General features: G+C 40.8%; 3 protein-coding genes and 1 non-coding gene across 8 annotated transcripts in view; all 4 read left to right on the top strand.

Annotated features, from left to right (window-relative positions):
- TCAF2 (TRPM8 channel associated factor 2) overlaps positions 1-21,878 on the top strand; it is a 26,589-nt gene extending 4,711 nt beyond the window's left edge. For 4 of the 5 annotated variants that reach the window (XM_015135135.3, XM_077995051.1, XM_015135134.3 and 1 more), the window contains 6 exons: positions 14,259-15,250; positions 15,905-16,002; positions 17,238-17,451; positions 17,791-18,030; positions 18,939-19,276; positions 21,459-21,878. In XM_015135135.3, coding sequence (XP_014990621.3) covers positions 14,479-15,250; positions 15,905-16,002; positions 17,238-17,451; positions 17,791-18,030; positions 18,939-19,276; positions 21,459-21,713 — 1,917 coding nt within the window. In that variant the 5' untranslated portion in view covers positions 14,259-14,478 and the 3' untranslated portion in view covers positions 21,714-21,878. 5 annotated transcript variants of the gene reach the window in all.
- A 15,919-nt stretch (positions 21,879-37,797) lies between these two features.
- Positions 37,798-40,835, top strand: LOC106997719 (cTAGE family member 8-like). Its single transcript, XM_077997616.1, has one exon. The coding sequence runs from the start codon at positions 37,933-37,935 to the stop codon at positions 40,597-40,599; it is 2,667 nt and encodes an 888-aa protein (XP_077853742.1). The 5' UTR covers positions 37,798-37,932; the 3' UTR covers positions 40,600-40,835.
- Positions 40,836-41,196: 361 nt separating this feature from the next.
- LOC114677194 (U6 spliceosomal RNA) lies at positions 41,197-41,299 on the top strand. Its single transcript, XR_003728495.1, has one exon. It is a non-coding gene; the product is annotated as a U6 spliceosomal RNA (small nuclear RNA).
- Positions 41,300-49,203: 7,904 nt separating this feature from the next.
- On the top strand, positions 49,204-55,968 carry LOC704833 (TRPM8 channel-associated factor 2). Its single transcript, XM_015135187.3, is given in 5 exon segments — positions 49,204-49,253; positions 49,255-49,559; positions 49,562-49,619; positions 49,621-49,865; positions 55,418-55,968. Coding segments are annotated over 5 exon segments (1,209 nt in total).
- Positions 55,969-72,089: the final 16,121 nt, after the last annotated feature.

The raw sequence follows: 72,089 nt of genomic DNA, 5'->3' as shown, positions 1-72,089 counted from the left end.
TGCAAAGCCCCGGGGGAGAATAGCTGAGGCAGCTGTTCTGTGACCCTGAGGCAGAGGGCAAGGAGTAGGTACAAGTGAGTGTAGGGGAATTTGTCTTAATCAAACTTGTTTGAAGTTGTACAGGAGCTGACATTTGAACATCTGCACGCATGATGTTCTCTGAATGAGGAACAATAAATGTTAGTCATTTACGGATTGTGTAGGCTCCAGGCTTTCGGTATTATGCCTGCAGTAAATAAAAGCAAGCAGCTTCAGCTTCTTGGAGCTACTCTCTGGCCACTAGAGCCAGGCAGTCACCTAGCTGTTCTTATACTGCATACCTGTGTCTGAGCACTCATTTCATCCATCAGCCAGGGACACACCTGGCAATCAAGGAAGCCAGAATGATGGGAGCTCAGTGAATGACAGCTCAGGTCATGTAAGAACTGACAGGCCAGGAGTAGAACTTTAGATCTTATTTGCAGTGAGATGGGAAGGCATTTTGTATTCTCTACAGAAGATTGCTATGATGTGACTTAAATTTCAAAAGGAACCCTGTGATTGATGGTGGAGAACAGACTGTGGGAGGCAAAGGTGGAAGTAGCAGACCAATCAGGAGGCCACTGAGATAGACCACAGGAGAGATGGTGGTGGCCCAGACAAGGCTGCTAGAAGCTGTGGAGCTACTGAGAACAGGTTCCCTTCTGGAAACACCTCAAAGGGAGAACCCAACAGGCTTGGCTGATGGATTGAGTAAGGAGAAAGAGGATTTGAGACTTTTGGTCTGAAAAAGACAAAAAATTAAACACAGGTGCTGCTGTTTAGTGATCTTGAAAGGACAATGAGAAGATGGATTAGAGGAGATCAGGAGTTTCATTTTGGATGTTTTGGGTTTCAGATATTAGTGACTACTTACTTATGTTTGCCCACGTGTAGCAGAAGCCTTAGTATAGCAGATTAACCATGTAGCTGTTTATTTTGTCTATGAAACATGAAGTACGGGTAGGTAGTCCAACTCTGGGGCAGTGACTCCATGACGTCCCATGGTCGCTCGCTGTCTCCCTATCACTGCCTGCCCCTGTCATGGTGTGTTATTTTATCCTTATGGCTACAAGATTGCCACTACTACCCCAGGCACCATAATTACACCCATGCAATAATAAATTGGAATGGATACACCTACTTTAAGTTTATACAATCATACATTTTCTGGAAGTCCTAGACTTCTATTTATATTTTAGTGGCCAGCCTAGTTAAATCAGTAGTTCCTAACCTTTTGCTCCCAGGGACCTGTTTTGTAGAAGATAATTTTTCCATGGACCTGGCAGGGGTTTCAGGATAATTCAAGTGCATTGCATTTATTATCCACTTTATTTCTATTATTAGTACATTGTAATATATAATGAAATAATTATACAACCCACCATAATGTAGAATCAGTGGGAGCCCTGACTTCCAGACCTAACTACCAGAAGGTCTGAAGGGTTGGCTATTTTTAAATGGGCGCTGGCGTCTCTGAAGAAATCAAGATTCTGTAGAAAGAAGAAGGGGCATTCAGATACTAGTGAGCAGCTGGCAGTGCCCCGAACCCCCAGCCCCGAACTCTGGACCTCTTTGAATTCCTTCCCTTCTGAGAGATTTGGGGAGGGGATGAGTTTTTTCAGAGACATTAGAGTGGATCTGATTCACTTCAACTTTTTTATTCTAACACTAAGGAGGGACAAACAGGTGAAATCTCATCACCATAATGCCTCTTAATTGCCCCAAGGGACTCTCCTATTTAGCTAACTCAACCTGCTTTTCTTCATCTATACCTACATTTTTAATCCCTGCCACCAATTCTCAGGTATATTTTGTGTGTTTGTTATTCTAACTCTTAATTACTGAAAACATTAAACATATGCAAAAGTAGACAGAAGAGTACAATGAACCCCCATATAGCCATTCCCCATCCCCAAAATAGTCAACTCCAGTTCTATCTTATTTCACCCATAGCCCCACTCTTCCCCACCCAAGATTATTTTGAAGCAAACAGCAGACATCATGTCTTTTCATCTGTAAGTATTTAAATATACATCTGTAAAGGTATGAAGTATTTTGAAAACATAAATGCAAGTCACCATTATCACACCTAAAAGAATAATTCTTTAGCATCATCATTTATTTCCATGATTGTCTTATTTTTAAGAATTTGTTAATGTTGGGCCAGGCGTGGTGGCTCGCGCTTTTAATTCCAGTACTTTGGGAGGCCAAGGTAGGTGGATCACTTGAGGTCAGGAGTTTGGGACCAGACTGGTCAACATAGCAATACTCTACTAAAAATACCAAAATTGGCTGAGTGTTGTGGTGCACGCCTGCGGTCCTAGCTATTCGCGAGGTTGAAGTTGGAGAATCACATGAACCCGAGAGGTGGAGGTTGCAGTGAGCCGAGATCGTGCCATTGGACTCCAACCTGGGCAACAGAGTGAGACTCTGTCTCAAAAAAAAAAAAATATGTTGACATTGACATTTAAATAAAGCCCAGATATTCTGATTTCCTGATACGAATTTTTTATCTCTTTTAAGATACACTTTTCCTTTCCAACTTTCTGTTTCTTGCAGTTTTGTTGCTATTGTTGAAGACACCAGCTACTCCTTATCAAACAGTTTCCTTCAGTCTGGACTTTGAAAGTAGACCTCAAGGAAGTCAGGGAATGAGCCATGAGGGCATCTGTGAGAGGAGGATTCCAGGCAGAGTGAGGAGCAATGGTGAAAACCTGGAAAGGCAAATTCATTGCCTTCCTATGGTATCATTTAAAACAGGGGTGCCAGTCTATGGCCTATGAGGAACCAGACCACACAGCAGAATGTGAGCAGTGGGTGAGCAAACAAAGCTTCATCTGTATTTACAGCTGCTCCCCATCACTTGCATTACCACCTAAGCTCCGCCTCCTGTTAGATCAGTGGCAGCATTAGAGTCTCATAGGGACACGAACCGTGTTGCAAATTGCTCATGCAAAGGGTCTAGGTAGTGTGCTCCTTATTGAGAATCTAATGCCTGATGATCTGTCACTGTCTCCCATCACCCCCACATGGGGCCATCTAGTTGCAGGAAAGCAAGCTCAGGGCTCCCACTGATTCTACATAATGGTGGGTTGTATAGTTAGTTCATTATACATTACAATGTACTAATAATAGAAAAAAGTGCACCATAAATGTAACGCACTTGAATTATCCTGAAGCCCCTGCCAAGTCCATGGAAAAATTGTCTTCTATAAACATGTCCCTGGTACCAAAAGGTCAGGGACCACTGATTTAACGTATTCATCTTTTTCTTGTATTTTCTGTATAATACAAATTAAAAGTTAGATCTCGATTTTAGGTCAGGATTGACAAACTTAGACCAGCCCCTGTTTTTGTGAATGAAGTGTTGTTAGAGCACAGCCGTGCCCATTCATTCACAAACTGTGACTGCTTTCAATCTCCAGTGTTTACCGTTGTTGAGTAGTTTTAGCAGAGACCACGTGACCCATATTTGTCTAACATATTTGTCAGGCCTTTTAAGGAAAACTTTCCTAACTCCTAATCTAGAGGTTTGATCAGATTCATGTTTGAATTTTTGACCTACTTTATAGGTGGTAGTATGCACTTCCATTGGATAGAACACAGTGGTCTAATTTTCTCTCTTACTGTGAGGTTGGCAGTCCTTAATAACCATTGCTTAGCCCTAGACCCATTAATTTGTGTTTATAAAATGATGACTTTAAAATTTTAATATTCTTTTTATTTGTTATTTGGAATAGTTGTGGAAAACACACTTTCCTTCACCAATTACATAGTCTATGGTATAATTTATATAGGAAAGGCAAAATAAATACTTAATTCTCTCTTTCTCATTTTAAAACCAGTTTCCAATATTGAGTTGGTTCCCTAGCATCTTCCAGAGGTCACCAATGTTTTTAAATTTTTCTTAGAATTCTTATGAAATCATGATTGGAAACACAATGTGTTTCATTTATTGTCCTTACTGATGTTGAAATTGTCCTGTTTGGCCATTGTGAGCCAATTCAGGATGATTCCTGAATCTTTTCCACCCAACCTTAATGGGCTTCCTGATTTTTTAATATAACAGGAAGGTTCAATTTGGTCTCATGTATTTCCTTCTCAGGCCCAGGAGCTGCCATATCTCCAAAAAGCCCTATTTTTTTTCTTTCTTCTATTTTTTTTTTAACATACAGCCCATATTTCTGGGAGTCCTAATTTGCATTTAGAAACCCCAAGGTGTTAGATGTGTGCATTGTTTGATCATTGTTTCTAGGCCTTCTAAATAGGCACAGCTAAGAAATGGATCTTTTTGGTTTATACTGATACTTCAGATCAGATTTGGGGCTACAGGGTTTTAATTTGATTTCAGCAATTTACCTCTGCATCTCCTATCTCTCATGATGAAAAATTCTGGTTCTATAAGACACCAGTGTAATTATCCATTTGCTCTATCCCATGATATACAAACAACAGTTGCAAAATATGAATAATAGCACTACTACCAGCAATATGATGATTATTGTAGCAAAGATTACTTGCAGTTTTTTTTTTGTCCCAGTGAGATATATATACATATATATATATATATATATATATTTTTTTTTTTTTTGAGACAGAGTCTCACTCTGTTGCCCAGGCTGGAGTGCGGTGGCGCAATCTCGGCTCACTGCAAGCTCTGCCTCCTGGGTTCACTCCATTCTCCTGCCTCAGCCTTCCAAGTAGCTGGGACTACAGGCGCCCTCCACCATGCCCAGCTAATTTTTTGTGATTTTATAGAGACGGATTTCAACGCGTTAGCCAGGATGGTCTCGATCTCTGGACCTCGTGATCCGCCCGCCTCGGCCTCCCAAAGTCCTGGGATTATAGGTGTGAGCCACAGTGCCTGGCCCTGATGATATATTTTATTATATATATGTAAAGTCAAAATACTATCTTTAAAATCACTTCCAATACTTCCTCTCTTTGTGGTTATATTGCTAAACAGATGTACATGTCAATTCATTGGTTATTTTATTTAGTTTTGGAATTGCTTGTGTAATTTAATTTTGTTTAAAATTATGTAAAATAGTAATCTGGGTCCAAAGTTAAATTTTAAGAAACCTATATGCTGTCCCTGTTTCCTTCAAACAATTCCCTTCTTCCTTCCCTGCTTTTTTTAATGGTTAATGCTCCATGATTTGTTTATATATCCACAAACACACACATATTAGTAGTCTTCTCTTCACTGGATAAGGCAATTACATACTCTATACATTTTTTCCTCCTTACTTTTTTTCACTTGACATTATTTCCTGGATATGGCCTCAGAGTAGTATGTAGAGATACACTGTATACTCTATTATACCATGGTATATGGATATGATATTGTTTATTCAATAAGTCCCTTATTGACAGGCACTTGAGTTTCCAGTATGTGTTATTTTTCTGGTACTTCTACTGTTACACATGTGCTGCACTGAATACCTTTGTACGTGCATCCTTATATTTTGTGATATCATTGGAAATGGGACTTCTGAGTCATGGGGTAAATTCATACGTAATTTCACTAGGCACTGCTAAATTCCCCTTGTTGCAGCTGGGGTTCCTAGGAATCTGACTCAGAGACAGAGACAAATGTGTGGGAGGTTTATGAGGTTGTGCTCTCAGGATCAGCAGCTGTGGAAAGGTGAAGGAAGAAGCATTGGAGACAGGGAGAAGTCGGGCTATGAACCAAATATTTTTTACCTATATTTTCACTGTTAAGTGAAATAGTGGAAGAAACGTGTGTCTGTAATAGAATATTGCTTAAATATTCAGATATTTTCTAGTTGAGTACTGGGGCGGTTGGCGATAACATATGTTATCCATACACATCTTTGAAGTATTTTAGAACTGTCCCTCAATGTAAAGACCACAATATGTAACATTAGGTTTCTTGTTTTATAAAATATCAAGCTTTCTCTCAGCTCTTGAAAATCCAATTTATTCTTCTTAATTCATTTCAACTCAAACACCCTCCTCAGAGCAGTCTTCCCCAGTGGCCATACTGAAATTAGGACTTTCCATCCAGTTTCACTTCATCACATTTCTCCATTTATTCCTTAAACATTATCACTCTCTATAACTATCTCTGCTGTTTCTTGCTAGGGCCTCTCTAACCAACCAGAATATAGAGCTCTGTGATCTTCTTGCCTGTTGCATTTACTGCTTTATTCTCAGTGCCTGGAGTATTTAACATTAGAGATCAACAAATATTTGTAAACTATATAAATTAATGAAAAAATAGGAATGAATCCAAATCCATAGCAAGAGAAAAGGCAGCCTCACATACTAGTGTTAATCCTGCAGACAGCTTCCTGCTAGGGAATATGGGGCTAGGGGTTGCGCCAGAGCCTTCCAGCCTCAGTCAACAACAGAGCCAGAGCTAACCAATTCCTTGAGAGTCTCAGAAGGTCAGAGTCTGAGTCTCTGGCTCAGATTCTTCCCACCTTCAGAGCAAGTCCCATTAGAGGTTTTCAGTGAACATTCCTGCCAACAAATATTGGTCAAAGGCGCTTGGACTGACCCAGCAGGTTCCTCAACTTCAAATCTCGGCTGGAAGGCCCTGGAGCTTCTTAAGAGAACTGATTGCTGGCTTGCCCCAACTCTGCCTGCCAAGGAGTGGGGCAGTCTCTAAAACCCAACAAAAGCTCCTCTCACGTCCTATCTGCAAGGGCACACCTGTGTTTATATAACAGGAGGATAGTGTAGTTGCTTTAATATTTAAAAGCAAATCCAAAGGCACTTGCTACCTTTATACCATGACAGAAGAGTCTGGAGGAAAAGTTAACCTTAGATACCAACCAGCCACCCATTATACTTACACATGGTATAATCTACAAGCTCTAAAACATATTAGTAAATATGTACCTGGGCATGCTGATGCACACGTACTCACATACTTGAGAGGCTGAGGTAGGAGGCTCTCTTGAGGCTGGGAGTCCAAGGCTGCAGTGTGCTATAATTGCACCTGCAAATAACCACTGCCCTCCAGCCTGAGCAACATAGTGAGAACCTGTCACTATTTTGTAAGTAAAGATTGTAAATATGTACTAGTGCCTTAAGCTTATGACTCTCTTGAGAATTATTTATTATCTCTGTCCTCAACAAAGTCCTGTAGAGTAGAAAGTCTTTGTCCAAAGAGTTCCAGATGACAAGCACCACATACCTTTGTGTATGTATCATTATATTTTGCCATATCACTGGAAATGGGCTTTCAGAGTCACGGAGGAAATTCATACGTAATTTCTCTAGGCACTGCTAAATTCCACTTGTTTTAGCTTGGGTTCCTGGGAATCTGACTCAGAGACAGAGATAAATGTGTGGGAGGTTTATAAGGTTTATATTCAAGATCCGTGAATGCAGTTTCCAGGTAAAAACTGTGAAATGAGGCTAGATCCCAGAATTGCTCTATCAAATTTGACAAAATGAATGAAAAATAATTAATAAATGACTGGATATCAAAGGTTTTTATGATGATGACATACATTCCTATACACTGGCCAAGGAGAACAGGTGATTGATGAGTGGCCCAGGATGGAGTATCTCCTAACACCAATCAACCTCCCATGTACAATGGAAAGAAAATAGTCAAAATCACAAATTCAATAGTTATCGTTAATGCTTTCTAATTCATAGAAACGTGAACAAATTGGGTGAACAGACAAGAAAAAAAACTTTCAAGTATAAACTCCCCATGTGAGTTCCATCTGTGGTTTGGTGAAGTGGGCATAGCTTACTAGGTCCCCTAAGAGTGAGGAGACCAGGCCTAATCAAAAATCCAAAATCTGAAATGCTCCAAAATTCAAAACTTTTTGAGTGCTACCAACGTTAACGCCAGAAGTGGAAATTCCCACTTTTGGGACACCTTTGCTTTCTGATGGTTCAATGTACACAAATTTTGTTTCATGCACAAACTTATTTAAAATATTGTATAAATTACCGTTAGGCTCTACGTAAAGGTATATAGGAAACATAAATGAATTTTGTGTTTAGAGTTGGGTCCCATCACCAAGGTATCTCCTTATGTGTATGCAAATATTCCACAACCTGAAAAAAATCAAAATCTGAAACACTAGTGGTGGGTCCCAAACATTTTCCATAAGAGCTGCTCAACCCTATATTATCTCCTTCAGTTCTAACAATAATCTTCCAATAATATTGGAAATGTAGTTTATTAAACCAGGAGAAAGAGTAAACATTATGACATTCATAGGAATGTTTGTATGTTTAAGCAGGGTTTTGGTCTGACATATAAATATGGATATATCTGTGCTCACAGTCAAAATACATCTGTATTCTGACTATTCCAAGTGAGTAATTTATGTACCTGCAATTTGTTACAAAAGTGAGTTTTCCAAATTATTTTCTTAAATCTGACAGGTTAAATAGGTTAAATAAAATTGTGTGTCTAATAGGCATGATTGAGACCTAAAGAGATTTTACCCTGTATTTACCAGCTTAAAATAAAAGAAAAAAAATACATTTACAATTTCAAGGCACCTCTCTGACCATCTATGCCCATATTGTTCAGTGATGATGAAGACAGTTTTAAAAGTTTTGTTATTTACTATGGTTTATCTGTATTTAAGGAATTAAAAATACAAAAAAAAGATACTCAAGTGTTGGGGGCTGCAGATCTTCAAAATGTTTTTTACAGCATCTGATCAACATAGTGCTCTCTAGTCCTTTTCTTGATGTTACAGATCCTAAGAAAACATCATTTCTAGATTCTAGTATTTCTGTCCTGTTCATATTTATCAGAGAGTAAAATAAATCCAGAAGAGTATTTTTGCATCCTATACAATCTGAACAGAAAAACAAAACAAGCTAAGTGAAGATATATTTGATTACTACCAGTAGACTTCATTACTTTTATGTTCAAGAAAAAATATATAAATTGTTAGATGTTTTACCTTCAATATGGTGAAAATGACAGCAGCGCACTTCACACTTACTGTTTTATTCAGTGCAGTACCTTCCTAATTTGGCAGTTTTTAATTTGTGCTTCCTTTGCACAACATATACCTGTCGATAACCATGTACCCAGATGTAGGTTCCGTCAAAGCCTCAGTAATTGAGTGACAGAGTTCTGGTGTGTAGACATCAGTGGATTTGGAAGAAATCCAGCCTGGGTTTAGTAAAAATTAAAGAAATAGATAAGAAACATGATAGATGGCTTGACAGTCAAGGACAGGTTTAATTTAAAGAAAACAAACATGAGAGGGGCTTCTGGCCAAGTTAGGTCAGAGGCACACTCCCTTACAGACTAACAGTTTTTAAGGATTCAGGGTGGGAGAGTTTATCAGAGACTTCAACTGCTTCTTTGTCTCTTTGTTATGCTTATCTGGGAGGGAGAGTTGTGTCTCTGTTCCCATAACTCTTTCTGCATATGCAGGCATACCCCACTTTTAGCTTCTTATCTTTTAGCTTCCCTGACAGTGCACCCAAAGGGAAAGGAATGTGCTTATTAAGGCCCACTGTTTAACTGGGGCTCATTGTGTGAGGATGAAGTTGGGCAGTTACCCAAGAGACTTTGCTCCCTCCTCCCTCTGTGCCAGAGCTGTCTTATCTGTGTTTTTCTGTCTGCTCTTTCTGGCTGCTTGTAGTTAAAAGAGAAGTGATTTCCTTGAAATGCATGGGGCTACAAAGGGAGCTGAAACATAAATTAGTGGTGTGTGTCTGAGATGTGCTCCTGCTCTGTCAGGTTTGCTTCCTGTCCCTGCCAGTTATTAGCTAAGAAACATGGAGAAAATTGCCTAGCTTTTCCAAACTCCATCTTTAAAGTGAGAATAATAACTTTCAAGTTTATTATAATGATTGAAAGAGATAATACATATATTAAATGCCTAGCATATATTAAACCTCATTAAATAGCAGCTACTTTCATTGTTTTCCAAACTTAAACATTGTAAACAGATATTATACAAGATTTAATATTGGTAACTAGCTGTCTGAGATCATTAATATTGCCCTTAGGATACTGTCAAATCATCTGTTGAAATTTACCTGGTATCCTAACTGCTATGCTTACTCCCTTTTCCATCCCTCCCTCCCCACTTCCCACTTCCCTTCCCCTCCCTCCCTCTGTCATCCCCTTCCTTCCTTCTTTCCTCATTTCCTTTCTTTCTTTATTTTTCTTTTTAAGAAATGCCTCTTTATGAAAATATTTCAAAAGGAATTCAAATTTATTGTGAAAAAAATGCGCACCAATACAGAAATATAGAGAGGAAAATGGCAACTCATCCTCCTCCCCACACCACCAGCTCCAGTCTCGTGCCTCTGGACCGAGGTAGCCAATCCTAAAAGTTTGATCATCTCAGATGCTTATCTATGTGTGTGTGTGCTCTGCACATTGATTTTTTAGTTAATGTATCATGTTGGAGAATGTCCGCCTTTTACTTTATATTTATGCAACAACTTAGCAGAGCACAACCTTTTAGGGTCTCATTTTCTTGTCCTCAGCATGCAGGACAATTGTCTTCTGGCTGTAAGTAAGCTTGTAAGTCATTCTGATCAAATCATCTCCATCCTTTTTTTTTTTTCCAATGGATGCTGAGAATACATTACCGTCTCCAAATGTAATGTCAATTCATATTTTTATTTTCTTTGTAGCAGTTCTTGCTTTCAGTATTGTGTTTTTGCAGGACAAAAAAATTAATAAAAATTTTATTTTGGTTAGAGTGTAACTGTTATCCACAGAAAATGTTCATTTTTAATTTTTCCTCTTTGAAATTATTGTATCCCTTAGTAATGCTGACATGTCTGCTTTTTTGTTTTTGTATTTTTTGAAATAAAACTTCGTTGATTTTGTCATTTTCAATGCTTTTATGTCAGTTTCAAGGGTATCTTTTATAAGCAGCTTATATCCAGATGTTTTTAAACTAATCTAACAGCCTCTATCAAATAGAAATTCAATACATTCATATATACCGTGATGATTCCCATGTATTTCTTGCTCTTACCCCCTTTTAATTTTATTTTCTATTTTTATGCTTTATTTCTTTTTACATTTTCCCTTGCTTGCTACTAAGTTTTATCCATTTCTTAAATTTCCTCAACACATTTGTGGATTATACATTTTACTTCTATTTTTGGAGCAGTTATCTTAACATTTTATATTTAATTTTGAACAACCTGAGAAATATAATTGTACATTCTCCTTATTTGAAGAAATAAATTATTGAGGCAAAAGCCCTTTTGATCGTCTCTTTCAATGTCAGTCCTTTCTGTCTATCCCACAATCCAATAGAAAAACTCTTATCCATTTATTGTGGTTGTTTCCTGACATTCTGGATATATACTGACGTATGTTTACTTTGCTTTATATTGGTCTTCCATAAGTAACATCACCAAGTGCTGCTATTTTTGAAATTGTTTTACTCAACAAATGTTTTGAACATCTTCCCTTGTTAATTAACATAGGTGGACCTATTCTTATTGACTGGTAAATAGTAATCCATCGTATGATTAAATGCCAATTTTTATTTGCATTCATGTTAGTGAATATTTAACTTCTTCATACTTTTTCACTATTGCCAACAATTTGCAATGAACTTCCTAGTACTGCCTCCGTGTATACTACTACAGGCTATTTCTATTTTTAATGTTATTGGATACTGCCAAATTGATCTCCAGATTTTATGAAAGATTATTTTTCTCCACACTCTTGCCAGCACTTAATATTGTTAGCTTTTGAAACTTTCACTAATTTTCTGGATAAAAAACATTATTGTATATAATTTGCGTTTACATGATTATATCTTTTCAAATGTTGGATATTTCACTTGGATTTCATCTTTCATGAGCTGTTTGAGAATATAGTTTAAAACTATTTTCAGTTTTTTTGCTTTTCTGTTTATTCTTAGAAATTACTCATATATTCTGGATTCTAATTTTGTATCTGTTCAATCTGTTGCAAATATTTTTCTCTCAATGATCTCACCTTCTTTAACTTTATTTATGCTGCCTTTATGCTAAGAAGTTCTTGGGTTTTTTTCTTTAATTCTATGTGGTTGTTGCAACTTTTGTCACCCATTCTAGTCACTTCCTAGATTCCCAATGCTACTGTGGTTTGTATGTGTGTGTGGGCACGTGGATGAATGTAAGCAATCATTTCAATTAGCTGTGGAGACGGTATCTGCAGCTTTCTATATTGAAGGTTTACTGCCATTAGCTGAGACTTTGCCAGGTGCCTGTGAGAAGATGCTAAGCACACTTAGAGTGGAATGTTTTATTATTAAGTCTTGTCGCTCAATGTCATTAACTCCCCAAATTATCTTGAGTTTCAACAGGTAACAAAAAGCCACAGGCAGAACTGATACCTGATATGACATTTACCATGTCAGCCTGAAAATGGGGTGGCAAAACTAAGACATGCCATCTCCTCATTTTCATGCTGAAAAGAAAGAGAATCTGAACAAGTGTTACATTTTTCAATAATGTTTTACTACCAGAATAAATGAACTATACTTTTAAAAAATATAACATTTAATTTTTAATTATAAGAGAAATAGATGTTAATTTTAAAATTTGAGACAATAAAGTTTTATAAGATAATTAAAAGGACCTAAAATCCCACCAGCCAAGACAAACCACTGAAGACTTTATTTTTTTTATTTTTTATTTTTTTTTGAGACGGAGTCTCGCTCTGTCGCCCAGGCTGGAGTGCAGTGGCTGGATCTCAGCTCACTGCAAGCTCCGCCTCCCGGGTTCACGCCATTCTCCTGCCTCAGCCTCCCGAGTAGCTGGGACTACAGGCGCCCACCACCTCGCCCGGCTAGTTTTTTTGTATTTTTTAGTAGAGACGGGGTTTCACCGTGTTAGCCAGGATGGTCTCGATCTCCTGACCTCGTGATCCGCCCGTCTCAGCCTCCCAAAGTGCTGGGATTACAGGCTTGAGCCACTGCGCCCGGCCAAGACTTTTTTTTTTAACAAAGATATTTTGATAAATATGCTTTAGGTTCTGCTTCAATGTCTGGTTTTATGGTTTTTGATTTTTTCCCCTAAAATTTGGCTTATTTAGACCATGGTATCCTGGAATCTAATCTTAAAAGTTTTTCCATTAAGCATTTTTCAAATTATCTGATAATTATTTTCATCACAATATGGTTTGCAATCTATTGTTAACCATAACTTATTTAACCAACCTCCTATTGCTTGACATTTACAGTATATACAAATTGTTTTTAAAAATTCTTGAAATACAAAACCTTTTCTTGATTCATTACATTTTGGCTATTCCTTAATAAAAAGAAGTGAATACTCTAACCAGATCTAAGTGAATTTTTAAAAACAGTGTGTGTTTGTATAAATCTTCAAGTGTAGTGTTAAACAATTTACTTCTGATGTGTTCCTAGATCAGAACTACCCTATGGAGAGTCCAAATTTGGTGTTTTTGCAATCTTCCTTTGCAGAAAGTTAGCTCGAGTAATTCATAAGCAGTACTACTTTCTCTGGACATAATAAACTAATTTTTCTAACTTAATTTGTTTATATGTTTAATTATTTTAAAAGTCAAGAAACTGAAGCCACAATATTCAACACTTAGTTGACTAAATGGGAGGAATTCCTGGAGGTGTTCATTTAGAAAATGTGGATTTTAAGATATGCAAGTAAGGGCACTCCCTCTATAGCGTTTCCTGAAATCTATGACAACATTGATTGTGGAAAATGCCATTATTTTATGTATCACTGAGAAAGACCACGCTGGACGTGGTGGCTCACGCCTGTAATCCCAGCACTTTGGAAGGCTGAGGCGGGCTCACAAGGTCATGAGATCGAGACCATCCTGGCCAGCATTGTGAAACCCTGTCTCTATTAAAAATACAAAAATTAGCTGGGTGTGGTGGCATGCGCCTATAGACCCAGCTTCTTAGGAGGCTGAGGCAGAAGAATTGCCTGACCCCGGGAGGCAGAGGTTGCAGTGAGCCAAGACTGTGCCATTGCACTCTAGCCTGGTGACAGAGCAAGACTCCATCTCAAAAAAAAACAAAGACCAAACATTGCCAATTAAATGATAATATGCCATCAGTTGTAAAAAAAAGTGAAAAAATATGTCTTAAACATGATAAAAATAAATGATGTTAACATGCTGAAATCCTAATATTAGTAAGAATGTGAAGATTGACATCAACAATGCAATCTTCCTACCTGCACATAGATTTCTCTATTCAATGAGTTTGATTCAGTAGCTCATTAACTGACTGTAGACTCACGGTTCCTCCTGTCTCTTCCAGGTGTGGGGAGGATGTCAGGCAGGACCAGCAGCAGCTCCTGGAGGGGATCGCAGAGCTGGACATCAGGACAGGGGGAGTCCCCTCACAGCTGCTGGTGCATGGAGCCCTGGCCTTCCCTCTGGGGCTGGATGCCTCACTCAACTGCTTCCTGGCAGCTGCTCGCTATGGCCGGGGCCGTGTGGTCCTGGCTGCCCACGAGTGCCTGCTCTGTGCTCCCAAGATGGGGTCCTTCTTGCTCAATGCGGTGCACTGGCTGGCCAGAGGCCAGACAGGCAAAGTTGGGGTGAACACAAATCTAAAAGATCTGTGTCCCCTCCTATCGGAACATGGCCTGCAATGCAGCCTGGAGCCCCATCTGAACAGCAACTTGTGTGTCTACTGCTGCAAGGCGTACAGTGACAAGGAGGCTAAGCAGCTGCAGGAGTTTGTGGCTGAGGGTGGGGGGCTGCTGATTGGGGGCCAGGCCTGGTGGTGGGCCTCCCAGAACCCTGGCCACTGCCCCTTGGCTGGTTTCCCTGGTAACGTCATCCTCAACTGCTTTGGCCTCAGCATCCTGCCTCAGACTCTCAAAGCAGGCTGTTTCCCTGTTCCCACCCTTGAGATGAGAAGCTACCACTTCCGCAAGGCGCTCTCTGAATTCCAGGCTATCCTGAACCATGAGAATGGGAACTTGGAAAAGAGCTGTCTGGCAAAGTTGAGAGTTGATGGTGCAGCCTTCCTACAGATTCCTGCGGAGGGGATCCCTGCTTACATATCCCTGCACAGGCTCCTGAGGAAGATGCTACGAGGGTCAGGCCTCCCAGCTGTGAGCCGGGAAAATCCAGTTGCCAGTGACTCCTATGAGGCTGCCATGCTCTCCCTGGCCACTGGGCTGGCTCACTCTGGAACTGACTGCTCCCAGCTGGCCCAGGGGCTTGGCACCTGGACCTGCTCCTCTAGTTTGTACCCCTCAAAACACCCCATCACTGTGGAGATTGACGGAATCAACCCAGGTATGAAAACAGGAGAGAATGCCCAGAACATTAAAGACATAGGGGAAAGTGGGATTGGCTGACACTACACAGGACGTTGCAGGTACTTACCTTCAGGAAGATTGACCCCAATCCTTTTTTTTTTTTTTTTTTTTTTTTTTTTTGAGACAGAGTCTCACTCTGTCACCCAGACTGGAGTGCAGTGGCGCGATCTCGGCTCATGCAACCTGCGCCTCCTGGGTTTAAGCAATTCTCCTCTCTCAGCCTCCTGAGTCACTGGGACTACAGGCACACGCCACCAGGCCCGTCTAATTTTTGTACTTTTAGTAGAGATGGGGTTTCATAAGCAGTAAGAGAAATAGCATAAATGCATAATGGTAAGGCTGGTCTGGAATTCCTGACCTCAGGTGATCCACCTGCCTCGGCCTCCCAAAGTGCTGGGATTACAGGCATGAGCCACTGGGCCCAGCAGACTGCATTCTTTATCAGGTACTTTCAAGAAGATGGGGGCTGGGACTCTGCTTAAGGTTTAGGAGGGATGAGTCTAAGGAGAAGTGCGGATGACTTGAGATACACAGGGGTGAAGCTGTGCCACTGGGAGAGACTGGGAGGCCCCAAGTGGAGATAGAGTCACATAGGAAGGAAGAACTGAGCCTTCTCTATGACTTTTGTCAGGCAACAGTGATTGCTGGGTAAGTACCGGGCTCTACCTCCTGGAAGGACAAAATGCAGAAGTCTCACTGTCTGAAGTTGCCGCCTCTGCTGGCCTACGGGTAAGGTCTGAACACCCACATCTGCCGCCCCTCAAAACCCGAGAGCTGTGTCATTCTCATCCACTGTCTAGCTCCAGCTCATGGCAATGCTGCCAGGAGTACAGAGATGGATTATTCTGCCCATTTTACAGATTTTACAGATGAAGCAGCTAAATTTTAGGCCATCTAAGTGAGTGACTGAAGTGCCTAGTGTCATCAAGCAAAAGAAGCTCACTGCAGAATGGACTAGAAGCCAAAACTATGACACTTGAATGTTTCATTTTAAAAAAAGCATTTTATTGCAATTGGACTAACAAGGAGACAGGAGCCCAGCTCAAATCTGTCCCATTGTACTTAAAGAGTTACTTTATTAGAAAAGGTTTAGGGAGTGGATGATGTGATTAGTAGGTGACTGACAGAAGGTAAAGGAAGGGCTGGGAATCCTCGGGCATGGGCAGTTACCTCTTCATGCCTCCTCATGGGTCCCACGTGCAAATTCAGAGGGAGTTAGTATGAAACATGTGGTAGAAATTTGGGCTGGGTGTCAGCAAGCTCATTCTGCACAAACTCTGGTTTTATCTCTTTATCTTGACATCTGAAGGGTGTGAAAATCCCATCACTCCCCAAAATATGCCCTACATGCAGAATTTAAATTCATTCGGCCTCCTTGACTCTGAGGGCCACTTCCTACCACAGCTAGGGCCTCTTTTCTGTCAGCATTCTTTCTGGAGCTTGCTTATATCAAACCTAAGAAAAGCAACTCCAGGACTCCAGACAAAACAGATCTCCACCCATCTGGCAGCCAGAAAGGGAAGCTCTGGACAAAGAGGGAGAGAGAATCAACCTTTCACTCTGGATGGGCCTCCTGTGTGTTCACAGAGGACAGAGCACAGTCCCCCAGCTCATCCCCAACATCAGTGTCACCAGACTGGCTTAGGTCCTGTTATAAGAGCCCAGGATTTTGCCTGGCAGAAAGACAGAAGACCTTTGCCAGGATTAGCCTGGTCTCTCACCAATTCATGTCAGGTGAAGATTTATGGTGGAGCTGTTTAAATCCTTGGAAAAATGATTTTACGTGCTTTGAAGTCCAGATGACTTTGGACTGCTAAAATTGAGAAGTTTCCATGCCTAGCACATAGATAAGGGAAGCTGGGGTTTCATGGGCATGTTTGTCTAATATCTTCCATCTAAACAACCTCACACGCACATCACAAGGATTCTAATTCCTCCATCACTTGGTGGAATCACCTGTCCAGGTACAGATTGGCTGCCACACCGACGACCTAACCAAGGCCAGGAAGCTATCTCGAGCCCCCGTGGTGACTCATCAATGCTGTATGGACAGGACTGAACGGTCAGTCTCCTGCCTCTGGGGCGGCCTCCTCTACGTCATCGTGCCCAAGGGCAGCCAACTAGGCCCTGTGTCTGTCACTATCAGGGGGGCTGTGCCTGCCCCATACTACAAGTTGGGTAAGTGGAATGAACATCTAGGGAGGAGGAAGAGCGGCAGATGCCATGGAAACTGTGGGATGGTTGCTAAATGGGAGAGAAATAAGGTTTGGTGGAGAGAAAGAGGAAGAACTGTTGGGGGAGAACGTGGAGGCAGGAGATATGGAATACCCTGTGTCTATGGATACTTCCGAGCAGACAAAGAGAAGAGTCAGGAAGCGTTTTCTTCACTTTATAGCCTATAGACCCCTGTGATAGGAGTTCATTATTGCAATGTTCTTCCAGAGTTCAGGTGGTATTTTTCAGCTCAAAGGAAGTCGGGGAAGTGGGTGTGGTAGGTTCCATGATATTTATTCCCAGGTAAGACATCACTAGAAGAGTGGAAGAGGCAGATGCAGGAGGACCCGGCTCCCTGGGGAGAGCTGGCCACGGACAACATCATCCTGACAGTGCCAACCACAAACCTCCAGGCCCTGAAGGACCCCGAGCCTGTGCTCCGCCTCTGGGATGAGATGATGGAGGCTGTGGCCAGGCTGGCGGCTGAACCCTTCCCTCTCCGCCGTCCCGAGAGGATTGTGGCTGATGTGCAGATCTCAGCTGGTGGGTGCTCCCAGGGAATCCTCCTAGTCAGTGGAAACCATGTATCTATTACTTTGCCTTTTATGAACGTCCAAGATGTGTAAGCATATTTTTATTAGGAAAGCAAGGGAAAAAGATATAAAAGACATTGACCACAATGGGGATGAAAGAATGTTTACATGTGAAAAAAACGAACTATTGATATCTACAAGGTGAGATTTCAGCAGATGGTAGAACAATCTCAGAAAAAGTTGTACTGCGAATTCATAGATGGCAACCAGAGTCATTTCAAGGACAGCATAGAAAATCAACTATTTTCTTCAAACATAAGCAGAGTTGGAAATGAAAAGAGGAAATACATAAGGAGGTTTATGGTAAGTACTGAGTGATTAAAAAGAAGGAGGTGCATAGGAAGAGAAATAAGGAACTGCGGATCCCACATGGGGAAAGTTCATACCTCAAATTTCATAGCTTCAAATAAGGACAAAAATTACCTCTATCATAGAGTGTAAATTTGGACAAAAGTAGTATACATGGGGAAGAAAGAATAACACTGTTCTAGCCCTCAAGGATCTCAGATCCAGTCATAGGACATCATTATATCAGACTGACATGTAAAGGACACTCACACACACAAAATGAAGGTGTCGAATTATAGCAAGAATGACTATGTAAAGTGTAACCGTATTCTCCGGGGCCAGAGTGAGGAGGAGGCCACAACTCAGGTGTGAGAGGCTAAGAAGGAGATTAGGTACTATTCAGTTTCTGACCAAGTAGGAGAAAGCTATTTGCTTTCCAATCAGCACAGAGATTCTGCAATTATTGGGGATAACCAGGATGGTGAAGAAAAGTCCCATAATGGAGAAGAATGAAGGAGACAGTTTGGGCAGACCCTCCTCAATGCTCATCTCTTCCTTCTGTGTTCCCAGGCTGGATGCATTCAGGATACCCCATCATGTGCCACTTGGAGTCTGTGAAGGAGATCATCAACGAGATGGACATGAGGAGCAGGGGTGTGTGGGGCCCCATCCATGAGCTGGGCCACAACCAACAGCGGCATGGATGGGAGTTCCCCCCGCACACTACTGAGGCCACCTGCAACCTTTGGTCAGTCTACGTGCATGAAACAGTCCTAGGGATCCCCAGGGCTCAGGCCCACGAGGCTCTGAGCCCTCCAGAGCGAGAGAAGAGAATCAAGGCCCACCTGGGAAAGGGAGCCCCTCTGTGTGGCTGGAATGTGTGGACAGCCCTGGAAACATATCTACAGGTACTGAGCAGAAATTCTGGGAGAAGGAGATGACCAGACCCTTCAGTTATGTAGCGACCTGGATCTCAGTAGCTCTCCAGCTCCTTCACCACCCCACTAGGTCCAGGGACCACCACCTCCCCTGGAAATGAGAGGGACTGGGCCACATGGTGGTGCTTCTTGAGTTATACCCCTCTAAGGCAGAGAGACTAGCACCTGTCTCACTCACCTTCTGATTTTGAGATGTACGAGGAAATGAAAAATATTATGAAAAAATAGAAATATAGCATAAGTTATAAAGAATTTAAGCAACCTGTCCAGTATCCCCCATTTAAATGAAGGACCTAGAACTTAAAATCAGGACCTAATGACAAGCCCCAGGCTTTCGCATTGCCATGCCCTTTCTTAGTTTTTTGTGCCTTTCACTAATTTTGTGAAGAGTGAATGTGAGACAGTCCCAGTTAATGAGGTAACTTTGTACTGCATTCATTTCCATATCCTTAGATAGCCAGTCTGGGGGTATATAGGACCACTGACCACAATGGTAGGTTGACCCTAAACTGTAAATTTAAGCCCTGATTCTGTCCTATTCTGCTACCGACTCACTGTGGAGCCCTGAATATCATTTCTCAATAGCTCTAGAGAGACCAAGTCTGGGACTTGGCCTCAAGACAAACAGGCACCTTCTGACTCCTCTTCCCACTAGCGGGCTTCTCCCCAGCATCCGTGCTGCTGCTGCCTTAGCTCGGGCCTCGTTAGTCTTCCCTCAGTGCATTCCAGTAGCCTTCTAAATTGTCCTAGCATCTTGCCTCAATGCTCTATGATTCATCTTCCTTACACTCCTTCCAAAATAATGTGAATACTCTGTCTATAAAATGCTTACAGTGTTCTCTAGCACATATAGGGAAAAGTCAAAGCTCATTAGCAGGGCATAGGAGGCCCTTCATGACCAGCCCCACCAGTGCCTCTAGCTACATCTCCTGCTGTCACCTCCACATTTACCCTCCGGCATGCCAACCTGCTTATGCTTACGGACACATCTTGCTGTTTTGGCTTCTGCGCCTCCCGTTGTTTGCTTCCTGCTGCTGAATCATGCTGGAACATCTTGTTCATTAGCTGTCAAGTCACTTGTCCAAATTCAGCTCTGTTGTCCCCTTCTCTCCTGGACATCGCCTCCTTGATAAACCAACATTTTTAATAATGTGTTTATTTACTTGTGTTTCTCCCTTTGGCCAGTGTTCTCTAGAAGGACAAGAGCTCTTAATCATGTTTGCCTAGCACAGTAGCTGGCAGGGTCTGGATGTCTAATACATGTTATATGTTTATTAAATGCTTAATTTATTGACGTATTCATTAATAAGTGTCAAAGAGCAAGCCAGTAAAGAACAGATGAGCAATAATGAGGGTACAGCAGTGAGACTCTGAGGGAGGCTTGACTTCGATAGTGTTATCTATCCTTGGGCTTTTACAAGCTAGAGTCAGAGAATGCTCATCTATTAAAGGGAGAGTAGAGATGGAAACCCCAGACCCCTGCTAACTAGAAATTTGTATAATCTTAGTGAACAGGGGCCTTCTGCCAAGGGCTTTCCGGAGGGCTGCCCCTTAAGAAGTATGAGCCACTCTCATTTGTAGCCCCTCAAGACAGGCTGGAGTATTTTCTTTTTCTGCCCTAAATGCAGTGTTCTACAGAGCAATTTTGTATCATTGCAGATAGTCACAGGTCTGAGACGGTTATCTAAAAAATAAGGATTAGTATCATACCTGGAAAGTATAGTATTCGAGGTTTGCAGCCTTTTAGAATCTCAATAGGCCAAATATGTAGGAAGTGAGGGTTTCTCATCTCAGTAAGGTCCAAACCTGTCCTGATGCTAAGGAAAATACTTGAGATCTGGGAAGACAATTTTTTAAATTAAAGATACTAATAGTGGACATTTATTGAGTGTTTACCTCTATTCAGACATTAGGTTTCCCCTGAGCACCCCCCACTAGATTCAGGGGGTGATGTTTTGTGGCTGAGAGGTGGAATGAGCAATGAAATTGCATTATTGTGCAGGGGTAGAGTGGGAAGATAGGGACACATACCCAGGATGAAGGTAACGATTGAGGGGAGGTGATCATGTGAATGAAATATATTTAAGAACGCACATGTCGCATCACTTTTGCAAACTTGACACCTCATTCTGTTCCTTCTTTCCCTTGTCAGCTCCAGGAGGCCTTCGGGTGGGAGCCATTCACCCAGCTCTTTGCTGAGTACCAGACCCTCTCTCATCTCCCCAAAGACAACACTGGCAGGATGAACCTATGGGTAAAGAAGTTCTCTGAAAAAGTGAAGAAGAACCTGGTTCCCTTCTTTGAGGCCTGGGGCTGGCCTGTCCAGAAGGAGGTGGCTGACAGCCTGGCCTCCCTACCAGAGTGGCAGGAAAACCCCATGCAAGTATACCTCTGTGCCAAGGAGTGAAGGATGCCCCGCAAGGCGGGAGAGAAAAAGCAGGGTCACGCCGGCAACTCCACCACTAGGCTTTGGCCATGTGTGCTCAGTATCTGAGCCTGGATCCCGCTTCCAAGCCTGACCACTAGATGGTGGCCAAGGTCATAAGAAAAAATGGAACCCCTTTCTGAAAAAGGTGCCTTGTGCTTCTTTTTATTGTTTTTCTGCTTACACTATTGCTTTCCCCAAGAGACTCACCTCACCTCTTAGTCTCCCAGAGAGGATCTTTCATCCTGCCATCCTGAGGCTTCTATTTTTGACCAATAGCTCTAAAGACCATGGGTTCCCATAACAACCTGATACCTCTTTCTCATCCCTGCCGTCCCTGAACAAGGCTTCTAACTTATTATGCTTGAAGAAGTTTTCGTCAAGCAAGCGAGACACACTGGAATAGTGGAGAGAGCCCTAAACCAGCTTTGGTTCTATGGAAAATCACTTCACCTCTCTGTGTTTCTGTCTCACATCCATGACATGAGCATACAAATCTTTTCCTCGCACAGCTGTTGTTTGATAATGGTGAACGTGTTTGTGCACCACCACATGCAGAGACATTACGTGTCTATAAGGGTATTCCTGAGATTTCTCCTGGTCCCATAGTGGACTGTTATGGCGTTCAGTCTAGCGTGCACATCCTGGGCACTGAATCTCTCTTCAGTGTTGACCCCCTTGGCGTTAGCATTCAGTCCTTGTATATTTAGAGAATATCAGTGTTTTCCCAGACATGATAATAATGGTAGTTGTCAGCAGTATCCTAGCCCTTTCTCTATTTATTCTCCCACTTCTGGAATGATTCTCGGGTATAACCTAACCCAAAGAAAAATGCCATGTGCTCAAACTGAGGGCTGTGAGGTTGGGTCTTTAGGGTTAGCTCCATCTTCCAGGGTTTGCCCTTTGCCCTTCAACCAAAGGACAAAGTCATGTTAACAGCTGCTACTAAGTCTACATGCCTATTCGTTCATACCACAAAACAGGCATCTGTCACCATGGAATCAAGGCACTTGATGGGGGTGGGGGCTCCACAGGCACAGTGGGCTTCACTCTGGAACAGGATTACTGGGTGCAGCAGACGCAATCCTCACTTCATCAACCCACACCCCAGCACCCTGAGCTTTCTCTTAATCTCATTCTAGCCCATCGTGACTCTTCGGTTAGGAAGGGTTCTCACTGGAGATTTGTCTCTGGGATTAATGGGTGTATGCCTAGCTACTTTCTCCAGTTTACTTTTAGACCATATTATTGTTTGTTTTGAATATCATTCCTTAGGCTTTGTGGAGAGTAGATTGACTTCCCACGAGGAGAACTAATTTAGGGCATGTCTTTTGCTGAATCCCGTCAGTCTATCCTTCCCAATTCTAGATAATTTCTTTTTATTTCTCTAGTACCCTTTGCCAGGGGCTTTACACATGAAAGGTGTTCATGAAACATTTGTCAAAGGGAAGAACAGTAATGACACGTAACACGTAATGAGTGATTAGTATGTTCCAGGCATTATGTGAGCTATTTACTGTGAGTGATTTCATGTTATCTTCCCAGCAGACCTCTGAGGTAGGTACTAGTATCATCCCCATTTCATAGATGAGGAAACTGACACTAAGGGACATAAAATAAGTTTTTTGAAGTCACGAAGTGAATAAGAGGCAGAGCCAGGGCTTAATTGAAGTCCATAGCAATGAAAACATTGTGGAACTTATTCTTCATGAATGGTTTACAATTAAACAAAATGTCACCTAGAAAATAGATGAAAATATGTTCAACAGAGTCTCTATTTTTCTGATGTTTACTACTGAATTTTCAATCAGTAACAGATTGAACTTCCAAAAAGGTGTTGATATCTGATTTTCTGCCTGCCTCAGAATGTGATTTGTCTGCCTTTGGGTAATCCAGCCTTGGGTAGAGAAGGAATTTGAAACCAGAAAATTCAACTCCAGAACTGGTGTTCTTTTTTTTTATTTTTATTTTTTTTCCTTTAAGTTCTGGGATACATGTGCAGAACGTGCAGGTTTGTTACATAGGTATACATGTGCCATGGTGGTTTGCTGCACCTATCAATCCATCATCTGGATTTTAAGCTCTGCATGCATCAGGTATTTGTCCTAATGCTCTCCCTCCCATTGCCCCCAACCTCCCGACAGGCCCCAGTGTGATGTTTCCCTCCCTATATCCATGTGTTCTCATTTTTTATCTCCCACTTATGAGTGAGAATATGTGGTATTTGCTTTTCTGTTCCTGTGTTCATTTGCTGAGATTTATGGCTTCCATCTTCATCCATGTCCCTGCAAAGGACATGAATTCATTCTTTTTCATGGCTGCATAGTATTCAATTGTATATATGTGCCATATTTTCTTTATCCAGTCTATCATTGGTGGGCATTTGGGTTGATTCCAAGTTTTTGCTATTGTAAATAATGCTGCAGTAAACATATGTGCGCATCTGTCTTTATAGTAGAATGGCTTATGGTCCTTTGGGTATATACCCAGTAATGGGATTGCTGGGTCAAATGGTATTTCTTGTTCTAGATCCTTGAGGAATCACCACATTGTCTTCCACAATGATTGAACTAATTTACACTCCCAACAACAGTGTAAAAGCATTCCTGTTTCTCCACAGCCTCACTAACATCTGTTGTTTCCTGACTTTTTAATAATCGCCATTCTAACTGGCATAACTGGCATGAGATAGTACCTCATTGTGGTTTTGGTTTACCTTTCCCTAGTGACCAGTGATGATGAGCTTTTTTCACATGTTTCTTGGCTGCATAAATGTCTTCCTTTCAGAAGTGTCTTTTCATATCCTTCACCCACTTTTTGATGTTGTTGTTTTTTTTTTTTTTTTCTTGTAAATTTGTTTAAGTTCCTTGCAGATTCTGGATATTAGACCTTGTCAGATGGGTAGCTTTCTAAAAATTTCTCCTATTCTGTAGGTTGCAGAACTGGTGTTCTTTTGATGTTAGGGTAAAATGATGGATATCATTGGGTTTAATAGATTGCCCTAGAGACAGAGACAATGTCTGGCTTCTTCCACACATACACACATTCCTGGTAGAAGCTGGAGTCTGTAGCTCCTTGTCTCTCATACGGAGAGACTGTGACTTCGCCTCTTATTTTAAAGTTATAGTTAATTGTAACTGCAATACTCTCAGATCATTTTGTCTATTCACAGAAACTAATTTGCTGCCAGTGATAGGGATAATCCATGATTTCTGAGACATCTACTTCCATAATTTCACAGTTCTAAGTCTAGAAAAATTATTAGAAGAAAATTATTGGGTGGTCTTGGAACCAACCCAAAGAAAAATCATGTCCTGTGAACAGTAGGATAGATACTGAATCTAGCTTGTCTCACTTTGGAGCTAGTTCTTATAATTTCCCTTGGACTATATATTTTTGTCCAATCACTACTGTACAGGACATGGGTTTGATTTGCTTTTCCCTCCCATGAGCCACTCAATTGCTTTGCTAAAAGCCCCATCACTTTTCCTCTGGTTTCCTTTGGTACACCAACCTCAACACAGAGTCCACTTGGTTTGGAAGGGGTTGGCCCACACTGGTGGCAGGAGTGGGCGCAGAATCTATGCCTGGCTCATCTTATTGTCCATACCTTCCAACAAGGATTGGTTCAAGTGATGGGAAGGTGACCCTTGCCAGGGTGATGAAGTGCATACCACAGACTTTTACTGGCTGTACTGGGAAGCATACATTTTCTTTGGTACTGGAGAACTGGTAACGACAGTGCCAAATGTTGTTTGTTATCGAAGCTGAGTGAAGGGGCTCTTGAAGGATCCTTACTCAACTTTTGCATATGATTGGAAAGTTTGTAATAAAATTGTAATGGTGTAAGTCTACTATTTATACCTATAGAAGTAAAAGAGTTTTGCTGGGCGCAGTGGTTCACATCTGTAATCCCAGCACTTTGGCAGGCTGAGGCGGGCAGATCACGAGGTCAGGAGTTCAAGACCAGGCAGGCCAGTATGGGGAAACCCCATTTCTACTAAAAAAAATGCAAAATTAGTGGGGTGCAGTGGCTCACACCTGTAGTCCCAGCAACTTGGGAGCCTGAGGCAGGAGAATCTCTGGAATCCAGCAGGCGGAGATTGCAGTGAGCCGAGATCACACCACTGCACTGTAGCCTGGGCAACAGAGCAAGACTCTGTCAGAAGGAAAGAAAGAAAAGAAAGAAAGAAAGAGAGAAAGAAAGAGAGAAAGAAAGAAAGAAAGAGAGAGAGAAAGAGAAAGAAAGAAAGAAAGAAAGAAAGAAAGAAAGAAAGAAAGAAAGAAAGAAAGAAAGAAAGAAAGAAAGAAAGAAAGAAGGGAGGGAGGGAGGGAGGGAGGGAGGGAGGGAAGGAAGGAAGGAAGGAAGGAAGGAAGGAAAGAAAGGGAGAGAAAGAAAAAGAAAAGGAGAAAGAGAAAGAAAGGAAGAAAGGAAGGAACAGAAAAGAAAAATAAAGAGAAGTAAAAGACTTGTTTTTTTTTTAAGTTTTGAAATAGTTTCTTAGGGAGAGTAGGATTGAAAGAGTAGAGAAACGGGGGAGATAAAGAGGGAGTAGGGTTTGGGCGATTCCTGTTGTTTTTCTTATAAGCTCTTTGTTAGTAATTTAGTATTGTATTTCTACCACATATGTTAGTAATTTAGTATTGTATTTCTACCACATATGTTTTCTACCCTATATAAGCATGACACCTTTTAAACAAGATAGATACAAACTGTATTAAAATTTACGCCACAGCTTGCATACCAACATAGTCTTCCGTGAGTTGGTCTCTGCGAGTGTTTCCAGCTTTGCCTCCCACCTCTGTCCCTCGCTGTCATTATTGCAGCTGTGATGCCCACATTTCAGCTGTGCAAATGCAACCCTCATCATCATCTCTACAGACTGTTCTGTGCTTCCGGGTCATTCCTTTCTTCCAACTGGTCTTCCCTCCACTTCACAATAGTGTAGAGAAGTTTCTGATGTTTGGGCTTCCTTTTGGGTAGAACAACAAAAGTCAACTAGAAACATGTTCTTTTTAGAGTTATATTTTCAGAGTGAGGAATCATATATCATTTATATTTTATCATAGGAAATTGAAACATTTTCACTTTTTCTTTTTTCCTGTTAAATCTTTAATTATCTTTAACCAGGAATTAATTAATCTTGACTTGTCTGCAATCTTTTGAAATGTGAGTAACTTCAACCTATATTTTCTCCATCAGCTAAATTCGGTGAAATAGTGTTTTTGATAAAACAAAACCTGCCCCGTGGGGAAGGGACACACTTTGTGGACGTGCCATTTGGGTCACACACAAAGGTGGGCCACTGGGGTGCGCCATTGAGCCAGCCAGGATAGCAAGAGCCACATTCTCTAATTCACGCAGAGGCATTTTATGAGCTAGTGGTGGCCTTGGAGAAGGGACGGCACTTCTCTATATTAATTCGGACTGGGGTATCAGTATTTTTTAAGGTTTTCTTTTTTTTTTTCTTCAGCTCTTAACCCAGAGGTCATTTCCTCGAGCCATGTCTCTAAGCCTCATGCTCCCATAAAACCTGTAACTTCCTTTATATATCAGTCATCCCATTTGTAATTATTTGTTTAAAATCTCTCTTTCTCACTACATGGAAACTTCACAGGGGCAGGGACTAGACCTGCCCTATTCACAGTGTATCTACAGCCCCAAGGGCAGGGCCTGTCACATATCAGTTTTCGTGTAGGGGGCTATAGGATTAATACATTACTAATAAGAATGTATGATCATGGGAGAAGACTAGATGAGGATTTCCAACTATTGTATATGTTTGCTGTCTTTAGGCGGATCACCTGAGGTCTGGCATTTGACACCAGCCTGGCCAACATGGCAAAACCCCGTCTCTACTGAAAATACAAAACTTAGCCGGGTGTGGTGGCGCATGCCTGTAATCCCAGCTACTTGGGAATCTGAGGCAGGAGAATCACTTGAACTCGGGAGGGGAGGTTGCCCTGAGCTGAGATCGTGCCACTGCACTCCAGCCTGGGCAAAAGAGTGAAATTCCATCTAAAAAAAAGAAGAAGAAGAAGAAGAAAAAGACCTCTCTTATTTATCCCTATTCAAGAAAATGGTTTCACTATTCCAGAAAGAAGCTTTAGTGCAATTAGAACCATTCTCCTATTTTTAGCTTCTGAATACAGGCTGCATTGTGAAAGTGAATTTTCCATTAATTCTTATTTCTCCTTTTCCTAGGGACTTATGTCAGAGAGTAGTATAAGCTATTTTCAAGGGTTTCTGTATTTTGAGGAAACAATTATTTATCTGACATTTCTTGGGCCCTATTTCTACTATATTTCTGTGTCAATTCCTCTCCTCTACTAATTAACATTTCCAGCCAAAGTTAACTACAGTGTAGACACTTTCATTTTGAATTAACGTTTTTCCTATTCTGCCATGTTATTAGGTTCTGGAACAGAGATACATCCCACAATAACAATAATGAAAAATTAAGAACCCCCCAAAAACATTCAAATTGTTGTGTCTCAAATTTATGTGGTCTCCCAACTCCAAAACAAGACAGCTGAGGTGCCTATACCTGGCACCTTCATACAGGTACATCTGATATGTTAGTCTCCATTTCTATAGAAGAAAACAAAAAGATGCTATTAGCCTACTTCAAATTGTTGTCCCACTTATTGAATCTAACCTAGTTTCCTATGATAAGTTATTTATCCAGCCCCCTAGGCTGTCTTCACCAGGAGCTTTGAAATAGAAGCCAGACCTTTCTGAGTATTGCTCAGATACATCTCTGATACACGGATTCATCTAAGATCAAAAGTGCCCCCCCAATATGTCCTCAGCAGCACGTGGCAAGCACATGAACAGCAGGTCAGCCAAGACGTTAGATGTGGCCAAGGTTTCCAAAGAAGGAGAGCTACTTTTCAGTTGATGCTATCTCCTTAAAAGCATGGCATGATTGCACTTCTCATGATATTATTTTCATGAACTTGTTCCTGATACAAGGTCTTTAGTACCATGCCTGGCTTCCATTTTGAAATGTCTTCTTGTGCAAGATCGGTGCACTTCCCAGTTCTCATAGGAAGATACTTTGGTGCCGTACTCAGCTTACATTTTCTACACGCAGCTCTTTGTACTGATTCGCTTTTCATTTGGGAAAGCCATGAGAAACTTTTTTCATAAAAATATAACCATCGTCTCTATAAACTCTTCAAGATGATAAAGGGAGAGAGCATTATTTTGAAATGTTAAGCATAGGTTGGGAAAAATGGTGTTCAGAAAAAATTAAGATAGAAATTGTAAACTATCTCTCAAGCTGGAGATCTAGAGAACAAAGAAGTGGAGTAACAGATGGAGAGAAAATGTCCTCACCCTGAGGAGTGACCTAGAGCTTACTCTAAGGGGCAGCCTCCCAGTCACCACTTCAAATATCATATTACCTCCTATCAAGGGGATAAACCCAAAGGCAGCCCCATGGAGCCGTTTGATGAGCCATTTCTGTTTTAAAATTCAGTAAGAATGATCCCTTTGTTTCTTTTCCCTAGGCTACCAACAAATTTATAAAATATCCTTGAATGTATTGTCCTTTTCATGAAGAATAACCTGCAAAAAAGCCAGTCATCTTTATTGTGCATTACAGATGGAAGGGGAGAATTAACAACAACAAAGCCACTGCTTTTTATTCCTAGGCCCTTAATAGCCCTAAAACAACTAACTCTCTGTATTAGTTCATTTTCACATTGCTATGAAGAAATACCCAAGACTGAGTAATTTATGAAGGAAAGATGTTTAATTGACTCACAACTTTGCAAGCCTCGGGTAGTCTCAGGAAACTTACAATCATTACAAAAGGGAAAGCAAGCATTTCTTACATGGTGGCAGGCAAGAGATGGGAGAGCAAGAGAGGAACTACCAAACACTGAATAAAACACCAGATCTCTTCAGAACTCACTCACTATCACGAGAACAGCATGGGGGGAACTACCACCGTGATCCAATCACCTCTAACCAGCTCTCTCCCTCAACACCTAGGTATTACAATTCAACAGGAGATTTGGGTGGGGACACAAAGCCTAGCCATATCACTCTCTGTTGCTAAAAAAGAAAAACTTAGGTGGAGATTGGGAAATTAAAGTCCAGTGTAATTGGCCTCACGACGGAGAACCAAGCCATTTTAGGACACTCGCAATGATTAAAAACAAATTCTCAGCACTTAGGTTTGACATTCAGTTGGAACAATGCTTTCCTGGGTCTGCAGACTGAAACCTAAACAGCTGTGTGCTTCACTTAGATAAACATATATTCAATGCCTGAGACTGATTCACCCTCACAAATGATACTTCTTTTAATAGTATCTTGCAGTCTACCCCCAGCCACATAGTTTTTGTCTTAAATAACCAATCATTTGAACAGGTAGTTAAAATGTATGGGCTTTGAGGACTGTTCAGGTTTGAATTAGTAAAGTTACATATGGGAAGATTCAGTTCAGTCTGAACTATTGTAGCAGACAGGGGAGTTATAACAAAAAAATATATTGGGCATTTATATGATTATATAATCCCACTGAAGCGGTGACCCTAAAAATCTATTTTCCAGACCACATTTACTGCCAGGGATATCAGTGTAAGTATAACTGCTGCTTTTCAGAAACTGTTTTAAGTGCTTTTATATTGATTTATGCTCACAACATTCCTACAAAGAAGTACAATTACTCTCTTCATTTTGCCGAGAACTAGTAAGCAGTGAATCCACGTTTCCAACCCTAGAATTCGGAGCCCACACTCTCAGCCAACATACTGTTCTATACAGTTACTGGATTTGCCATCGCCTGTGACTCTGCCTGCATTAGACTATGTGTCTGACTACTGAATCACAGTGCAAGCAGAGTCCAACTGCCAAAACCAATCAGGTTATTCCTAGTTATATAAAAAAAGCAGTTACTTTGCAGTAAAGGTCGTTCATCCAAGGAACACTTCGCTCAGGATATATAATTGATTTCTTTTCCGATACCAAGACCGTATCCAACCTAGACTGGAGGGTTTTAAAGATTCCGTGCTTCAAAATAAGAGCTTGATGGAGTCTTAGAGGAAGCAGATCTTACACTCAAGGCTTTTACCATTTTTAAGGATGCCCAACTCCCATCATTGTGTCTGAGAGCATTGGACAAGGGACCACATACGTTCCTATAGGTTATTAGCTCCAATAGCTGTAAAACCTAAATTCCCAGCGAACTGGAGACATTTCAAGAGACAGAAATCACCCTAGAATACTTTATGGAAATAACAGTGGTCACTTTTAAGTTTTAAAGCAGTGGGATTTTGTGGTGGTGGTGGTTGTTGGTTTTGTTTGTTTTTGAGATGGAGTCCCACTCTGTTGCCCAGGCTGAAGTGCAGTGGTGCAATCTCAGCTCACTGCAATCTCCGCCTTCTGCATTCCAGTGATTCTCCTGCCTGAGCCTTCCAGATAGCTAGGTCTACAAGTGTTTGCCACCATGCCCAGGTAATTTTTGTATTTTTAGTAGAGACAGGGTTTGGCCATATTGGCCAGGCTCATCTGGAACTCCTGGCCTCACGTGATCCACCTGCCTTGGTCTCCCAGAGTGCTGGGATTACAGGCATGAGACACAGCCACCAGTCTTAAAGATGACCCTACCTTTATTTAAAATGACCCTGCCTATATTTCCTCCCTTGAGTGCCTTATAGTCCCGACTTATTTGAAAAATTAGTATTTTGAAACAGTTTCAGAAAAAATCAAAGCGTCAGTGGTTGGTCACACTAAATGGAACCATCAAAGCTCCTACTGCTCACAAATATTGTTAAAATGGAATAACAGGCACTGCTAAAGGGAATTAAAGTCACTCCTATCTTAAATGAACTCTAGACATTTTAAGTTCTGTGTCTGTCTGTTGTGGCCATTTAGAAAAGCTTTCAGCTCCTGATCACCAACTGAAACAGTGAAATGGTTCCCATTGTGGCAAACACAGCCTCTTGCCCTGGTTTTAATTTAAAAGAGATATTTATGTTACCCTTCCCATGAAGCAATTGACTGGTCAGTATGCTCTCTACTTATGTTATCCATAAAAATTTCCCAAACCAATTTACTTTTAGTGTGAGAGAAACAAACTTACCTACTCTTTAGTTCATAATATTGTACTAAAATGGACTTTGACTCTTGGCGTACACCAGAGTTTTGTTTTCATCAATACGTATATGAAGCTATAATTAACATCTCATTACATTCGTGACTTTCACAAAATAAATGATTATTAAAAGTATAAAACCCAACAGCCTTCCCAGAATGAGATGTTTTGGGCTATAGAAATGTCTAGACTACAGAGAAATATCTTTCCAAAGCAAATACTACCTTTCTTCTCTTAGGCTCCCCTTTCTAAGAAAGAGATACACAGATTGATAAGCTACTAGAGGTAGCCCACTGAATACTTGTACAGGCTTCTCCAACCTAATCCTCTGGGATGTCCATAAATTAATGACCTTCCACTGGAGAAAAGAAATAATTAGGTTCCTCAAAGTTCTTCAGGCCACACACAGTACAGGTGCCTTTCCATTTGGCTCATACCACACAGAGAAGGACATTCGGTCACTTCATATCTCCTCCTAGGCTGTGCCACATGCCTCCAGACCCTGCTTTAAAAGAATACCACAAAACAAAACAACTCTATTCACAAAAGGACATCAGGACCTACAGACCCCTTACCAAAAACTGAGTTATGGCAAGATCCCCAGCCTCAAGATGGTTAAGGCTAATAAGAAATCTGCCAAAAAAATGCAAAAAAAAAAAAAAGTATACTAGGAAGCACAATAAAACCCAATTCATCAGGATTTCATCCATTCCTGGGTCAATAATCAACTCACCAAATGGAGTCATGACCAGAGAATTCTGACTCTACCCTTAAAACCAGAGTCTCTCTCTCACCTCATGGGTCTTTACTTCTTTTGAATCTCTGCTCTCAAGTTTCCTATAAAGGCATGATTTAGAGAAGTTGCTGCTTTGGCTCTGCTTTACAGCTATAGGATGAGGGCCTTCATCTAAGTTGGCAGCACTCAAAGCAACATCAAAGTCCTGCTCAAGATCCAACGTAGATTTGGTCTTTTCACATAGTCCCAGATAGTCCCATATTTCTTGGATGCTTTGTTCATTCCTTTTCATTCCTTTTTCTCTAATCTTGTCTTCTCCCTTTATTTCATTAAGTTGATCTTCAATCTCTGATAGCCTTTCTTCCACTTGACTGATTCAACTGTTAATACTTATGTATGCTTCATGGAGTTCTTGTGCTGTGTTTTTCATCTCCACCAGGTCATTTATGTTCTTCTCAAACTGATTATTCTAGTTAGCAATTCATCTAGCCTTTTTTCAAGGTTCTTGCTTCCTTGCATTCCGTGTTAGAACATGATCCTTTATCTCAGAGGAATTTGTTATTACCCACCTTCTGAAGCCTACTTCTGTCAATTCGTCAAACTCATTCTCCGTTGGGTTTTGTTCCCTTGCTGGTGAGGAGTTGTGATCCTTTGGAGGAGAAGCAGCATTCTGGTTTTTGGAATTTTCAGCCTTTTTGTGCTGGTTTCTCCCCATCTTCGTGGATTTATCTACCTTTGGTCTTTGATGTTGGCACCTTCAGATGAAGTCTCTGAGGGGACATCCTTTTGTTGATGTTGATTCTATTTTATTCCATCTGTTAGTTTTCCTTCTGACAATCAGGCCTCTCTGATGCAGGTCTGCTGGAGTTTGCTGGAGGTCCACTCCAGACCCTGTTTGTCTGGGTATCACCAGCGGAGGCTGCAGAACAGCAAAGATGGCTGCCTGCTCCTTCCTCTGGAAGCTTTGTCACAGAAAGGCACCTGCCAGATGCCAGCCAGAGCTCTCTTGTATGAGGTATCTGTTGGTCCCTACTGGGACGTGTCTCCCAATCAGGAGACACAGAAGTCAGGGACCCACTTGAGAAGGCAGTCTGGTCCTTAGCAGAGCGTGAACCCTGTGCTGGGAGGTCTGCTGCTCTCTTCAGAGCCATCAGGCAGGGACGTTTAAGTCTGCTGAAGCTGCACCCACAGGCACGCCTTCTCCCAGGTGCTCTGTCCCAGGGAGACGGGGGTTTTATCTATAAGCCCCTGGCTGGGGCTGCTGCCTTTTTTAAAATTTTTTATTTTTTCAGAGATGCTCTGCCCAGAAAGGAGGCAGTCTGGCCACAGCGGCCTTGTTGAGCTGTGGCAGTCTGGCTACAGTGGCCTTACTGAGCTGTGATGGGCTCCACCCGGTTCAATCTTCAGAGCGACTTCGTTTACGCTGTGGGGGTAAAACCGCCTATTTGAGCCTCAGCAATGGTGTATGACCCTCCCCCAACCAAGCTTGAGCATCCCAGGTAGAGCTCAGACTGCTGTGCTGGCAGCGAGAATTTCAAGCCAGTGGATCTCAGCTTGCTGGGCTCTGTGGGGGTGAGACCCACTGAGCCAGACCACTTGACTCCCTGGCTTCAGCCCCCTTTCCAGGGGAGTGAACGGTTCTGTCTCACTGGCATTCCAGGTGCCACTGAGTTATGAAAAAAAAAACAACTGGGTACCTCAGTTTGAAATGCAGAAATCGCCCACCTTCTGTGTCAATCTCACTGGGAGCTGCAGACCGGAGCTGTTCCTATTCGGCCATCTTGCCAGCCAGAGCTCGGATTTTTTATCTTTCTTCCTTTCCCTATATATATTTTTTTCTGTTCCTTTCCCTTTCCCTTTCCCTTTCCTCCTCTCCCTAGAGGGTGTGACGGAGGATAATGTTGGGTAGGGCCTTTTGGCTTTGCTTCCATAACCTTGTGCACTTTTGTCTGCATGTTTTATATTGGGCTGGGTACTTTGACCTACAAGCCAGAAGATGGCGCTTATGGGTAACAGCAGGTTGCTGCCAGTGTGGCTGGGTATATAGTTGATCCTTGTTTACCGGGAAAACACTGAGTGGGGCTGGACCTGGCAAGTCCATCTACAGGTCCCCCAATGATAGGCACAAGCACCAGCTCTGAGGGAGAGTCCAGTGGGCAGCCACCAAGTGTCCAGAGGCATGCCTCAGCATGGAGGTAGGAAACCTCCTTGGCCCCAAATTCTCTGCATAGGAGTGTCAGAGCCAGCCTAATCTCCTAATCCAGGAGAGTGGCTGCTGCAAATGCCTGGAGATCTGCCTGGTTGTGGGGTGGAGAGGGTCTCCTTGCACCACTATCACTGCACAGGAAGGACGGGGTGGCTCAGGCAGGTGCTCCAAATACCTGGAAATCTGTGAAGCAGAGAAGGTCTCACTGCACTGCAATCTCTGCACCAGAAGAATGGAGCAGCTCAGACTGCTGAATCACGCTAATGGGCACTCTGAATCCCTGGATATCTGCCTGGGCATGGAGTGGAGATGGTCCCCTTGCACGAGGATCTCTGCACAGGAAGGAAGGGGCAAGCCAGGCTGCTAGCCCATGCGAGCAAGTGCTTTAAATACTTGGAGATCTGCTCATGTGTAGAATGAAGAAGGCCCTGCTACACCACAGTCTCAGGAAAGTAGGCTGGGACACCCAGCAATAACACACACAGACCAGTTCTAGTTCATCAAACTAGCCCTGGCTGAAAGTCTCATTGCCCAGGAGAAACCACAGCCGTAGCAGCTCTCCTCCCGCCCAAGGCCTGTGACTGGGGAAAGCACAATTCCAGTGCCTACTGTTGAGATGTTTTCCACGGTTCTGTCTGTGGAGGACCCTACCCTGATCCAGAGCAGGTGCTCCAGTCTCTGTCCCAATACTAAAATGCCTGCATGGTCACTCTGCTGGGTTGCCAAAGAACAGCTGACTTTAGATGCACACAAATTAAAAATGGTGTCCTGTTCTCTGTCCTGGGGCTGGGAAAATGCCTGTGGTTTTTTCCAGTATCTGTCTCTGTCAGTGTTTCCAAGCCTCTCGCGAAGTTAGCTCCAGGATTTGAGAGAAACAAAGTGCTCTCTCTCAGCCTGGGTTGCTCAGATCCTCAGTGGAAACGTGAGTTACAGCGGGAAGCTTCTACCTCTCATGTGCTGGGACTTCATTCACTTTTATCAGCTGGACAGCATTATGGTGGCTGTTTGCCAGCATTCTCCTCCTCGGGATCTGGAGTGTTCTTCACAATTCCAGTGGATCTCCATTTTCCTTCTTGAATTAAAGCTCACAGTATTTATCTTTATGTACTGCCTTGCTATTTCCAAGTGGCTGTGGCATGCTAAAAGCCTCAAATTGCCATCTTGAAAAAAAAAATCTACCAATAGTGTTTGATATGAGTTGGCCAATACTCAACTGAAAATAAGAAACAAATTTATGTGCAAGGACAGTCTCTGAGGTTGAGCATTTTTGTTCAGTGATGAGGCATTTGAATTATCAACATACTTAATGCTATGGAAATCTATAGAACCAATTTCTTTAGGAAACAAATTCATATCTTAATAAAGAACATCCTTTTTATTGTTTAATTGCTGAAACAAGATGTCAGCCTATTACCCTAAGTAACCAGTTCAATCCTAGCCATTTACATCATCTAGTACCAAGTGGTATTTTTCAGAGAAATGAACAGGAAGAGGAAAATTCCTTGACTGGAAAAAAAATTGATACATATAATCATTACAGAGCTGTATATTTATATAAGACTAACTGTGAGATGAATGAAGAAATCTCTGAGATTCACTGTTGAGTAGCTTAAAATTTCCAAGTCCTCTGCTAGACTTGAAAACTATTTAGTGTTGAACAAGAATAAGATACTATATCTCACAACTCCTATGTAAATATTTCCATTCCTACTTTCTTTCTGCTTTCATTTTCACTGTGATCTATAGCCTCTCTTTCAGCCTCCTATTTGTATTTTACAACATGCATAATTGCAGATTTATTCTTTAATTATCTCATTTTCATACGATTTTTATATCTCTTGAATGATTTCTTGGAAACTTCTGCCTTTTTATTTTCCAGAGCAGCAGAGTATTTTTAGGCAATAATATTTTACCTTATCATGTCTTTCAACCATTAAAAGAAAAAGGGAAAGTAGTAAAATAAACGAACAAATACAGACAGTCACCAACTTACAATGGTTTCACTTAAGATTTTCAACGGCACGATGGTGGGAAAGAAATATTCATTGAGTAGAAACCATATTTCCATATTTCAAGTACCCATGCTACTATTATGTTTTTTATTTTCAGTACAGTACTCAATAAATGACATAAAATATTCAACAGCTTTCTATAATATAGGCTTTGTGTAAGATTATTCTGCCCAACTGTAGGCTAATGTTAGTGTTCTGAGCATGGTTAAGGTGGGTTAGGATAAGCTATGATGTTTGGTAGGTTAGGTTTATTAAACATATCTTCAAGCCAGGTATAGGGGTGTGTGCCTACAGACCCAGCTGCTCAGGAAGCTGAGGCAGGAGGATTGTTTGAGCTCGAAGAGTTTGAGAATATAGTGCACTATGAGCACACCTGAGAATAGCCACTGCACTCCAGCCTGGGCAACACGACAAGAGTCTACATTAAGAAAAACAAAAACAAAAACAAAAAACAGCATCTTCACCTTAGAATAGTATCAACTTCTGATGGGTTTATTGGAACATAATCCTATCATAAGTTGAAGAGTATCTTTATATAGCAGAATATAGTAACATACTACAGACTTGTTTTCTCAAAGCATAAAGATAAACCACACCAATGATCATTCATGGGAGAGGGACACCCAGACAGTGTCCTGCAAAATGAGAAATACTTGTAAGACATACTTCACATTCCTCACTGAGTCTCTTTCCCATGAAATAAAATCATTAAGAAATTTTTAGTAATATTTTAATTAAAATTTTGAGTATAGAAAGAAGGTTGTATAGCATTACATTAAAAATAAAATAGATAAAATTTTAAAATAAAAATTTTACATAAAAGTAAATAAAAAAATGTCAGGCTTATGTACTAAAGTATCAATAATGCGTTTAATTATGAATGGTCTACCAATTAAGAGACAGATAATAGAAGAGTGTATTTAAATGTATGACCCTTTCGTATATGTTTCTTGTATGCTGTGTACAAGAAACTCACTTGAAATTTACCAACACAGGTCAGGACAATTTAAAAGGATGAAAAAATGTATATTGCACAAGCATTAATGCAAGGAAAGCAAGAGTGCCTGTATGTATATCAGCTAAAGCAAAGAAAATTACCAGAAACAGAGAGATTATATAATGATCAAAGGTTTAATCCATGAAGAAGACAGCAATTTTAAAAGTGAGTTCACCAAAAAACAGAGCTTCAAAATATGTGATGAGAAAACTGCCAAAACTAAGGCGCATGGGACTCGGACCTGCGCTGCCTCAGGATGTAAAGTGTAACAAGGGGGCAGGGGGGATGAGGGGACAGCAGCATGGGCCTGTGAGGCCTGTGGGGTGCCCGCGTTCCCAAACCCCCCCGCAGCCGGCTCCGCAGTGGTCCGCTCCGCTTGGTGGCCGCGTGCGGATTCGGATTCCAGACCCCAGGCTGCCTGTTCTCCACCGCTTGTTGTGGCCAGTGTTACTGCGGAGACCCCAGAGCAGCCTCGGCGCTATGGAGGAGCCCGGCGCTACCCCTCAGCCCTATCTGGGGCTGGTCCTGGAGGAGCTACGCAGGGTTGTGGCAGCACTGCCTGAAAGTAGGAGACCATATTCGAATCCTCATGGTTTTCCATGGGAACTGGTGGTATGTGCAGCCGTTGTTGGATTTTTTGCTGTTCTCCTTTTTCTGTGGAGAGCTTTTAGATCCGTTAGGAGTCGGCTTTATGTGGGAAGAGAAAAACAACTTGCTGCAACGCTTTCTGGACTAATTGAAGAAAAATGTAAACTACTTGAAAAATTTAGCCTTATTCAAAAAGAGTACGAAGCCTATGAAGCAGAGTCGTCTTTAGAGGATGCCAGCTTTGAGAAGGTGGCAGCAGAAGCACGAAGTTTGGAGGCAACTTGTGAAAAGCTGAACAGGTCCAATTCTGAACTTGAGGATGAAATCCTCTGTCTAGAAAAAGAGTTCAAAGAAGAGAAATCTAAACATTCTCAACAAGATGAATTGATGGCGGATATCTCAAAAAGGATACAGGCTCTAGAAAATGAGTCAAAATCCCTGAAATCACAAATAACAGAAGCCAAAATCATCTGCAAGATCTTTAACATGAGTGAAGAACGACGCGAGATAGCAATACAAGATGCTTTGAATGAAAATTCTCAACTTCAGGAAAGCCAGAAGCGGCTTTTGCAAGAAGCTGAAGTATGGAAAGAACAAGTGAGTGAACTTAATAAACAGAAAATAACATTTGAAGACTCCAAAGTACACGCAGAACAAGTTCTGAATGATAAAGAAAATCACATCAAGACTCTGACTGGACGCTTGCTAAAGATGAAAGATCGGGCTGCTGTGCTTGGAGAGGACACAACGGATGATGATAACTCGGAATTAGAAGTGAACGGTGAATCAGAAAATGGTGCTTACTTAGATGATCCTCCAACAGGAGCTTTGAAGAAACTGATTCATGCTGCTGAGTTAAATGTTTCTTTAAAAACCTTAGAAGGAGAAAGAAACCACATTGTTACTGAGTTATCTGAAGTTGATAAAACAAAGGAAGAGCTTACAGAGCATATTAAAAATCTTCAGACTCAACAAGCATCTTTGCAGTCAGAAAACATGTATTTTGAAAGTGAGAATCAGAAGCTTCAACAGAAACTTAAAATAATGACTGAATTCTATCAAGAAAATGAAGTGAAACTCCACAGGAAATTGACAGTAGAGGAAAATTCCCAGATACAGGAAGAAGAGAAACTTTCTAAAGTGGAAAAAAAGATCAGCCATACCACTGAAGGGCTGGAGACCTATGGAAAGCTAGCCAAAGATCTTGAAGAAGAATTGAAGAGAACTATTAATTTTTATCAAAGGCAGGTTATTTCCTACGAGAAAAAAGGACATGATAATTGGTTGGCAGCTCAGACTGCTGAAAGAAACCTCAATGATTTAAGGAAAGAAAATGCTCACAACAGACAAAAATTAACTGAAACAGAGTTTAAATTTGAATTTTTACAAAAAGATCCTTGTGCAACTGATGTTTCAAATACAGCATTTGGCAGAGGGCATTCCCCATGTGGTCCCTCACCATTGGATCAGCCTTCATCTGAAACGAGAGCTTTTCTCTCTCCTCAAACTGTGTTGGAAGGTCCACTCAGACCCGCACCTGTGCTTCCGGAGGGAGGAGGAAGAGGCCCAAGAGGCCCAGGGAATCCTCTGGACCATCAGATTACCAATGAAAGAGGAGAACCAGGCTGCGATACGTTAACCGATCCTCACAGGGCTCCTCCTGACACTGGGTCCCTGTCGTCTCCGTGGGAACAGGACCGTAGGATGACGTTTCCTCCACCAGGACAATCACATCCTGATTCAGCGCTTCCTCCACAAAGGGAAGACAGATTTTATTCTAATTCTGATGGACTGTCTGGGCCAGCAGAACTCGGAAGTTCTAATACGCCTTCTTTGGATAAAATGGATGGGTCAATGCCTTCAGAAATGGAATCCAGTAGAAATGATGCCAAAGATCATCCTGGTAATTTAAATGTGCCTGATTCATCTCTCCCTGCTAAAAATGAAGCAACTGGCACCGGCTTTGTTCCTCCACCTCTGGCTCCAATCAGAGGTCCATTGTTTCCTGTGAATACAAGAGGCCCATTCATGAGAAGAGGACCTCCTTTCCCCCCACCTCCTCCAGGAACCATGTTTGGAGTGTCTCGAGGTTACTGTCCACCAAGGGATTTCCCAGGTCCACCACGTGCTCCATTTGCAGTGAGAAACATCTATCCACCGAGGGGTTTTCCTCCTTACCTTCACCCAAGACCTGGATTTTACCCCAACCCCACATTCTGAAGGTAGAAGCGAGTTCCCTTCAGGGTTGATTCTGCCTTCCAAGGAGCCTGCTACTGAACAAGCAGAACCACAGCAAGAAACCTGACAACATTTTTGCTCTCTTCAAAAGTAATTTAGACTGATCTCGTTTTCAGTTTAAGTAACGGCTGTTACTTCAGTGATTACACTTTTCTCAAATTGAAGTTTAAGGAATTATAGTTCTTAGTATAGTAGTTTATAAATAAAGATGATTTAAATAGAAATCTATGAGTAAATCATTTCCATTTTATTATATTCTAGATAGTATAAGTACTTTAATTTGGTGAACTAATCCACTTTTATAGAAACAATAGTGGGAGTTTTATACATGTAATCTCACAGGTGGGGAGGTTTTAAATTCTAAAGGTTGTGTCTTCATGCCAAGAAGTGTATTCACTGTAGTTGTAGATAAATATGAAAATAACTTTATGCTTAATTAAATAAATTTTTGTTGACTTTTTTAAAAAAGAAAACTGCCAGAACTGAAAGGAGATATAGATGAATCCACAATTATAGTTAGAAATTTCCTCATACCCTTTTCAATAATTGATAGAGCTAGACAGAAAATCAGCAAGGAGTGTTGGCTTTGGCAGCACTTTCTAAAATTAGAATGATGTAGACAAGATTAACACAGCTCCTGCATATAGATTACACAAAATTTTGTGAAACATTTCATATTTTTAAAAAGAGGAAAAAAAAAAAAAGAAAAACAACAAGAATATAAAACAACTCAAAATGCCATTAACCCCAAAGGAATCAATTTGGCATTTACAGAATATTCCACACAACAACAGCAGAATACACATTTTTTCTTGAGTGCTGACAAAACACATGGCAAGATAGAGCTATCCGAGGCCCTAAAACTTGCCACAATCAATTTAAAAGACATAGTAATCATCCAGAGCAAGTGAAAACCACAAATCATTGTAGGGAATCCAATTGGTAATCAGCGTAAGAAAGATATGAAAATCCCTAAACTTTTGGAGGTTTAAAAACACACTTCACAATAATCTATTCATCAACAAAGAAGTCTCAAGGAAAAATTTTAAAATACATTGGACTGGATAAACATGAAACTGTGACATATCAAAGTGCTGAGAAGGAAACTTATAGCAATAAATGCATGCATTGGTAAAGAGGAAAAGTCTCGAGTGAGCAATAGATTTCCACCTCAGGAACCTAGAAAAAGAAGAACAGAATAAACTGAAAGCAAGTAGACGGTGGGGATTAATGAAGATAAGAACAGAAAACACTTACATTTAAAAGAGAAAAACAATAGTTAAATCAATGAAACAAAGAGATAGCTCTGTTCAAAGATTAAGAAAATTTAGCAAACTCAAGCAGAAATTAAAAGGAAAAGAAAAGACATACATTTTAAATATCATAATGAAACAGGCGATATCACTACAGACACCGCACATCACAAAGGACAATCAAGGAATATTACAAACCACTCCACACACATAAATTAGACAACTTAGACAAAATGGACAAAATGCCGTGTTCCTGCTGCGACACAAACTAACTCAACCCACCACGCAGGAATAGACCATTTGAATAACTCTATAACCATTAAGAAAATAGAATTCCTAATTTTAAAACTACCAAATAAGAAATCTCTAGGTTTAGACGGTTTCACTGGAGAATTCTAACATGTTTTACAGAAATTAACACCAATGCTACACAGTCATTTCCAGAAAACAGAAAAGGAGAGAACACTCCCCAATTTATTTTTTGAAGTTATTATTACACTGATACCAAAACCAGGAGAGATACCAAAACCAGGGTGTGTGTGGATATGTAAAGATATGTATAACTTAATATTAACAAATAGAGTTCTACAGTATATTAAAAAAATGTACCCCATGTTCATGGGGGGTTGTTGCCAGAAATACAAGGCTGATTAAATCTCAAAAAGTCAATCAAAATAATCCACCATGTTAACAAACAAAAGAAGGAAAGTTACATTGTATCAGTTGATACATAATAAACATTTAACACATTTCAATATCCGTTCATGATAAAAGTTCTCTATAAAGTGGGAATAGAGGAAACTTTAGCCACTTGATAAAAAGCATCTACAAAAAGCTAGCATTATACAGTCATATGTTGTTTAACGATGCGGATAGGTTCTGAGAAATGTGCTGTCAAGTGATTTTGTCATTGTGCAAATGTGGTAGAGTGTACTTACACAAACCTAGATGGTATATAGAGTAGCTGCTATACACTTAGGCTATATGGAATAGCTCATCGCCCCTAGGTGACAAACCTGTACAGCATATTAGTATACTGAATACTACAGGCAATTGTAACACAGTGAGTGTTACATTTATGTGCTTGAAACCCAGGGCCCTGGTGGCATAGGCACCCGGGGAATCTACTGGTCTTCCGGTTGTGAAGAACATGGGAAAAGTGCAGTATCTGGGCCGGAGTGCATCATTCCTCATGGCACAGTCCCTGGAGGCTTCCCTTGGCTAAGAGAGAGAGTTCCTTGACCCCTTATGCTTCCTGGGTGAGGTGAGGCCACACCCTGCTTCAGCTCACCCTCCATGGGCTGCACCCACTGTCTAGCCAGTCCCAATGAGATGGCCAGGTACCTCAGCTGGAAATGCAGAAATTACCCACCTTCTGCATTGATCTCGCTGGGAGCTGCAAACCAGAGCTGTTCCTATTCGGCCAGTCACAACTTTATTTCTTATTTTCTAAAAGATTTTATTGAATACACTTTAAGTATAATACAAAGTATTTTTTCAAATAGTGAAATAATCATTTTTTTCCTTTTCCATCTGCTGCTATGAGTGGATTCATAAATTAATTTTCTAATGCTAAAGCAATATTGAGTCCTGGTATTATGTGCATTATGATACGTGTAAGTTATTGTTATAAGTTTAATATTGTTCTGGGGATTCTTATATCCATATTTAGGAGTTAGACTAGCCTGTAGTTTTCTCTTCCAGTGTACTTGTTATGTTTCGATATCAAAGTTACATCTTTCCTCATAAAATACATTATTGAATGCTCCCTCTTTTTTTTCTGGAAGTTGTCATAAATATTAAAATTACTTGTTCCCTAAATATTTGAAAGAAGTCACCCAACATTGGTCTGGAAATTTCTTTATAAGAAGTTTTTAACCCATTTGGGATGTTGAGACAGGCGGGTCATGAGGTCAGGCGATAGAGACCAGCCTGACCAACATGGTGAAACCCTGTCTCTGCTAAAAATACAAAAATTACCCAGGTGTGGTGGTGCTCGCCTATAATCCCAGCTACTCAGGAGGCTGAGGCAGGAGAATCACTTGAACCCAGGAGGTGGAGGTTGCAGTGAGCCGAGATTGCACCACTGCACTCTGGCCTGGGCAACAAACTGAGACACCATCTCAAAACAAAAACAAAAACAAAAACAAAACAACAACAGAAAAACGTTATTAACTACTGCTAGCATTCTCTCAGTAGTTACAGAACTATTGGTAAACTTCTTAGTTCAGTTTTAAAAATGATACTTTTCTACAATTTGTGTCTTTTACCTACATTTTCAAATGCATTGGCTTAAAGTTGTTTATTCATTTGTGTACTATTATTTAATAATCGCATCATCTGTCATTTTCTTTCCCTTTCATTCCTGATGTTAGTTATTGGTACTTTGTGTCACTCCTCTTTTCTCCTTACTCGGTCTCACTAGAGATTTGTCTCTTCAAAGAACCAATTTTGAGTTTAGTTCTTGCCACTTTCTATTTAAATCATATCTGTTCTTAGTTTTATTATTTCCTTTCTTCTGCTTTTTGAGGTAGGTGTTATTTTACTACTATTATCTAACTTCCTAATATGATGTTTAGCTCCATTTACTTTCAGTGTTTTTTTCTTCTCTAATATTAACCTTTAAAAATATACATTATTTGAAGCACTTTGTACCAAATGAACAGTATACATATACGTCATACAAATAGCTGAAAGGAACAAGTAAATTCTGCAAATTAATCACTATGCACACAAGTAAATGGACTAGTGAATGGGTTCCAGTGAATGAGTGTGTGAAATATTCACTCTTGGTGAATGGAATTTCAGAGGTTTGGCTCTTCCCGAATCATCAGCACAGACCCAGGAGCCTCTTCCAAGGAGACGCTCCAATGGAACAGGCCCAGAGTAGTCATAGACCTCACTGTTTCTGCTTATTTTAAAAACAGTTTTACCTCTGACAACCATCATTTCCTGTGATATTTATCAGCGTTTCTCACTACACATGGTAGAGGCTTTGCAGAGATTCCCTTGCTCACCACAGAGCAGTGCTATCATGCAGAGCATAAGGCCAACAACTGGAAAAAAACTTGAAGAAGGAAAATCTCAGAGCCTACATCGCTTCAGTCTGGGATGCACACCCAAACTCCATGAGAAATAGCCCAGGAACTTATGAGAGGCACCATCTGTGTGTGCTTTAGGTATTCAGAGAAGCCTCCCAGCCAACATCACCCTTTCAAAAGGAAGCAGGAAGAAAGATATTCCCAAAGAGAGTCACTCGTTCTCCCTATAGATAGCATCTCCAGATCATCCACTTGTCATTTCCACATAGGTGTCTCTTCTCCCCACGAGATCTGAGCCATCCACGGGACATCCAGACATGCAGGTGAGCTCCTCCGACTGTTTCTGGAATACAAATGTTCCTGCTCTGCAGGCATGGAGGGAGGTGTCACCGATGTTCTTTGTTTGTTGAAGCTGGCAGTGGTCAGCCTGGGGCTTCTGGTGACCCTGAGGAGATTGAGCTGTTAAGCTTTTGGGTTAGTGAAAGACAACACGTGTGTTTGAATTGAAGCCTCCAGGTGCCCAAAGTGCATTCCTTGCTGTTCATCTCTTTTCTGTTTCTGATTTTCCTTATACTCTGATTCTTTCTTTAGATCTAGCCGCATTTATCCTTCTTTGGTCTTATCATACACGAGTCTGATTTTGTCTGTTTTGCTGCCATAGGTAGGCAGGGAATCAGGGCTGAGGGAAATTTACTATCCATGCCATGTTATACTGCAGGTGAGAAAACTATGACCTGAGAAATAAAAGAACTTGCTCTATGTCACCAGAGATCCAGCGGGTGAGCCACAACAGCAGCAGAGAAGATGCGTCAACAACAAAAATAAAATAATTTCCAAAGGAATTTTTGTATTTGATATTGCAAAAAGGAAACTGAAGTAGTCACCGAAAGAAAAATCGGGATTTTGTTTTTCTTTTCTAGCTGAGTAAATGGTTTGGTTTTTAATTACATATGGAATGTGTGAAGGGGACACCACCATCGGTCAGAGCTTTAGGCTCCAAGGTGATTGAATTGCTTCAAAGTGTCATGCAAGTGGTGACAAGGCACCATCTGTTTCTGTTCTCATGATCCTTACTCCACAACCTCAAGAGGAAAAGAAATGTCACCTACTATATCTTCTTTCAATTACATTAAATTCTACTAATTACAGCCTACTTCCTATTGAACTAGCAGGCAAACTGCTGTCCAGCAATTAAACACTGGAATTGAATGTCTGAAATCAAGCTCAGAATCTTGTAAAAGTGCTTAAGTGAAGCAGAGACATTTAGGAAGTTTTCTCTAGTCTTTGGTCAACATTGCCCACAGTTAAGAGGCCCACTGTTTACAACTCCATGGTCCCTTGAAATCAAATGGTTCTGCTGCCGCCTTAAGCTGGGACATCTTCACAGACATCTCCAGTGACTGGGACCAGTTTCTCTAAACGTAGCACATAAATCCTTTCTCATAATTCCCTGAAATCTCTGTCCTCAGATCCTTCCACCTCCTCTGGGACACTTCACAGAGGCTGGCTACATCCTGTCCGCACAGAACCCATACAACCGCTTTGCCTTCTCACTGTCAGGGAATCTCACGCCTCATTCTCACTGATTCCACTCATGTCTCTCCCTCCTCCAACCACCGGGGAGCTCAAACTTTGGTCAAGTAACCAGGATGGGGGCTGTCTGTCGATAGTTTCATTTTTTCGTTTTGTAACTAAACCTCCTCCTTAGCTTTAAGGCGGTTACGTCATTCCTGACTTTTGAATAGAAATGTGTACTATTCCCCAACCTGAATCTTCACCCTTGCCTCTTCATCCTGAGAGTTCTTGCCCTGACCCCCACCCCCCGCCCCACAGTCATAGATGCTCAGACTGGTATGTTGAGTGGAAAGGTACCTGTCCTGTGTATGGACAGCCCTATGCTCACCTGGTATCTATCACCAGCTTGGTGATCCATCACATTCCTCTCTCCCCTTATGATTCCTGGTAAAGGGAAAGGAAAATGGATGCCAACTACACCTAAAACCTCGGATGAAACTACAATGGCCATATTGCCCTGTACCTGTCTGTTCTCCCAACACCTTCTCCAGCCAAGCATACCTCTGCATCTCCTCAAGCGAAGCTAGGAGATGAATTTTTATCCTTCTCTAAATACTTAACTGTTGTCTCTAAAGTAGTTTCTTCAGAGATTGAACAGTACACTTCCAGGATTTGTTCAGCAAAGCAATCCATCCCTTTGTCCCGGTAAGAGTGGTTTTGCACATGTCTCTGGCCACCCCGTTGATAAGTCGAAGGACATGCTTACTGGGCAGAGTATTAGCTAGTCTGGACTGCAGGCACTGAAGGAGCCCATGGAATGAAACACTCACTCCTAGTCGTCCTTAAACTCACAATGAGGTAATGGGGTCTTTTCACCATTTGAAAACCAATTACCTGCCAGAGCTCATAGAGAATGGGCTAATTCTGAAACTGAAACTCCTTGTCTAGCCTCCTTGATTCTCATAATAAACACAATTCTCCTTCCCTCTCTCCACCAACTTCAACAGTTAGAAAGGCGTTATTCAGTCCCCCTGAGCAGTCAGCAGAGTGTACATCTCAGCTGTGTGCCTGCTTATATCCCGGCTTCAGAATGGACCGAGACCATGTTTCATGGGTCTAAAGATCCCCTGGCCAGTGCTTTCTGTAAAAAAGATTGTCCTGAGAACAAATACAGCAACACTTTCAGCTGCCTCTTACTAATAATTTAAAATTAGAGTAATGAGAATTGGCAAAAGGGAAGGGAAGAAAGGGAGAGAATGAAATTCTACAGGAAATGACCTGACAGATACTAGAAACCACAGGTCGTGTTCCCATTTCCCAGGCAGAACAGAGTCTGTACAAACCGAGCATCGCTAGTTAGAAAATCTGAAATCCAAAATGCCCCCAAATACAAAACCTTTTGAGCACTGATGTGACTCTGCAAGTTGAAAATTCCACACATTAATTCTTAACACAAACTTTGCTTTTGGCACAAAGTTATTTAAAATATTATATAAAATTACTTTTGGGTATGTGTACAACTTATTATGAAACATAAATGAATTTTATATTTAGATTTGGATCCCATTCCCCAGATATCTCATCATATATATATATAAAATAAAATACATCCAGAACCAGGAGATTCCCTGGGGGTTTACTGCATTTTTTATATATATATACACACACAAACACACACACATATACACATAATGCATTATATATATGCAAATATCCCAAAATCTGAAAACACTCTGAAATTTGAAATACTTCTGATCCCAAGCATTTCAGAGAAGGGATACTCAATCCGTCTTGAGAGAGGTAATAAAAGAAAAGCTCAAAAAACCATCCCAAGGCAGATCCAGGACACCTCTGCTACCAGGATGAAAGAAGTCCCAAGCACTCATGTGTTATTCGTGGTGAAGCTTTGAGGGCTTCTTATCAAGGGAGTTTATGAGAGATCCAGCGTTTCCAGATCAAAATCCTGACCCAGGTTCGTGGCAATAGGCATGGAAACTGAAATGAACAAGCACTCGACAAAGTTCAAAAATGAGTGTGCAAAGCGGAGAGAGGAAGAGGGCAATCGTGATTCTAAGACTTTGGTGGTACCTATCATTTTGAGAAACCAGGAAGAAAGATAAAAGTACAGGAATTCTCTTTTGATATTATAATGTCCCAGGCTCAGAGAAAACCAGTGGTAGTATTAGTTCCAACAACCTTCACATGAAAAGCCCTCAAGGTTATACTATCTTCCCGACAAAGATGGGAAAAGTAAGCTTAAGTATTTTCTCTAAGAGGAACCGTGGAGCGGGTAGACATAAGTTCAATTTCTTCCATATAGATTTCAGCTGATAACTGTGATGTTCCTTAAGCAGATCGATTTAAAGTCCAGGCCAGGGGTAAACCATGGAGATCATTTACAGCTGTTACAAATGAAGGACAACTGTCAATGTAATCCCTGATGCAAGGAAGGGGCTACAAGAAAGGAGAATTGAGTGGTGGAGGACAGAGCTGTGGAAAACATCTAAGTTGGTGGAGCTAAGGAAAGAATAAGAGAGAATAAGAGGTGATGTCTGCATAGTAAAAATAAATCAAGAGAGTGACTCTTCTTAGAAATTGTACTTATGAAGTGTTCTAGAGTCTGGGAAATCAAGAAAGGTAACTACATATAACCTCCATGAGTCTGGCTATAAGCTCTATCAGGCATGGCGCTGTGAGAACGAGGGTAACTTGCATTTATCCATTTGCTTGTCGTTCATTCATTCACCGTACTTTCCTTTGCAGCAGCTGAGAGAACCATGGCGACAACTCCCACTGCTGCTTTCAGGGCCCTCATGGATGGAGTGACAAGATCTCCCCAGAGTCCCCGACCCCAGTGAACTCCTTATTAGAGAATCTACCTTCCCCGTGATGGTGAATGACAAGGGCCAGGTGCTCATTACTGCCTCCTGCTAGGGCCAAGACTGCCTCGTGGTTGTGTCCCGTGAGGGCTACCTGTTGCATGCTGGTTTGGCTCCATGTCTCCTCAATACAGTGAGCTGACTCTGTCCTTGTCCCGGGGATCCCATAGGAGTACACCCATCCTTGGCACCACTAGGAAATGTCCTGCAGGACTCTGGTGTTGAGACACAGATTGATCCAGAACCAGGACTGCCCTGGGGGTTTACTGCATCAGTGCCTTCGATGACACCATGACTGCAACGCCGATCCAGTTTGGGACATGGAAGGGGCTTACTTATCCGGGGCCGGGCCTGGTACTGGGTCAGCAAGTTCGGCCATGACAAGGTGCTGTCCAGGTTCCTTGGGATCAAGGTGACCAGTGTGGCTGGAGTGTACTTCCCCGACACCTGTGGGGACACAGAGCGCTTCAAGGTCTCTTAAGAAGGTTCCAAGATCCCACTCCATGTCAGGGGAGTGTCTGTTCCCCCATTAGGGAGTCTGACTCAGGATAAACAACAGAGTTGGTTTCCCTTGTCAACGAGCTTCCATTTCAATACAGATTGTTTTTGACTCTGTTTGGAACCACCACAAATCAAAAGCAGGATGATTAAAAGGCACCAAGACACAAGAGAGGTGGGCCCTCACTGCCACTCCCTCCTGTGGCCAAAGCTGAATAGAAAAGCTTGTCTTACTCACCACTCTATTTCCCTGCCTAGTGCCTGGAACACGGAGTATTTATCAATATTTCTTAAATAAATGAAGTTGCAATATGGCTTTAATCTTTCCCCAATTATTTTGTACAAACTTTTGGTCATGTTGGCGGTCAAATTGGATAAGAGAAAACTTTCCAATTGTCTCCTCTTTCCCACCCTTGCATATATGCAGGAGTCAGTACTTCTGAGAATATTTTTAGCAATATTTTGTGGGGGATGACGATGAAAACTGCCAAGGGAAATAATCAGGTTTTAATTAAATTTCTTGCCCATTGACATTGTATGGTCCCCCTTGTGAAGTGACCCCAGAGAGGTGGAAGAATCTAGACGCAGAGTATTCAGGGAATGATAGAAGGATTTATGTGCTATGGCTGGAGAAGTGTGGCTGCAGTGTACTTCACTGACACCTCTGGGGACAGAAGCCAGTTTGAGGTCTCTAAGAAGTGGCTCAATATCCCACTCCATGTAATGTGAGTGATACTTCCCTAAAAGGAGTCTGAAGCATGTTAAATGTCAGTCCTATATCCCCATTTTCAAGGAGCTTTCAGTCTAGCAGAGAAGAAATTGATCACTGTGTAATGGAAGAGTTACAAGTAGCCGATGTAATTCTAAATCTTACATGCTATGGATAAGGGACAACATCTTCTGGTTTTTCTGTGTTAGGCACTGAGTATTAAATGCCTTCAGAACAGGTTATTTTTCTGTTTTATTTGCTATTGTGCCTCCCAGTTCTAAATAGTTAGAAAGAGATGGTGGATAAGTGGAGAAAACAACTATAAAATTCATGGGAAACAAGAATGGTGTCTATTTTGCTTACCACCGGATCACTAGCATATAGTGCAATATCTGGCTTACAGTAAGTGCTAAATAAACATGGAGTAAATGAATGAAATCTAAGGCAACGTAGTCCAGGGACAGCAGGGAGACTGCAACATGTTACAGTCTATGTCCGTAATTCAGGGATTTCCTTCCCCAGGCATGGAGTGGGACCCCTGGGTGAGGGTATGTCTGAATGGAAAGTGGGGCAGCAGGGTGGTGATGAAGCCAGAGGAAATCTTGTAGCAACTTCTTCCACAGAGGAGCAGGATCACTCTGTCTAAAGGTAGAGAAAAATGGGACAAATGATGGGATTTCTCGTAATGCTAAGATTGGATCGAATGAACTATGACTGTCCTGTGACTCGAATCCCAAGAAATTGACAAGTGAAGCTCTTCCTCATTTAACTAATTCCTTTGTCTACACAAATCTACTTTAGTCTTTGGCACAGATGAATAGTGTTCCATGGGGTGGCCATAGTATGCTTATTCAACCATGGAAATTTGGATTACATCTAATGCTTATTGTTACTCAAAATTTGAAAATGACTGATTTTATATGTCATTGCATACAAGTGCAAGCATTTCTTTGGCATACGGTCCAAGAAGGTCAGCAGCTAGTTAAAAAATATTTATTTTTGAAATGACAGATGCTGACAAATTGTCATTTTAAAAGGGTATACATCAATTTGCACTTATAACAAAAATATAGCCCTAGACTGTTGCTAGTACTGGATAGAATGAATTTTTGTTTGATATTATTGTCAGTATAGATGTGAAAAAATGTTATTTTAATTTGTGTTTCTCAGGTCACAAATGCAGAGGATGATTTATATATTTGTGTTCATTTATATTTCTTCTATAAATCATCTATTTCATTCTATTTAGCATTTGTCTTTTCCTTCTTGATTACTAAGTGCTATTACAGAAAACACTTCTTTGTCTATTTTACACGTTGTAAATATTTCCTCCCATTTGTTTTTTATTCTTGTTGTTGGTGTAATATATATGTTTTATATCTGTATGTGGTCAAATCTGTCAGCCTTTTTCTTTATAACATCTTTTATTGTTTAGAAAATCTCCCATTACAAATTTATTAAAATGGTTTTCTATATTTTCTTCTAATACTTTTATGGCTGTACATTTTACATTTAGATATTTAATTTATATGAATTTTTATATTATATCACGTATATTATTTCTAAATGTATGGCCAATTATGATAGCATCTTTGACCTTTCAAAAGTCAATATTTTATTGATTGACTTTAATGGTTGCTTTTTCATATAATAAGCTTGCATATGTATATTAATTTGCTTTTCCAACTCTGTCCTCTAGACTACTGCCCTATTCATCTAATTCTGCACCAACCATACTGCTTTTGTTACTGCAGCTTTGAAGCAAGTTTCACCATCTGAGAAAACAAATTCTTCTCTATATCTCCATATTATGTTACTCAACATTTCCAAAAATCTCTTATGTGTTTTTTTTGATACTTATGTTTGCAGATTAAACTATAGAATCAGCTTATCAATTTCCTTTAATATATGTCAGAATTTTTAGCAGGATTATATTCAAATTAGAGATTATTTAGGGATAGTTAACATCTTACTTTTTTTTATTTCCAACTTTTGTTTTAAGTTCAAGTGTACATGTGCAGGATGTGCGGGTTCTTACACAGGTAAACATGTGCCATGGTGGTTTGCTGCACAGATCATCCTATCACCCAGGTATTAAGCCCAGCATCCACTGGCTATTCTTCCTGATCCTCTTCCCTCTCCCACTCCCCACTCTTCGACAGGCCCCAGTGTGTGTTGTTCTCCCCATGTGTCCATGTGTTCTCATCATTTAGCTTCCACTTACAAGTGAGAACATGCAGTATTTGATTTCCTGTTTCTGACTTACTTTGCTGAGGATAATGGCCTCCAGCTCCATCTATGTTCCTGCAACTGACTTTATTTCATTTCTTTTTTAAGGCTGCATAGTATTCCATAGTGTATATGTATCACATTTTTTTTATTCAGTATATCAATAATTCACATCTTAAAATATTGAATCTTCTTATCTAGGAACAAAAATATGTCTTCATTTATTCAAGTATTGCTTTCTATTTTTTATCAAGTCTTACAGATTTTCCCAGAAAGGCTTTGCGAATTCTCAGTAGAATTATTCTTGGTCATTAAAATTTGTTGCCATTTTATAAACTATAAAATTGTATTATTCCATTAATAATGGAATATTTTATAATTATCTATTCCTACTTAATAGAACAATTAAAATTTGTGTTTCTCTTGAATTTAAACAACTTGCTCAACTCTTTCATTAGTTACAACAGTCTGTCAGTTGATTCCTTATGTTTTCCACTACTTGCCAACAAATAATGGAAACTTTTGCTGGTTACATTGTAACGTTTATTTATTTTGTTAGCTAGGATGTCCATTATCCATTAAAATTATGATTGGTATCAGTGACAGAGAGCAGCCTTGCTTTTTTTCCTGATTTCACAGGAATGCTTCTAATGTTGTGTGAGATATATATATATATATATTTATATATATATATATATATATATTTTTTTTATATATATATATATTTTAAATATATATTTAAAATAAATATATATATTTTAAATATTTTTATATATATATATATTTTAAATATATATATATATATATATATATATTTTTTTTTTTTTTTTTTTTTTTAAGGAGTCTTGCTCTGTCACCCAGGCTGGAGTGGTGCAGTGGCACAATCTTGGCTAACTGCAACCTCCATCTCCCTGGATCAAGCGATTCTTCTACCTCAGCCTCCTGAGTAACTGGGACTCCAGGCGTGCACCACCATGCCTGGCTAATTTTTGTATTTTTAGTAGAGATGGGGTTTCTCCATATTGACCAGACTGGTCTCAAACTGGTGACCTTGTGATTCGCCCACCTTTGCCTCCCAAATGATGGGATTACAGGCCTGAGCCACTGCGCCTGGACCAATATTACATATTCTAATGGATACTCAGTCTGTACAGATAAGAAGTTTTCCTTCCTAAGATTTAGTTTTTTGTTTTTTTAAATGAAAAATAAATTTTGTCAGCTGCTTTGTTGTTATCTATAGGAATAGCGAGAAAATTGATTGCTTTATTTATTTATTTATTTGTTTGTTTGTTGTTTGTTTATGCTGCATCACATTAATTCCAGAGTCAGAGCATTTAACCACTAAGCTATACTGATATATTTTAGAAGCCTCTCTCTCCATCCAAAAACTCAAGGGTTAAAACAAAAAGGATGTTTCTGCTTATGCATCACTAGGCTTAATATTTTGTTAACTACAACATCCCTTTCTCTAGATACTGTTGTTTCATGGTAACAGCAGCAATGTGTGTTCACTCCTAGAAAATCTCAACCATAAAGAGTTTTTCTTTCGTTTTGTTTTTGGAGACATTAACTTGAAAAATTAGTCATGAAACCTCTAGGCAGAATTGATGCTCAAATTAAAATGCTATTCATTGATTTGAAAGTGAAACGAGAAACTGTCAGAGCACATTCTCAACTTTACGCTGAAAATGAATTAAGAAGTAACTTACAGTGGTTGTTGTCACAGTATTCAGTGAAATCAATAAACAAAAATGTAAAATATGTAACTGTTATTTTTCTGATGATGAAAATAAAATCAGAAAAAATATAGAAAAGCATTTTTAAAATCCCATCTGGGTAGTGATTCTACCCAGAGCTCACTGAAAATATTCTAATATATGCTCTTCCAGTCACTTCTCTATACTTTCAATAACACTTTCAATATTAGTTTGGATTTTTCTGTGTACACTGTTTCTATAAGCTGTGGGTTTCACTCACTTTTAATTGTTGCATTTTAACACAATTATGTCTGTACCAAGAGATGTAATTAAAACACAATTTAATACCATATTAAAATACTTTAACAGTTTTAAAAAGTGGTTATGCTTTGGTGACTTAATTGATAACAAGGAATGAACTAAACATTTTTCTTCATATAATACTTCCAGTGGGTCTACTTAAAAACAGCGAAAAGTAAATATAACAAAAGATAGTTCAGAGCTCTGACAAGGATAATTTGAGAACTTCACAGCCTTTTTAAATGTTGTGTGTGTGAATGTGTGCACATGTTGTGGAATATAAGCCATTCAAATTTATAAGCAGGACTACTTTCTAAGGGAATGTGAGACTGTTTTCCAAGCTTTATTTATTTTATATTTTTAACTATTTAAATAAACAACTTATAAATCAGGATAGAATGTTTACTAAGACAGTAGTTCATCCTGGAAAACGTATCTGGGAGAATGTATGCACCCATTTCAACATATATTCTGCCTATAGATGAAAATACCATCATTTTATGATATTAATTACTGCTAGTTAAAACTGAAGGTGTATAAAGCAAGATTAAAATAGCATTTCTTCTCTTGCCTCTTAAAGTTTTGTACCAAACAAGCTCAGGTCTTGGGTATTCTCTTCTGCTCTATTTTACACTCACATGTCCTACAGGCACTAATGTGAGAAATATCTCCTTTCCAGGTTTCGGAGGATCTCAGGCAGGATCAAGAGCAGCTCCTGGAAGGGATGTCAAAGCTGGACCTCAGGACAGGAGGATCCCCCTGTCAGCTGCTGGTGCACGGGTCGCTGCCTTGCCCTTAGGAATAGATAGCTCCTTTGGCTGCTTTCCTGCAGCTGCCCACTATGGCCGCGGGCATGTAGTGCTGGCAGGTCATGAGCGTTTGATATTGGATCACAGGTTTAGCCTATTTGTGGTCAATGCACTGTGTTGGCCAGCAGCGGACCAGAATGGAAAAACTGGGTTGAACTCAGAAATGCACAAGTTGGGTCCTATGTTACCAAAAAATAACTTACAGTGGACCAGAACAGACCTTCTCGTCAGTGACCTAAAGGTCTTTTGCTGTCACTCACTCACTGACGTGAATGTCAAGAAGATAGTAGAATTTGCTGTAGAAGGTGGAGGATTGCCGATTGGCAAGCAGGCCTGGTTTTTGGCCTCCAGAAACCCAAATTTTAACAGTTTATGTCAGTTTCCAGAAAACTTAATGCTCTGGCCTAGGCATCTTAGATAAGAGATGCCATAAAGGTCTCTCCCCAGTCCCCATGCCTGGGGTGACAAACTACCACATCCACAGAGCTCTGTCCCAATTTGAGTCCATGCTGCACAACAAGGGAAGAAATTTAGAAACGAACTGGCTGGAGAAACTCATAGAAGACTCTTCCTACATGTGTCAAGTCCCCCAGGAAGGGATTCCCATCGATGCGTCTGTGCACAAAGACATCCTAAAAATGATCAAAGAAAAGGGCTTACCACTTGTGAATAAGAAAAACCCAGTCATCAGGGGCAGCTCTCAGGCCTACCTGATATCCTTGGCATAAGAAATGGTCAAATCAGGAACTGACAGCTCCTTGCTGCTTCATGATTGGACTCCCTCTTCTGTCTGTTTCACAGAATCTCCAATCAGCATTGAGATCAGTGAAGGTATAGACTGGTGAGAGAGGATACGGAAGTGTAGGATTGCAGAAGTGGTGGACTGAATAACTTCAGCGGCATTCTAGGGACCCTCTTCCTCATGAAGGCCATTTGTATTAGTCCATTTTCCCACTGCTATAAATAAAAGCCTGATACTGTGTAATCTGTAAAGGAAAGAGGTTTAGTTGACTCAGTTCTGCATGGCTGGGGAGGCCTCAGGAAACTCACAATTATGGCAGAAGGCAAAGGGGAAGCGGGCCCCTTCTTCCCCAAGGCAGCAAGAGGGAGAAGGGAAGTGCAAGCAGAGGAAGAACTGCCACTTTTTACACCATCGGATCTCAGGAGACTCACTCACTATCACAAGAACAGCATGGGGAAACCATCCCCCATAATCCCATCACCTCCCACCAGGTTCCTCCCTTGACACATGGGGATTACAATTTAAGATGAGCTTTGGGTGGAGACACAGAACCAAACCACATCGTCATTCTTTCTCATAAACTTTTAAGGAGATGGAGACCAGGAATTGTAAGTGAGGTATGGGAGGCCTCAGTTAGGGCAGTCTGGCTGGGTTGAGGTGTGCATGGGAGATCCACTAGCTCTGGAAGCGATTACGGGAATTCTCCACCAATGTGGAGCCATGGGGATGGGAAGATCTCAACCTTTCCCATGGTTCTTATCAGATAACAGACATTCCTGGGTGAGTACTGGACTCTACTTACCTGAAGGACAAACCGCAGAAGCTATATTTCCTGAGGATGCAGTCGCTGCAAAATTGAAGGTAAAGTATTCTTCCCTCACTCCCTATTTAAGTCAGCTTTTGACATTTTCCATAGCACCCTTACTTCTGCTTTCAATAATTTTTTGGATTCTCTCAAAGACCTCTCCAGGCATACAGAGCAGTTATCACCTTCATTTTACAGGCAAGGAAAGTAGTCACAGAAAAACCTTCGGTTGTTGTAAGCAGTAAATGGGATACAGAACATGAAGCCCCTAGCAGAGCTTGACACATAAACAAGTGCTCAAAAAACATGTTTCCTTTATCCCCTCCTCCTCTTTGACCCAGTATCAAAGTCTTTCTAATTACACTTTCCTGTAGCATCTGAAACATTATCTCACTGTTGACCAAGCTCCAACAGCACCCCAGATATAGGAATCACTTCCACAGACACAAATCTGGGATGCAGTCCCTCACCTCTCCTATCCAATACCTGTAGGAAATCACAGGGGCATAGTCAGTGTCTTTGAGTCAATATTTACCTCGGGGCTGGTTTTGATTAAATCAAAGAAAAAAGCCCAAATCTCTATAGAAAACCAGGAATAATTATGAACAGAAAGGGGTGACCTGGAGAAAGTGAATATATGGGAGGAAACCTCCACTCCCTCCAAAGAGATGGGTCACTCTCAGACGCTCCTCCTCCTAGGTCTGCTTGGGACAAGGCCGACCCTATCCTTTCTGGCCATGAACACACACATGCATGTACACACACACACACACACACACACACACACACACACACACACACACACACACACATTCAGTCATCCCCAGCACAAGTCCCTTCACCCACTCTTGCTGGTTTCTCACTGTGGCAGGTGCTGATCCGGTGCCACGTGGATAACCTAAGCCCACTGGGAACTTACTTCTGCCCCCTTGTGGTGACTGTCGTGTCAGTACATCTTGGACAGAACAAAGAAGTCCATCTCCTGCCTCTGGGAGAGAGGGGGACTCCTCTACACTGTTGTGCCTCCCAGAGATACACTGGGCCCCGTGTCCGTCATCATCCGTGGGGCTGTGTCGGGTCCATACTTCAAGCTGGATGAGCGGGGGATTCAGGTTCAGGCTGGACTCAGAGGAGAGGCAAGTTTGGATGTGGGAGTGGGTTCGTTGTGTGAGGGGTAGGGGCTGAGTGATGGAAAGAAGAGGAGGGAGTCTTGAGGGCTGACAGTGGTCTGGGCGATATGGACCCGCTATCCTTAGAGCCCTGAGAGAAAGATGGAAAAGGAACAGGGATGTGCATTTCATTCCACAACAACAACAAAGACTTTATTAGTCACCAAGTTATCTCTTGATGTGGCCAAAGTGCTACCATTTAAACCCAGAAAACACGGTGTAGGGCAGGGTAAATTGAAGGTAAAGCATTCTTCCCCCACCCCACCCCCCCATTTAAGTTAACTTTTGACATTTTTCATGGCACTTTTACTTCCGCTTTCAATAATTTTTTGGATTCTCTCAAAAACCCCTCCAGGCATACAGAGCAGGTATCACCTTCTTTTAACCTTCATTCCCAGGTCAGACATCCCTGGAGGAGTGGAAGAGGCGTAATGAGGAGAATCCAGCTCCCTAGGGAGAGGTGGCCATGAACAACGTCATCCTGACCATGCCAACAGCAAACCTTCAGACAGTGGAGGACCCCGAGCCTGTGTTCTACCTCTGGGACAAAATAACGCAGGCTGTGGCCAGGCTGGTAGCAGAACCATTCCCTTCCACCATCCAGAAAGCATTGTAACTGATGTGCAGATCTCAATTCTTGCGTCCTCCTGGGGAATGCTCTGAAAATTTATTTTCCAATTGAACAAACATAATTGAATTACAATGCATAATGTTGCTGGGATCAGTGGGTGAAATGGTGCATAACAACACTTAGGATCTTGTCAATCATGTTCACGGGCAAACAGGTAAATTATCATTTAAATTTTCAAGAAAAGAGGAGTCACAAGATAGTAAGAATGAGGGAAAAATAAGTCCAGAATCTTCCCATGTGACTTCACGGAAGAATTGAATTGGGGTCAGAGTTGGCAATGGAAAGTGGCCAGACGTCGAGGTAGGGGGATTCTCAAAAGCTTTGAGTAGATGACAAAGATTTTGTTGGTTCTTGAGAAAATGGGAGAAAATGTAGATATCTAGAAAAAAAAAATGAGGAAGCCCGTTTACCATTCTCAGGATCTCAAAAAGATTCCATAAAATGAATTAAGACTAAATTGGAGAGGTGACAATATTACTGTCTCCCCTCAGAGTCCCAAATCCAGACTCAGGACATCCTGGCACACCACTCACCTAAAAATGGGTGTAAAATGAATGATAACACTCACAGTCACATTCTATGTACATGTATTCTTCAAGGTCATGTGCGGATGAGGCAATCAAACAATGTCTAAGAAACTAGAAAGGAGAATTCGCTTAGGGGTAAAGTCAGATGCTCTTTTGATTAATCTACTGTAAGTTTTGTAAGTTTTGTAACTACTGTAAGTTACTTCTTAATTCATTTTCAGCATAAAGTTGAGAATGCACTCTGACAGTTTCTCTTTTCACTTTCAAATCAATGAATAGCATTTTAACTTGAGCATCAATTCTGCCTAGAGGTTTCATGACTAATTTTTCAAGTTAATGTCTTCAAAAACAAAACAAAAGAAAAACTCTTTGTGGTTGAGATTTTCTAGGAGTGAACACACATTGCTGCTGTTACCATGAAACAACAATATCTAGAGAAAGGGATGTTGTAGTTAACAAAATATTAAGCCTAGTGATGCATAAGCAGAAACATCCATTTTGTTTCAACTCTTGAGTTTTTGGATGGAGAGAGAGGCTTCTAAAATATATCAGTATAGCTTAGTGGTTAAATGCTCTGACTCTGGAATTAATGTGATGCAGCATAAACAAACAAATAAATAAATAAAGCAATCAATTTTCTCGCTATTCCTATAGATAACAACAAAGCAGCTGACAAAATTTATTTTTCATTTAAAAAAACAAACTAAATCTTAGGAAGGAAACCTTCTTATCTGTATAGATTGAGTATCCGTTAGAATATGTAATATTGGTCCTGGCGCGGTGGCTCACGCCTGTAATCCCATTACTCTGGGAGGCAAAGATGGATGAATCACAAGGTCACCAGTTTGAGACCAGTCTGGTCAATATGGTGAAGCCCCGTCTCTACTAAAAATACAAATATTAGTCAGGAATGGTGGTGCACGCCTGTAGTCCCAGTTACTCAGGAGGCTGAGTCAGAAGAATCGCTTAAACCAGGGAGACGGAGGTTGCAGTGAGCCAAGATTGTGCCTCCGCACCACTCCAGCCTAGGTGACAGAGCAAGACTCCTTCTAAAAAAAAAAAAATATATATATATATATATATACACACACACACACACACACAAGTAATATCACAACATTAGAAGCATTCCTGTGAAATCAGGAAAAAAAGCAAGGCTGCTCTCTGTCACTGATACCAATCATAATTTTAATGGATAATGGACATCCTAGCTAACAAAATAAATAAACGTTACAATGCAACCAGCAAAAGTTTCCATTATTTGCTGGGAAGTAGTGGAAAACATAAGGAATCAACTGACAGACTATTATAACTAATGAAAGAGTTGAGCAAGTTGTTTAAATTCAAGATAAACACAAATTTTAATAATTGTTCTATTAAGTAGGAATAGATAATGATAAAATGTTCCATTATTAATAGAACAATATAATTTTATAGTTTATAAAATGGCAACAAATTTTAATGACCAAGAATAATTCTACTAAGAATTGTGCAAAGGCTTTCTGGGAAAATCTATAAGACTTGACAAAGAATAGAAAGCAATACTTGAATAAATGAAGACACATTTTTGTTCCTAGATGAGTAGATTCAATATTTTAAGATGTTAATTATTGATAGACTGAATAAAGAAAATGTGATACATATACACTATGGAATACTATGCAGCCTTAAAAAGGAATGAGATAAAATCAGTTGCAGGAACACAGATGGAGCTGGAGGCCATTATCCTCAGCAAAGTAAGTCAGAAACAGGAAATCAAATACTGCATGTTCTCACTTGTAAGTGGAAGCTAAATGATGAGAACACATGGACACATGGGGAGAACAACACACACTGGGGCCTGTCGAAGAGTGGGGGGTGGGAGAAGGAAGAGGATCAGGAAGAATAGCCAGTGGGTGCTGGGCTTAATACCTGGGTGATAGGATGATCTGTGCAGCAAACCACCATGGCACATATTTACCTGTGTAACAACCCACACATCCTGAACATGTACCCTTAAACTTAAAATAAAAGTTGGAAATTTAAGAAAAGTAAGATATTAACTATCCCTAAATAATCTCTAATTTGAATATAATCCTGCTAAAAATTCTGACATATATTAAAGGAAATTGATAAGCTGATTCTATAGTTTAATCTGCAAACATAAGTATCAAAAAAAACACATAAGAGATTTTTGGAAATGTTGAGTAACATAATATAGGGACATAGAGAAGAATTTGTTTTCTCAGATGGTGAAACTTGCTTCAAAGCTGCAGTAACAAAAGCAGTATGGTTGGTGCAGAATTAGATGAATAGGTCAGTAGTCCAAGGGACAGAGTTGGAAGAGCAAATTAATATAATGTGGAAGCATATTATATGAAAAAGTAACCATTAAAGTCAATCAATAAAATATTGACTTTTGAAAGGTCAAAGATGCTATCATAATTGGCCATATATTTAGAAATAATATACGTGATATAATACAAAAATTCATATAAATTAAATAGCTAAATGTAAAATGTACAACCATGAAAGTATTAGAAGAAAATATAGAAAAATATTTTAATACATTTGTAATGGGAGATTTTCTAAACAATAAAAGATGTTATAAAGAAAAAGGCTGATAGGTTTGACCACGTACAGATATAAAACATATATGTTACACCAAAAACAAGGATAAAAAACAAATGTGAGGAAATATTCACAACATGTAAAATAGACAAAGAAGTGTTTTCTGTAATAGCACTTAGTAATCAAGAAGGAAAAGACAAATGCTAAATAGAATGAAATAGATGATTTATAGAAGAAATATAAATGAACATAAATATATAAAATCATCCTATGCATTTGTAACCTGAGAAACACAAATTAAAATAACATTTCTTCACATCTATACTGACAATGATATCAAACAAAAATTCATTCTATCCAGTACTAGCAACAGTCTAGGGCTGTATTTTTGTTATAAGTGCAAATTGATGTATACCCTTTTAAAATGACAATTTGTCAGCATCTGTCATTTCAAAAATAAATATTTTTTAACTAGCTGCTGACCTTCTTGGACCGTATGCCAAAGAAATGCTTGCACTTGTACGCAATGACATATAAAATCAGTCATTTTCAAATTTTGAGTAACAATAAGCATTAGATGTAATCCAAATTTCCATGGTTGAATAAGCATACTATGGCCACCCCATGGAACACTATTCATCTGTGCCAAAGACTAAAGTAGATTTGTGTAGACAAAGGAATTAGTTAAATGAGGAAGAGCTTCACTTGTCAATTTCTTGGGATTCGAGTCACAGGACAGTCATAGTTCATTCGATCCAATCTTAGCGTTATGAGAAATCTCATCTTTTGTCCCATTTTTCTCTACCTTTAGACAGAGTGATCCTGCTCCTCTGTGGAAGAAGTTGCTACAAGATTTCCTCTGGCTTCATCACCACCCTGCTGCCCCACTTTCCATTCAGACATACCCTCACCCAGGGGTCCCACTCCATGCCTGGGGAAGGAAATCCCTGAATTACGGACATAGACTGTAACATGTTGCAGTCTCCCTGCTGTCCCTGGACTACGTTGCCTTAGATTTCATTCATTTACTCCATGTTTATTTAGCACTTACTGTAAGCCAGATATTGCACTATATGCTAGTGATCCGGTGGTAAGCAAAATAGACACCATTCTTGTTTCCCATGAATTTTATAGTTGTTTTCTCCACTTATCCACCATCTCTTTCTAACTATTTAGAACTGGGAGGCACAATAGCAAATAAAACAGAAAAATAACCTGTTCTGAAGGCATTTAATACTCAGTGCCTAGCACAGAAAAACCAGAAGATGTTGTCCCTTATCCATAGCATGTAAGATTTAGAATTACATTGGCGATTTGTAACTCTTCCATTACACAGTGACCAATTTCTCCACTGCTAGACTGAAAACCCCTTGAAAATGGGGATATAGGACTGATATTTAACATGGTTCAGACTCCTTTTAGCGAAGTATCACTCACATTACATGGAGTGGGATATTGAGCCACTTCTTAGAGACCTCAAACTGGCTTCTGTCCCCAGAGGTGTCAATGAAGTACACTGCAGCCACACTTTTCCAGACATAGCACATAAATCCTTCTATAATTCCCTGAATACTCTGCGTCTAGATTCTTCCACCTCTCTGGGGTCACTTCACAAGGGGGACCATACAATGTCAATGAGCAAGAAATTTAATTAAAACCTGATTATTTCCCTTGGCAGTTTTCATCGTCATCCCCCACAAAATATTGCTAAAAATATTCTCAGAAGTACTGACTCCTGCATATATGCAAGGGTGGGAAAGAGGAGACAATTGGAAAGTTTTCTCTTATCCAATATGACCGCCAACATGACCAAAAGTTTGTACAAAATGATTGGGGAAAGATTAAAGCCATATTGCAACTTCATTTATTTAAGAAATATTGATAAACACTCCGTGTTTCAGGCACTAGGCAGGGAAATAGAGTGGTGAGTAAGACAAGCTTTTCTATTCAGCTTTGGCCACAGGAGGGAGTGGCAGTGAGGGCCCACCTCTCTTGTGTCTTGGTGCCTTTTAATCATCCTGCTTTTGATTTGTGGTGGTTCCAAACAGAGTCAAAAACAATCTGTATTGAAATGGAAGCTCGTTGACAAGGGAAACCAACTCTGTTGTTTATCCTGAGTCAGACTCCCTAATGGGGGAACAGACACTCCCCTGACATGGAGTGAGATCTTGGAACCTTCTTAAGAGACCTTGAAGCGCTCTGTGTCCCCACAGGTGTCGGGGAAGTACACTCCAGCCACACTAGTCACCTTGATCCCAAGGAACCTGGACAGCACCTTGTCATGGCCGAACTTGCTGACCCAGTACCAGGCCCGGCCTCGGATAAGTAAGCCCCTTCCATGTCCCAAACTGGATCGGCGTTGCAGTCATGGTGTCATCGAAGGCACTGATGCAGTAAACCCCCAGGGCAGTCCTGGTTCTGGATCAATCTGTGTCTCAACACCAGAGTCCTGCAGGACATTTCCTAGTGGTGCCAAGGATGGGTGTACTCCTATGGGATCCCCGGGACAAGGACAGAGTCAGCTCACTGTATTGAGGAGACATGGAGCCAAACCAGCATGCAACAGGTAGCCCTCACGGGACACAACCACGAGGCAGTCTTGGCCCTAGCAGGAGGCGGTAATGAGCACCTGGCCCTTGTCATTCACCATCACGGGGAAGGTAGATTCTCTAATAAGGAGTTCACTGGGGTCGGGGACTCTGGGGAGATCTTGTCACTCCATCCATGAGGGCCCTGAAAGCAGCAGTGGGAGTTGTCGCCATGGTTCTCTCAGCTGCTGCAAAGGAAAGTACGGTGAATGAATGAATGACAAGCAAATGGATAAATGCAAGTTACCCTCGTTCTCACAGCGCCATGCCCGATAGAGCTTATAGCCAGACTCATGGAGGTTATATGTAGTTACCTTTCTTGATTTCCCAGACTCTAGAACACTTCATGAGTACAATATCTAAGAAGTCTCACTCTCTTGATTTATTTTTATTATGCAGACATCACCTCTTATTCTCTCTTATTCTTTCCTTAGCTCCACCAACTTAGATGTTTTCCACAGCTCTGTCCTCCACCACTCAACTGTCCTTTCTTGTAGCCCCTTCCTTGCATCAGGGATTACATTGACAGTTGTCCTTCATTTGTAACAGCTGTAAATGATCTCCATGGTTTGCCCCTGGCCTGGACTTTAAATCGATTTGCTTAAGGAGCATCACAGTTATCAGCTGAAATCTATATGGAAGAAATTGAACTACCCGCTCCACGGTTCCTCTTAGAGAAAATACTTAAGCTTACTTTTCCCATCTTTGTCGGGAAGATAGTATAACCTTGAGGGGTTTTCATGTGAAGGTTGTTGGAACCAATACATGCCACTGATTTTCTCTGAGCCTGGGACATGATAATATCAAAAGAGAATTCCTATACTTTTTTTTTTTTTTGAGACGGAGTCTGGCTCTGTCGTCCAGGCTGGAGTGCAGTGGCCGGATCTCAGCTCACTGCAAGCTCCGCCTCCCGGGTTTACGCCATTCTCCTGCCTCAGCCTCCCGAGTAGCTGGGACTACAGGTGCCCGCCACCTCGCCCGGCTAGTTTTTTGTATTTTTTTAGTAGAGACGGGGTTTCAAGAATTCCTGTACTTTATCTTTCTTCCTGGTTTCTCAAAATGATAGGTACCACCAAAGTCTTAGAATCACGATTGCCCTCTTCCTCTCTCCGCTTTGCACACTCATTTAGTCATTGAGCTTTGTCGAGTGCTTGTTCATTTCAGTTTCCATGCCTATTGCCACGAACCTGGGTCAGGATTTTGATCTGGAAACGCTGGATCTCTCATAAACTCCCTTGATAAGAAGCCCTCAAAGCTTCACCACGAATAACACATGAGTGCTGGGGACTTCTTTCATCCTGGTAGCAGAGGTGTCCTGGATCTGCCTTGGGATGGTTTTTTGAGCTTTTCTTTTATTACCTCTCTCAAGACGGATTGAGTATCCCTTCTCTGAAATGCTTGGGATCAGAAGTATTTCAAATTTCAGAGTTTTTTTCAGATTTTGGGATATTTGCATATATATAATGCATTGTGTGTGTGTGTGTGTATGTGTGTGTGTATATATATATATATATAAAATGCAGTAAACCCCCAGGGAATCTCCTGGTTCTGGATGTATTTTATTTTATATATATATGATGAGCTATCTTGGGAATGGGATTCAAATCTAAATATAAAATTCATTTATGTTTCATAATAAGTTGTACACATACCCGAAAGTAATTTTATATATTTTAAATAACTTTGTGCCAAAAGCAAAGTTTGTGTTAAGAATTAATGTGTGGAATTTTCCACTTGTGGCGTCACATCAGTGCTCAAAAGGTTTTGTATTTGGGGGCATTTTGGATTTCAGATTTTCTAGTTAGCGCTGCTCGGTTTGTACAGACTCTGTTCTGCTTGGGAAATTGGAACACGATCTGTGGTTTCTAGTATCTGTTAGGTCATTTCCTGCAGAATTTCATTGTCTCCCTTTCTTCCCTTCCCTTTTGCCAATTCTCATTACTCTAATTTTAAATTATTAGTAAGGGGCAGGTGAAAATATTGCCGCATTTGTTCTCAGGACAGTCGGACAGTCTTTTTTACCGAAAGCACTGGACAGGGGATCTTTAGACCCATGAAACATGGTCTCGGTCCATTCTGAAGCCGGGATGTGAGCAGGCACACAGCTGAGATGTACACTCTATTGACTGCTCAGGGGGACTGAATAACACCTTTCTAACTGTTGAAGTTGGTAGAGAGAGGGAAGGAGGAGAATTGTGTTTATTATGAGAATCAAGGAGGCTAGACAAAGTTTCAGTTTCAGAATTAGCCCATACTCTATAAGCTCTGGCAGGTAATTGGTTTTCAAATGGTGAAAATACCCCATTACCCCACTGTGAGTTTAAGGACGACTAGGAGCGAGTATTTCCTCTGTGGGCCCCTTCAGTGCCTGCAGCCCAGACTAGCTAATACTCTGCCCAGTAAGCATGTCCTTCGATTTATCAACGGAGTGGGCAGAGGCATGTGCAAAACCACTCACCTGGACAAAGGGATGGATTGCTTTGCTGAACAAATCCTGGAAGTGTACTATTCAATCTCTGAGGAAACTACTTTAGAGACAACAGTTAAGTATTTAGAGAAGGATAAAAATTCATCTCTTAGCTTTGCTTGAGGAGAAGCAGAGGTATGCTTGGCTGGAGAAGGTGTTGGGAGAACAGACAGGTACAGGGCAATATGGCCATTGTAGTTTCATCTGAGGTTTTAGGTGTAGTTGGCATCCATTTTCCTTTCCCTTTACCAGGAACCATAAGGGGAGAGAGGAATGTGATGGATCACCAAGCTGGTGATAGATACTGGTGAGCATAGGGCTGTCCATACACAGGGCAGGTATCTTTCCACTCAACATACCAGCCTGAGCATCTATGACTGTGGGGCGGGGGGTGGGGGTCAGGGCAAGAACTCTCAGGATGAAGAGGCAAGGGTGAAGATTCAGGTTGGGGAATAGTACACATTTCTATTCAAAAGCCAGCCATGACGTAGCTGACTTAAATCTAAGGAGGAGGTTTAGAAACAAAACGAAAAAAAGAAACTATCTACAGACAGCCCCCATCCTGGTTACTTGACCAAAGTTTGAGCTCCCCGGTGGTGGGAGGAGGGAGAGACATGAGTGGAATCAGTGAGAATGAGGCGTGAGATTCCCTGACAGTGAGAAGGCAAAGCGGTTGTATGGGTTCTGTGCGGACAGGATGTAGCCAGCCTCTGTGAAGTGTCCCAGAGGAGGTGGAAGGATCTGAGGACAGAGATTTCAGGGAATTATGAGAAAGGATTTATGTGCTACGTTTAGAGAAACTGGTCCCAGTCACTGGAGATGTCTGTGAAGATGTCCCAGCTTAAGGCAGCAGCAGAACCATTTGATTTCAAGGGACCACGGATTTGTAAACAGTGGGCCTCTTAACTGTGGCCAATGTTGACCAAAGACTAGAGAAAACTTCCTAAATGTCTCTGCTTCACTTAAGCACTTTTACAAGATTCTGAGCTTGATTTCAGACATTCATTTTCAGTGTTTAATTGCTGGACAGCAGTTTGCCTGCTAGTTCAATAGGAAGTAGGCTGTAATTAGTAGAATTTAATGTAATTGAAAGAAGATATAGTAGGTGACATTTCTTTCCCTCTTGAGGTTGTGGAGTAAGGATCATGAGAACAGAAACAGATGGTGCCTTGTCACCACTTGCATGACACTTTGAAGCAATTCAATCACCTTGGAGCCTAAAGCTCTGACCGATGGTGGTGTCCCCTTCACACATTCCATATGTAATTAAAAACCAAACCATTTACTCAGCTAGAAAAGAAAAACAAAATCCTGATTTTTCTTTCGGTGACTACTTCAGTTTCCTTTTTGCAATATCAAATACAAAAATTCCTTTGGAAATTATTTTATTTTTGTTGTTGACGCATCTTCTCTGCTGCTGTGTGGCTCACCCGCTGGATCTCTGGTGACATAGAGCAAGTTCTTTTATTTCTCAGGTCATAGTTTTCTCACCTGCAGTATAACATGGCATGGATAGTAAATTTCCCTCAGCCCTGATTCCCTGCCTACCTATGGCAGCAAAACAGACAAAATCAGACTCGTGTATGATAAGACCAAAGAAGGATAAATGCGGCTAGATCTAAAGAAAGAATCAGAGTAGAAAGAAAATCAGAAACAGAGAAGAGATGAACAGCAAGGAATGCACTCTGGGCACCTGGAGGCTTCAATTCAAACACACGTGTTGTCTTTCACTAACCCAAAAGCTTAACAACTCAATCTCCTCAGGGTCACCAGAAGCCCCAGGCTGACCACTGCCAGCTTCAACACACAAAGAACATCGGTGACACCTGCCTCCGTGCCTGCAGAGCAGGAACATTTGTATTCCAGAAACAGTCAGAGGAGCTCACCTGGATGTCTGGATGTCCCGTGGATGGCTCAGATCCCGTGGGGAGAAGAGACACCTATGTGGAAATGACAAGTGGATGATCTGGAGATGCTATCTATAGGGAGAACGAGTGACTCTCTTTGGGAATATCTTTCTTCCTGCTTCCTTTTGAAAGGGTGATGTTGGCTGGGAGGCTTCTCTGAATACCTAAAGCACACTCAGGTGGTGCCTCTCATAAGTTCCTGGGCTATTTCTCATGGAGTTTGGGTGTGCATCCCAGACTGAAGCGATGTAGGCTCTGAGATTTTCCTTCTTCAAGTTTTTTTCCAGTTGTTGGCCTTATGCTCTGCATGATAGCATTCCTCTGTGGTGAGCAAGGGAATCTCTGCAAAGCCTCTACCATGTGTAGTGAGAAACGCTGATAAATATCACAGGAAATGATGGTTGTCAGAGGTAAAACCATTTTTAAAATGAGCAGAAACAGTGAGGTCTATGACTACTCTGGGCCTGTTCCATTGGAGTGTCTCCTTGGAAGAGGCTCCTGGGTCTGTGCTGATGATTCAGGAAGAGCCAAACCTCTGAAATTCCATTCACCAAGAGTGAATATTTCACACACTCATTCACTGGAACCCATTCACTAGTCCATTTACTTGTGTGCATAGTGATTAATTTGCAGAATTTACTTGTTCCTTTCAGCTATTTGTATGACGTATATGTATACTGTTCATTTGGTACAAAGTGCTTCAAATAATGTATATTTTTAAAGGTTAATATTAGAGAAGAAAAAAACACTGAAAGTAAATGGAGCTAAACATCATATTAGGAAGATAGTAAAATAACACCTACCTCAAAAAGCAGAAGAAAGGAAATAATAAAACTAAGAACAGATATGATTTAAATAGAAAGTGGCAAGAACTAAACTCAAAATTGGTTCTTTGAAGAGACAAATCTCTAGTGAGACCGAGTAAGGAGAAAAGAGGAGTGACACAAAGTACCAATAACTAACATCAGGAATGAAAGGGAAAGAAAATGACAGATGATGCGATTATTAAATAATAATACAGAAATGAATAAACAACTTTAAGCCAATGCATTTGAAAATTTAGGTAAAAGACACAAATTGTTGAAAAGCATCATTTTAAAAACTGAACTAAGAAGTTTATCAATAATTCTGTAACTACTGAGGGAATGCTGGCAGTAGGTAATAACGTTTTTCTGTTGTTGTTTTGTTTTGTTTTTGTTTTTGTTTTGAGATGGAGTCACAGTTTGTTGCCCAGGCCAGAGTGCAGTGGTGCAATCTCGGCTCACTGCAACCTCCACCTCCTGGGTTCATGTGATTCTCCTGCCTCAGCCTCCTGAGTAGCTGGGATTACAGGCGAGCACCACCACACCTGGGTAATTTTTGTATTTTTAGCAGAGACAGGGTTTCACCATGTTGGTCAGGCTGGTCTCTATCGCCTGACCTCATGACCCGCCTGTCTCAGCATCCCAAGCTTGTTAAAAACCTCTTATAAAGAAATTTCCAGACCAATGTTGGGTGACTTCTTTCAAATATTTAGGGAACAAGTAATTTTAATATTTATGACAACTTCCAGAAAAAAAAGAGGGAGCATTCAATAATGTATTTTATGAGGAAAGATGTAACTTTGATATCAAAACATAACAAGTACACTGGAAGAGAAAACTACAGGCTAGTCTAACTCCTAAATATGGATATAAGAATCCCCAGAACAATATTAAACTTATAACAATAACTTACACGTATCATAATGCACATAATACCAGGACTCAATATTGCTTTAGCATTAGAAAATTAATTTATGAATCCACTCATAGCAGCAGATGAAAAAGGAAAAAAATGATTATTTCACTATTTGAAAAAATACTTTGTATTGTACTTAAAGTGTATTCAATAAAATCTTTTAGAAAATAAGAAATAAAGTTGTGACTGGCCGAATAGGAACAGCTCTGGTCTGCAGCTCCCGGCGAGATCAGTGCAGAAGGTGGGTAATTCTGCATTTCCAACTGAGGTACCTGGCCATCTCATTGGGACAGGCTAGACAGTGGGTGAAGCCCATGGAGCTGAAGCAGGGTGTGGCCTCACCTCACCCAGGAAGCATAAGGGGTCAAGGAACTCCCTCTCTTAGCCAAGGGAAGCCTCCAGGGACTGTGCCATGAGGAATGATGCACTCTGGCCCAGATACTGCACTTTTCCCATGTTCTTCGCAGCCCGCAGACCAGGAGATTCCCTGGGTGCCTATGCCACCAGGGCCCTGGGTTTCAAGCACATAAATGTAACACTCACTGTGTTACAATTGCCTGTAGTATTCAGTACACTAATATGCTGTACAGGTTTGTCACCTAGGGGCGATGAGCTATTCCATATAGCCTAGGTGTATAGCAGCTACTCTATATACCATCTAGGTTTGTGTAAGTACACTCTACCACATTTGCACAATGACAAAATCACTTGACAGCACATTTCTCAGAACCTATCCGCATCGTTAAACAACATATGACTGTATAATGCTAGCTTTTTGTAGATGCTTTTTATCAAGTGGCTAAAGTTTCCTCTATTCCCACTTTATAGAGAACTTTTATCATGAACAGATATTGAAATGTGTTAAATGTTTATTATGTATCAACTGATACAATGTAACTTTCCTTCTTTTGTTTGTTAACATGGTGGATTATTTTGATTGACTTTTTGAGATTTAATCAGCCTTGTATTTCTGGCAACAACCCCCCTTGAACATGGGGTACATTTTTTTAATATACTGTAGAACTCTATTTGTTAATATTAAGTTATACATATCTTTACATATCCACACACACCCTGGTTTTGGTCTCTCTCCTGGTTTTGGTATCAGTGTAATAATAACTTCAAAAAATAAATTGGGGAGTGTTCTCTCCTTTTCTGTTTTCTGGAAATGACTGTGTAGCATTGGTGTTAATTTCTTTAAAACATGTTAGAATTCTCCAGTGAAACCATCTAAACCTAGAGATTTCTTATTTGGTAGTTTTAAAATTAGGAATTCTATTTTCTTAATGGTTATAGAGTTATTCAAATGGTCTATTCCTGCGTGGTGGGTTGAGTTAGTTTGTGTCGCAGCAGGAACACTGCATTTTGTCCATTTTGTCTAAATTGTCTAATTTATGTGTGTGGAGTGGTTTGTAATATTCCTTGATTGTCCTTTGT

The sequence above is a fragment of the Macaca mulatta genome, chromosome 3 (genome assembly GCF_049350105.2).
Source record: "Macaca mulatta isolate MMU2019108-1 chromosome 3, T2T-MMU8v2.0, whole genome shotgun sequence".
Lineage (NCBI taxonomy): Eukaryota > Metazoa > Chordata > Mammalia > Primates > Cercopithecidae > Macaca > Macaca mulatta.
The sequence above is the reverse complement of the archived record's forward strand: the minus strand, read 5'-3'. Positions and strand labels throughout refer to the sequence as shown.

Bases quoted from the DNA above. Each gene is read 5' to 3' on its own strand.
- LOC106997719 (XM_077997616.1), top strand. From the start codon at position 37,933: ATGAAGAAGACAGCAATTTTAAAAGTGAGTTCACCAAAAAACAGAGCT.